At 35.6% G+C, this 72089-nt stretch overlaps 2 protein-coding genes and 1 long non-coding RNA gene across 5 annotated transcripts; all 3 read left to right on the plus strand.

Annotated features, from left to right (window-relative positions):
• The first annotated feature begins 1864 nt into the window (after nucleotides 1-1864).
• LOC122298408 lies at nucleotides 1865-10984 on the plus strand. The gene is made up of 2 exons (XR_006239408.1): nucleotides 1865-4284; nucleotides 10692-10984. It is a non-coding gene; the product is annotated as an uncharacterized LOC122298408 (long non-coding RNA).
• Nucleotides 10985-12510: 1526 nt separating this feature from the next.
• Nucleotides 12511-41974, plus strand: LOC122298407 (phytochrome-associated serine/threonine-protein phosphatase). The gene is made up of 10 exons (XM_043108137.1): nucleotides 12511-12722; nucleotides 14093-14239; nucleotides 14347-14414; nucleotides 22074-22131; nucleotides 23017-23127; nucleotides 23299-23349; nucleotides 39971-40114; nucleotides 40187-40282; nucleotides 40367-40438; nucleotides 41557-41974. The coding sequence occupies exons 1-10, from the start codon at nucleotides 12642-12644 to the stop codon at nucleotides 41638-41640; spliced, it is 912 nt and encodes a 303-aa protein (XP_042964071.1). The 5' UTR covers nucleotides 12511-12641; the 3' UTR covers nucleotides 41641-41974.
• Nucleotides 41975-54105: 12131 nt separating this feature from the next.
• LOC122299501 (phytochrome-associated serine/threonine-protein phosphatase-like) lies at nucleotides 54106-63975 on the plus strand. Of its 3 annotated transcripts, none has more exons than XM_043109848.1 (10): nucleotides 54106-54332; nucleotides 55568-55714; nucleotides 55820-55887; nucleotides 59277-59334; nucleotides 60817-60927; nucleotides 61047-61097; nucleotides 61650-61793; nucleotides 61866-61961; nucleotides 62046-62117; nucleotides 63407-63975. In XM_043109848.1, the coding sequence occupies exons 1-10, from the start codon at nucleotides 54252-54254 to the stop codon at nucleotides 63473-63475; spliced, it is 897 nt and encodes a 298-aa protein (XP_042965782.1). In that variant the 5' UTR covers nucleotides 54106-54251; the 3' UTR covers nucleotides 63476-63975. The 3 variants fall into 3 exon arrangements, with proteins under 3 accessions (XP_042965782.1, XP_042965783.1, XP_042965781.1); XM_043109849.1 differs by lacking the exon at nucleotides 63407-63975 and adding an exon at nucleotides 62794-63303 and having other exon boundaries at nucleotides 55604-55714; XM_043109847.1 differs by lacking the exon at nucleotides 63407-63975 and adding an exon at nucleotides 62794-63303 and having other exon boundaries at nucleotides 54108-54332.
• Nucleotides 63976-72089: the final 8114 nt, after the last annotated feature.

A 72089-nucleotide genomic window follows, 5' to 3' on the forward strand; every position in this document is an offset into this window, starting at 1 on the left:
GAAATTAAACCCATTCAATAAAGGAGGAAGAACAATATATATATACATATATTTACAGTAGTAATAGAGCAACGTCCAAGAGACGTTTGCCTAGTTTAGATTTTTTTACAAAATTTTTATGACGTTTTATAAAAGAAAATTGATTAATAAATTATCTAACTTCATGTTCTCACAACAAAAACAAGACAAGACCCTAACTAATCGCTTAAACTGTAAAATGTAAAGGAAAAACTAATTCCATTAATATGATAAAAAAAAAAAGATGACTACCAATGAATTAACCCAATTCCATTAATGTAATATTAATGTTATAGATGAATAAATTTATTTTCTCATAAAACTTTTATGAACAATTAGTATTAATTTAAAGGAAAAAAATTTTATAAATCATTTGCGATAAAATTTTTAGATAGGCTAATTTTTAAGATGATTTGATTTTAAAGATAAAGCCATAAAAAAAAAATGAAGCCCAACCCATGTGGAAGCCCAACCCATGTGGAAGCCCAACCAAAAAATCAAAGCCTTCCTCCCAATTAAATGACACTATTTTAGCCCCAGCTTTGAAACCCTAGTTTTATTTCTTCTTCTTTGATTCTCTCTCCCTTCTCTCATTGGCACTGTAGCTCCCTTCAGAAGCCATTTCTCTTTTCTTCTATATCATATTGACAATCTCATCAATTGAGCTTCTAGATCATGTACTTTTCCCTTCTAGCAAGCTGTATTGAAAGAAGCCCCCTCATGTTCTGGCTGTGTATTTCTTCGTTCATCTCGATTCTCTGTTCGTGGGTATTGTTTGTTTTCTTTATATTGGTTCTATTTCGTTTATGTTGATTTCCTAGGTATGGTTTCTTTGTAGTCCATATTTCTTGCTTTCCATTGTGTATTTGTCGGTTCTTCTCAGATGGTGGAGTGCAGTGGAGTCTTGTGTGACACAAGGGGCTTTTGACACTCGTTAACAACGAAATAATAGTTAACGGAAAAATAAGAAAATTAACACAAAAACAAGAAAAATTATTGTAGCAATTAGATAGTCACTTATTATAATATAAAAGATATATATATACTAGGTCAAGAGCACGTGCAAAACACGTTTGCCTAATTGGGTTAAACATGTTTTTTATAAAAATAATACGGTTTTTTTATTTTAAAAAACTTGATTAGTAAATAATTTAATGCATAGAGACAAAAAAATAAACTTTAACAATTATATTTGAATAATGATAAGTCAGTAAGTATAATTATTATATATTTAGATATATTAGAAAATAAAAAGATTAGTTCAAAAGTAAAGTCAAGATACATTAAAATAAGATAAACAAATAAAAATAACATTATTGCTACCACAATAAATACTACCATCATCCTCAAAGAACACATAAGATTTGAGATTTTTTTGGAATGTTGGATGATAAATATAAATCATGTGTTTTGATATAATTTTTTTAATCTCGACATATTTGAACAGATCTTGTTTAAATTTGAACATTTATACTTAAATTGAGATTTGAGTGTTTTAGAGAAACGTATGAAAGTATAGGTTTGAGGGAGATAAATAGAGAGGCAGACATTAGAAAGTAAGAGAGAGATTCGAGATAAGAGGGAATCAGAAAATAACAATGTGACGAATTTAACAAAAAAAAGAAAAGTTAAGGGAAAAATAAGAAAAGCTCATGTAACAATTAAGGGCATGTTTGGGGTTGCGGTAAGAGGCTTGAAAAGTGCTTAAATATCATTAAAGTACTTTAATAATAAATATCAAATGTTTGGATATCCTATATAAAAGTACTTTTTAGGTCCCAATAAGTTAAAAACTAAGTTGAAGAAAAAGCATCATTTTGATACTTTTCTACCAACGTACTTTGCATCATACTGAAAAAGGTGGTATAATAATGTCAAAAGACCAAAATATTTCTATAATTTTTAGTAATTACATGTTTTAACCTTTTCATTCCGTAACTCTCTCCCGTTTCTCTCTCCTCCCTTTAATGGTGTGTTTAGATGCAGAGCATGTAGCTCCCTTATCTACCTGCATACAACCCAGATTTTTCTACCCCCTTCAATAGCTTAGAAAACCCAAATAAATCTACCCATCACTGCCTTCAAATTCACCATTGTTATTTATGATATCTACCTTTGTTCTGATAGCTAGTTATTTATCATTAATATATGCTGTTTTTTTTTTCTTTTTTGTTCTTTCACCGGATACAGGGTATATTCCTGTAGCATCTTCAGGAGCTTCTCCTCCTTTGGTGTTTTGAAAGTATGGTAATTTCTAACTAATCTTTTGTGATTTTTTTTTCATAATTTCTTCTTTCAGATTTTTGAACGTAGAGAGAGAGTCCAGCAAGAACCTATTATAATACCTTTGAGAAATTAGCTCTCAATTACGAGATATCCAATAATTCAAACCAAGAAAATCTTATCTTATTTGAAGATTGATTTTTATATTCCTTCACTCAACAACTCAGGAAAAGTCTCCTACTAATCCGATTTTGTAGTATTCTTTTCAAATTTGATTTTTACAACACACTTATCACTCTATAATCTAGTTTCCTTATTAGTACAACCTCCCTAGGAACATCCAAAACTACCAGATAGATTCTAATCAATTTCCATCCTACTAAAACACTGTCTCTCCTCGTACGCTAGTTATTTATAACACCCACAGGCCACTATCTCTATGCTTCTCAATGTGTGTGGTGTGGAGTGTGAATGCATTTGGTGGTACTGCTATTTGTGAAAGTTGAGTTCTAATCTTCCATTCGCATTGGGCATCATCACTGGAAGGGTTAGTTGGACTTTAGGTATGATGTAATTGATATTATTTTTCATTTATTTGTTATTTTTTAGAAGACTTGTATTAAGATTTTCTGTTTTGTATTGATAATATATCATTTATTTGTGTTGAGAGTATGTATTTTTTGTATTGAGAATATGTTTTTTTATGCATTGAGAAGGTGAACTCCTCTTTTTAGCTAGTCGAGTCTCTTATGATTTTGTATCTTTAATTTCTAGTATAAGCATAGAACCTATTAACTAAACTAGTTAAGGATAGAGGCAGAATACAAACAGAGGATAGGTCATAATTTCTCCCAAGTCTAAACTAGTAACTAAACTAATACTATTTCTTTTTCGTACAATATTGCCTTCTCCAGTTTTGGCGCATTAGCATTTCATAATTGCCTAAAAATGATGATATAATAGAATATGCAGTCATTAGATTACAATATCATCTGAAATAGAGAGATCCTATTGGTTGCTAGCAAGTACAAGTATGAAATATATTTAAGTTAACCATGCTCATTTCAACTCATGAATAAAGAATCCAATCAATGGTGGCTTATCAGTACCAAAAATACAAAGAAAAAAAAAATAGCAGCACAATAATCACTCAGGTAGATAATTACCTGAAGTAGTGAACAAAGCAGTGAAAAAAAAATGGAAGAGTCATTTTAGTTGAGGATGATTCACATTCTACAAGAAGTAGTGAACAAAGCATGTCAAATCAACTTTTTATGTTGTTGTAATGTGAAATTTAATTGGGCAATTAATTATGATGATTCTACTCGAGAGATCTAATAATATATATTAAAACCTTTTGTTTCAATCACGCCTAGCAAGACATTAATAGAGGTGCTCAGGAAACATGAGTGCTAAGGAAACATGAGTGCTTGTGGATTTTTCATTATAGTTGACTTTTGAGTTTCTTATGCATTACTTAAATTCTCACTTGTCAGCTCATTCTTTTGTACTTCCATGTCTTTCTAGTTCTTCAATTTCTTCAATAGTTTATTTTAATAAATGTTGGGTTTCCTTTGCAATTACGTTTGATTTATTTTCTATTATGATTATGTAAAGATTAAAACCTTTGTTGTATCAAATTTGTAAACTTACTTCTATACTTTTCAGCATATAACAAACATGCCTAACAAAAATCAAAATAATGTTGTTGCTGCTACACAAATGCAAGATAGCTAGACAACTAGATTAATTTGGACAGATAAAATGCTAGAGGATTATGTAGACATATGCGTTAGTAGGATTTATGCTGGTAACCGTCCATGGACCCATTTTAATAAGGTGGGGTGGAAAAATGTGGTTAATAAGTTTAGCGAGAAAATTGGTAAAGAATTTAACTACAAACAACTTAAGAACAAGTGGGATAGTTTAAAAAAGGATTGGAACATTTAAACGAAATTAGTTGGAAAAGAAACTGGCCTTGGATGGGATCCGGTGAAGAAGACTGTTGATGCTACATATGAGTGGTGGGCAAAAAAATTACAGGTACTATGTTTTCACCTATTTTTTTTTGTATAATCAATTAATATTTATTAAAATTGATTACATTGCACATACAGGAAATTCCAGAAGCAGCTAAGTTTCGAAATGCAGGTTTAGCTCATATTTCCAAGTTGGATATAATGTTTAGGGGTATAACTGAAACTGGTGAGGGAGCTTGGTGTAACGCCCGTCCTTGTGGTGGGTCCTTTTTCATATCGATTTTGATAAAAACCGACGGGAATTACGATTCCTTTTCAATTCTCTTTTCCGTACATACCAGGATACAAAAGACTCCATGTTATAAATAAAATCTCATTTTTTTTCTTTATTAAAACTTTCAGCGGAAAACATTACATTACATAATTAAAGCTTTTAATGTGAAACATCTTGCCTAGGCCTTCGTGCTCTTCCCCTTGGGCTGTGCCTGTTCTGACCTGTCATGCTCATCTTATGCCTGGGAGGGCACACATAAAAACTAAAATGAGTCGATGACTCGTAAGTATTACTTCATACAGTCAAAATATAATAACATAGTTTTTCAGTCATGCAGTTATCATTCCATACATACATATCTTACGTAGCATGCATACGTCTTTCTTTTCGTTTGAAAACGTTTCGAGGTGGGGTTTTTTATTTAAAACATGATTTCTTCTTTAAAACAGATCCCCACGCATCGCTGCCTTCGTTACTTAAAGAATCTTTTCATGCATTTATATTTCTACGTACATTCATGCATACATACGTTCATTAAGAAAAGATTATGTATGCATGCATACATACATAATCTTTTCTTACTTACGTACATTCATGCATTCGGTCCATTCATTCATACATACATACATGCATCCATTCTTAACATGCATTCGTTCATTCTTATCGCTTTCATGTGGCCGTTGCACACTGTTACGTCCCGTGCGCTGGGGTTAGCGATCTTTTGGACCTGATTCCGCCCGTAGCCGCGGGTTGGGAATCCATTCAGTCAGGGTGCAGCACTGGGTGCACTACCAGTACTACTTACCCGGTATTGCAATCTGCCCATTTCTTTGATATCATTTCCAGTCCAGTCCATGTGGCCATTACGTATTTTCATACATCATACATTCAATCCGTTCATTTCTTTACAGTCCTTTCCTTTTCATTCGTATCGTTTAAAGCATAATTTTTCTTTACTTTCATAAAAGTTGCTTTAAGAGAAGTTTCTTTAAGAGGAAAACTGATTTTCTTTCTTTTCCATTAAAGTTATTTTAAAAAGAGTTATTTTATTTTAGAAAAGATGGTTTTCTCTCTTTATCAATCCTTACAGTCCTTAACAGTTATAACGTCTTTTAAAGCTTCATTTCGTTTCCTTTCATCAATATACATACAATACGTACTACTTATAGCATCCATTCACATGCATACACGTACATAATTTGGGTGCATAAAAAAAGGCTGCCAAGGAAGGTCGTTACGTACTTATACTTGAAAACTTACGTTTTATTTTTTTTCCTTTTTACAGAAAAAGCTTTCGTCTTATTCTTCATTTTTATAGAGAAAACTTTATAAGAGTATGAACGTAACACTTACCTGGACTTCATGCCATACTCAATTCATGCAGTCCATTCATGTGCGTGTCAGATGGCAACCTACATGCATACACATAACTTTATGTCATCATCTATCTAATGCATAAGTAACTATTCTAGAAAAAATAGAACTATGCTTTGTTTGAAACATTCTCTATCCATCCCTGGGCTCTTACGTACTATTTACTATGCTAAAACTTTCGGGGTCTTATTCCTTAAAGTGAACCTCTGTGATTCACCTTAGGTTAAGACACTAAGATTTCTGTCTCGTTCTTCTATTTACACAATCCAACGCATGATTCTGACATATAGAGTCATGCGTCCCAACCTTAAACTATATACTCTTCACTACTTTCACGTATCCTAGCCCACACTACATCCTTATTTCCATCCATTCAGGCTACATGAAGTCAGCCAATTCTCTGGCTAATATACCATGTAACCATGATCAGGACAGATTACTCATTACATATGATAAATCTGTCTGATACACTTATCTTGCCAGAGACACATGTATCTCATCCTCTTTTATCACCTAAGAGCAACTTATAATTCCAATAAACGCCTGCTTGTATAAACAAGCTCCAAACTCCAATACCAACTTGTTAAGACCCGGTCGATAGGACTTTTCCTACTTCCCGACTCTTTATAAGTTCATCCCAACACTTAATGAGAGAGGATTGCATCCATAAATGCACCTCTGTCACGTCACGTAATTCGAGATAAATCCCGAGTCACATCACGATACCCATCATGCTTCCGCTGCACGCTCTGATACTTCTCCATCACTTCCTTATACTCTTAGTCACAAGTCAGTCTCAAGGCAATACCCGTTACCTTGGACTACAGGACACATCACTACTGCTTTGGGACACTGTTACACAGTTCCCGCCACTTGACAAGAGGACTGCATCCACAAATGTGCCTCTGTCACATTATGCAGCTTAAGACAGAATCTCGAGTTACAATACGGGCCCATTGTGCTTCTGCTGCACTCTCTGATACCTTTTCACCACTTCCATATACCCTTAGCCATAGTCAACCACAAGGCAATACCCATGACCTTGGACTACAACCACATCACCACTATTTCGGGACACTGTTACACAGTTCCCGACACTAGACCATACACTCCACACTTCTCTGCTACGTCATCCAACCCTTCGTGACACGACATCCAGTGTATCACGACCTCGTATAGAGTACACTCACGTGAACTCTCTTCCATCCACACTATGACAACATCACTACGATACACGCCTCACGGTGCATCGCTACGCGACACGGAGTACGCGCCACGCGTACTCCTTTCGTTACAACACTCATCATCACGATGTACATCACACGGTGCATCGCCATACAACACGGAGTACACTCCATGTGCACTCCCTTTCTTCTACGCCACACATCACTACAGCACACATCACACGACGCGTCGCTGCATTACACAGAGTACGCTTCACGCATACTCTCTTCACACTACACGCCGTATCACATCTGTGGCATCCATCTCACGCCCATACTTCACTAGGGGTGAGTTCGGTCCGGTCCGGTCCGGTCGGTCCATTCGGTCTAAGGTTGACTTTTTTTTTTTTTTTAATCTAATGACATTTTTTTAATATTTATGTAATTATATTATAATATATTTAATATATATACATATAGTATTATATATATATATTAGTAATATGTTAATACTATTAGTTTATTAGTAATAATACTATAACTAATAAATATATGTAATAATAACTATACTATAACTAATAACTATATGTAATAATAGTAATAGTGATAACTATATATTTATATAATATGCTAATATTTAATGACATTTTTTTTAATATTTATATAATTATATTGTAATATATTTAATATATATACATATAGTATACTATTATATATATTAGTAATATGCTAATATTATTATATAAATAATATATATAAATAATATTTATTTATTTTTTATTTCTATTCGGTCCGGTCCGGGGTGAAAAACTCCCGGACCGGGACCGGACCGAATCTTTTCTGTCCCTTAAAAATGGGACCGGACCCAATTCGGTCCGGTCTGGTCCGGTCCAAACAGTGCCGGTCTGGTCGGTTTTGCCGGTCCGGACCGGCCGATGCTCACCCCTATACTTCACAACATAATCCACAATGCTACACAATCAAGCCCAACACTTCACAACTACACTTCGCTTCACAACTACGCAGCGAACTCCACAAATACTAACTACACAGTCTACGATCCAACCAATCAACTACTTTAAACATAAATAACTAGAGAAAGAAGGTTATACCATCGACGGGCTAACCCGTGCGTCGCTCGCTGCGCGTCACGATTAAGCGTCGGAGGAGCGTACGTGACGGTAACACTGCGTATGGTGGCTGTCCACCACATAAAGTGGTAGTTTGAGCTTGAGAAAAGCTAGGCGTGGCCTTGGAAGGCTCATGGTGGCCTCGTGGTGGTCAAGGGTGGCGGAGCACGACGGCATCATGCTGTGAACAGTAAATCCGAATGGTGGGTGTTTGCTTGAGGTGGTGGAAGACCATAGAACTTCATGGGAAGCTAGGGAAAGGTAGAGGAACATGTGGTGGAGCTGTGGTGGCGAGGTGGTGGCCATACGGTGGCTCACGGCGGCGGATCGGCCGTTTGAAGTCATTTTTGGCCTTGGAGAGTGAGGGAGAGTGAGAGCTCTACATAGCTCCGTTGGCCATGAAATTTCTTGGGGAAGTTCGTGGTGATGAGAGGAACAAGGTGGTGGTGGTGAAACACCATGGGTGGCCGTGGATGGTGGTGCAACCGAACGTGTGTGTGTGAAGACCCATTGGAGAAAGAGTGAGAGTTAGGGAGAAAGAAGGACATGGGGAGGAAGCCCTTGACATGGTGGTTCCATTGGTGGTGCTTGGTGGCCGTTTCAACCGTGTATGGTGGTCCAAAGAGGTGAAAAAGGGTTAAAGACCCATTTCTTTGAAGGAGAAAAGAGAGAGACTCGGTGGCTGGAAAAACACACCACCGGTGCAGTTGTGGTCGCCGGTGAGAGAGGATCACGCCGGTGTGGGAGGTGAGGCACAGTGGCCGGAGGTGTCGTCGGCTGGAAGCTTGGACCGAACGGGCATGGAGGAAGTCCATGCACAGTGATCGGCTGGACATGCACGAGGGAGAGAGAAAAGAGAGAAAGAAAAAAAAAGAAAAAGAGAAAAAGTGAGGAAGAAAAGATAGAGGTTTGGGTATTTATCTTCAATCCTACGCTTCAGGATCCTCAAAAGGATCTAACGATGAATTAAAACACTGATCTGAAAACGCGTAAGTATTTTATTTTAAATAAAACATTTTAATAAAACACTAAGAGAAATTAAGATAGAATATTATTTTATAAACTAAGGTTTATAAAATAATATTTTCTTCATCATTATATAAAATGATAAAGTATCATTAATTAATCAAAGTGCATAAAACACTTAAACAAAACACTGAGAGGAATTAAGATAGAATATTATTTTATAAACTAAGGTTTATAAAATAATATTTTCTTCATCATTATCTAAAATGATAAAGTATCATTAATTAATCAAAGTGCATAAAACACTTAAACAAAACACTGAGAGGAATTAAGATAGAATATTATTTTATAAACTAAAGTTTATAAAATAATATTTCTTCATCATTATCTAAAATGATAATGTATCATTAATCACTCAAAGAGGATAAAACCATTTAATTTAAATAAGAGTTTTCAACGTAAAGTTAAATCTCTTAATATTTTAAAACAACTAAAATATCTAATATAAGATATTATCCACAATTATAATATTTTCAGAGCTCATTAAAATATTATAATTGTTCTACATTAAAACAAGCTTATCTAATAATACTGAAAATATCTTCTATAGATATTTTTTGAAAATATCTTCCATAGATATTTTCTATAGATATTTTCTATAGATATTTTCATAATATTAAAATATCCATAAACTTTAAAATATCTATCTTACTTTGAAATTCGCATAATAACTTTCAGAACACGCCATCGAGATACAACACGTAGGATAAGATTCAACATGTTGATCGAGGCTAGTCAGATAGACTGACTCTCGACACGTAGAGCAAGGCTCAGCACATACACCGAAGTTTGACATGTGGATCAAGGCTCGTAAAGAAGAAGAAAGAATGAACGGATATTACACTTGGGCACCATCCTCTAGATTGGGTTTTGAAGATGCAATAAGATTTGATCAATATAATGATGTATTGTTAGAGTTAGAAGAGATTGATGATTCAGATGACGAACCTGGTGATATTCAGAGTAATTTAGACACTCAGATGAAAGAAAATAAACATGTCAGTCCTGCAGTCCAAGATAGGAAAAGGAAAAAAGGAATTCAAATATTTGATCAACATTTCACACGTCATCCGATTACAACATCATCATCCGATAAACCTGGTCGTAGCATTGACGAGGTTATGGCTGTTGCACGAGAGTTAGCTGAGATAGAAAATGACTGAGATTTTTAGGGATGCAAGTGAGGTACTCCTTTCGAAATCGCATAGAGAAAATGTTTATTGCCCTAAAAGACTCAACGTTTCAGATTGATTTTATTAAACGAATGAAAAATAAATGAAGTCAATATTGACTATTGTGATGTCATTTTAGGGATTCATTAACAATTACTATTTTCTGAATTATTTGTAATGAACTATTTTAAAGGTTGTCGAGAATTGATTTTTGTATTATATTTTTTGGGTGAATTTTGACAATATTATTTTAGTGATGCTTATTCTTAAGCATTGCAACTTTATTATTTGTTTTTTTTTTTTTTAAGTGGGATATTTTTATCTTATTACAGACATGAAGAATAATGGTCACGATACTGAACATTACATGAGCAATGCTGATAATGGTGAAGAAGAAAAAGAGGATGATATTGACTTTGTGATAGCATTCCAATTAATGGTGGCTTCTAAATATTACACAACATATATTGTAAAGGAACCTTGTAGGACCTCTTTACATATAGGTCATAAGTTTGTTATGGAGATTCTAAATGGTCATCATGATAGATGTCATCAACAATTTAGGATGGAAAAATATGTATTTCATGCTTTATGCAAAGAGTTGAATGAAAGATATAACTTAACTGGTACTCTAAACATAAATATCGAAGAAATGGTAGGAATTTTCTTGATTACATTAGGTCATGGGTTTGAGAATAGAATGGTACAAGAAAGATTTCAACATTCGGGAGAGACTATTAGTAGGCATTTTAATAATGTATTAATGTCTGTTTCATGAATGGCGATTAACATTATCAACCCCACTGATAGGGAATTTAAGGATATTAAAAAAAAAAAATTCATGAAGATGAGAGATATTGGCCATACTTTAAAGATTGTATTGGAGCTATTGATGGAACCCACGTGCCAGTTACTGTTTCTCCAACAAAACAAATTCTATTTATTGGTAGAAAAGGCATACCTACTCAGAATATCACGACAGTTTGTGATTTTGATATGCGTTTCACTTTTGTTTGGGCTGGATGGGAAGGGACAGCTCATGATACACATATTTTTATGAAAGCTATTCGAAAAGAGGAATTGCGCTTCCACATCCACCTAGAGGTTTGAATTTAATAAGAATGACACTAATGAACTTTAACTAAATAATAAATGATTTTTGCATTACTTTTGATTTATTATCCTAAATTGTATGCAGGTAAATATTACTTGGTAGATGTTGGATATAATCATATGAATAGATACATGGGGCCATACAGAAGGGAACGATATCATCTACCATATTTTCGCCGTGGTTCTCGACCAATGGGTATGCGTGAAATATTTAATCATGCACATTCATCGCTCAGATGCACTATCGAAAGAACATTTGGAGTTTGAAAAAATAGATGGAAGATATTGATCATATGCCAAATTTTCCTTATGATAAGCAAGTTAAAATTGTTGTGGCGTCTATGGCTATTCATAATTTTATTAGAGCTCATACATTAAAGGATCTTGAGTTCAAGCCATATGATGAGGACGATGATTATTTACCTCTTGGAAGCATGCAAGATGAACAAATAGAAGATTACTCAAGTATGCAACAATCAGAGATATCCAGTGAAAATGTTATGAATATTGAGCGTGATTATATTGCTCTTTCACTTATGCAACATTGAAAAGATTTTTTTTTCATTATAATTACTAAAATACCTATTAGACTATTTTCGTTGTTATTTTATTATAAATCATTTTATTTCTATCAAGGATATACCCTTTTGTGTCATTTCTACTTCAAAAAGTGCTTTTTTAATTCAACTCCAAACAAATCTAATATGTTTGAAAGTACTTTAGACTTATGGATCCCAAACAGTAAATAACTTTTCAATAGTAGAGCTTATTATATTAAGCTCTAAGTTATAAGTCTTAAGCTAAAAGTAATATTTTTCACCACAACTCCAAACATGCAATAAATAATCACTTATTATAATAATATATATATATTATTGACCACACACCTGTACCGTAAAAATTACATCAATGATATTTGTTGTCCCAATTTCATGACAAAATACAAAGAAAAGGGAGAAAAACTCGCATGAATTACGGCCAATTAAAAAAAAAAAAATCACAAAAATAAAAAGGAAAATATAACAAAACCACGGATGTGTAGTTATAGGTAGAGGCAGATCTGTATACTTGGAAAATTGAGTTGTTCAACTCGGGCGGCTCTTCTTCATCGAGGAAAACCTAAGCCCCCTTAAGAAACACAGACGAAGAAGAAAAGGAGAGAATCGGAGATGGACTTGGACCAGTGGATCTCGAAGGTGAAAGAGGGTCAGCATCTGTTGGAAGACGAACTTCAGCTCCTCTGCGAATATGTGCGTATTCAACACCCCCCCCCGCCCCCCCCGCCCCCCTCCCCGGGGGGGGCACACAGACGCACTCCTAAATAAATCTGCCGTGTCCTTTTCTAAATCTCTCTCTCTCTCTCTCTCTCTCTCTCTCTCTCACACACACACACACACACACCCCTACACCTGTATATGGACATATATTACGTTGTATCTCGATATTATTAGGGTCTTAGTTTCTCACTTTTAAAGAGAAGAAACTGAGCGTGCAAAGTTGAATCCTTACAATATGTTTGGTTGCTGAAAGGAAAAGGGGACATATTTTATTGTTAATTTTATACTCTCGCAATTCTAAGAAGATAGTCGTTCGACTCAAATTGCCGGCCTTACGTGAAGCATCCGACATTATTTTGAAATGAATGAACTCACTGTTTTAAAAACTAGGTATCGTCTACTTGTTAAAAGAAAAAAAAAGAAAAGAAAAAGAAGAAAGTCGTTATCATTCGAGGGCTATATTTTTGCCTATAGTGAGTTTGGGTTTAGAATCCCATATTTCTATTTGTAAATATGGGTTGCGAATGCTTTGGCAAATTTGACGTCCATCATGCTAATTAATTAAATGTGGCCCCCTCTTATTCTATAACATGTGAAAACATATCTCCTTAATGGTTGAGTTGATTCTTGGTTTTTTAGAGGGACAGTCGATTTACATTTCATTGATTTCTTGAGTGCCTATTTCCCGGACAACTTGATATATATAGGTCTAAAAATAAAGATGAACTGGCTCCAGGTAAACACGGTGAGCAGCAAAGATTTCTGCCTATCAAGTGAATCTGTATCCTTGCCTGGTAAAGTCTTAAGGACGCTTTCTTGTAGGCAAGCAACGTACTTCTCTTATGACAGTTGTGTGATTGCTTACAAAATCTTTAGGATAGAGTTCCTTCTGACTCAAATTGTCTCTAATAATGTGAGGCTTCAATGATAGCATAAAGCAGTGCTTACTAACTCTCAAGTATCTGTCACACGTCGCTTTGTCTGCTTTCTCAAAGCTGGGAAGATTAAACTAGAATTTATTTTCATATATAAATCATACTTCCCTGATAATGTCACTTTGTGTGTTCATTTACTGTCTGAACATGCCTAGTTGGATGGTGGTTCCATGTTTTTTTTTTCCCTTGTATTTGTGAAGTTATATTCTACTTGATGTTTCTGATGAAACAAATCTACAAACAGATGGTTTTCCTAATTGAAAGGATTTGTTGAATTGATCTTGTTTCTTTCAGTTGTGGTAAATATGAGTGTTCACGAAAACAAACACACAGATGGGAGACACCATCCTATATTCGTTTTATACGCTATCATTTATGGAATAAGTTCATAGTTGTTACCATTATCAGGTCAAAGAGATCCTTATTGAGGAGTCCAATGTGCAGCCTGTCAATAGTCCGGTCACTGTTTGTGGTGATATTCATGGCCAGTTTCATGATCTAATGAAACTTTTCCAGACAGGAGGTCATGTACCGGAAACAAATTACATATTTATGGTATAGTTCCTCCTTTTTGTTGAAAATTGTGTCAACTTTTAATTGCACCATCCTCTTGTCACTGGCTTATTTACTCTATTTGTTAAATGTTTCTAATTTATTATCAGGGGGATTTTGTTGATCGAGGATACAATAGTCTTGAAGTTTTCACGATCCTATTGCTTCTTAAAGCTAGGTATGTTCTTTTTAGGTGCTCTTGAATATTTTTTTTTTATAGGAAAAATAAAATTTTATTGATAGAAAAGTAGGCGTAACCCAAGTACACAGTGAGCATAGAAAACACTTAACAACAATTAGGAACTAGACATTGATACAAGCATATCAGAAAAACTAGTTCCATTACAATCAATAACAAAAGCCTAAGAAATAGTGTGTTGAGAAAGAATCTCTTAAACTCATCCAAGGAACACTCCTAGTCTTTGAAACACCGATCATTTCTCTCCGTGAAAAGGCACCGCATGATACAAAGAGCAATCATTGTCCACACATCAGCTATATGGATGTTACCCCTGAGACCTCTCCAGCACTCAAAAATCCCTCCCTGGCATAACTCTTCACTGCACAAATTTGTGTTATTTTTGAGTCAGTATTCTTAAATAAGAGCTTTATTAAAGATGGGCATTGCCAAGTACGCGGGACATATACAAGAACAATACCTATGCATGAGCGTCTAAAGATACCGGGAAATCATGTACGATCATGCCATTAAAGTCTATTACAATCGACCAACGGAATAATGTATTTAGAAAGAAAATTCTAAGCTCATCCATTGTTCATTCACGATCCTCAAAACTCTAACCATTCATTTCCATCCATATGTATCACCATAAACAAATTGGAACCATTTTCCACATAGCTTCTATTTGAGAATTACTTTAGATGCCTCGCCAGCTGGCCAGATAATTGACTACCCTTCGTGGCATCACCCAATGGAGCCCCACTTAGCAAAGATCATTCCAAAAGCTCACATCACAATGCAATAATAAGTGATCCATGGACTACCCACTTTTCTTACACATATAACACCAACCTAACACAATGATTTTGCGTATCCTTAGTTTATTTAAGGCGAGAATCTTCCCTAATGAAGCTGTTCATACAAAGAAAAGAGGCTTTTAGGGTAATGGCATCGCCCTTCGTGATTTTCTTGTCTCTAGTTAGGGCATTAGAGTTGTGTACTGACTTTGCCATTCTTTGATCTATATAATTTATTTATTTATCAAAAAAAAAAAAGAGGCTTTTAGGGGGGGCCTTAGTCTTCCATATGTTCTTCCATGGGAATGAACTTGTAGATTGTGTCATGAAGGACTTATAGTATGATTGTACAGTGAATCTCCCCTTATTGGACAGAGACTACAAGATCTTATCTCCTCCATTCACTCTACAATTATACACAAGATTGAAGAAATCTGTAAATGTGTCAATATCCCTATCTTGGGCAGCTCTAAGGAAGGTGACATTCCATTGAGGCGAACCACTAGATAGATCCTTGAGCTCTACTACTGAAGCCTCCTGTCTTCATGCAATGCCTTGTATTGCTAGGTAAGCTTCCTTTAGGTTCAGTTTCCACACCATAAATCATTCCAGAATTTAATTCTAGAACCATCCCCAACTGCAAAGCGTATGTATCGAGAGAAGTTCGTCCAGCCTCTTATTTCTTTCCAAAGCCCCACCCCATGTGATCTGCTCATCTCATTTGAGCACCATCCTCCCCACAATACACCATAGTTTAGATCTATGATTGCCCTTCACAAAAGTTCCCCTCACTGCTTGGTATCTCCCCAACCACTTACCCAATAAGGCCTTATTGAAAACTAGAAAGTTCTAAATTCCCAACCCTCCTTTGCATATTGGAGTATAAACCCCAATGAGTTGGCCCAAGTGGTGAAGGCCTTGGTCTTGGGGTATCAAGCCCTTCAAGGTCTAAGGTTCAAACCTCATGGGTGCAAACAATCCTTTGAGGTCACATCCCATGGTGAAAAGCCAGTGATTTAATTAGTTACGTGTAGGGAAACTTCTGAGGGTGCGGTGTACGAGACCGGGGTTTACTCTGCATGGGTGGGTCCGAAGGGCCCTGCGTTGGAGAGGTTCCCCGACATAAAAAAAATAAAATATTGGAGTACAAACCATAGCCCAATTTACCAAATGGAACTTGAATTCTTCATCCAATCCCTCCATAGGAAATCTTGTTGCAATTTCTCTATTTAGTGAGCCACCTTGCACGATAGTGGAAATAATGATAAAACTAAGTTTGCAAGTTGGAGAGAGTACTTTTTATCAATGTAACTCTTCTACCCTTGGATAAATATATCCTCTTCTAACTAGACAATTTACGCTCCATTTTTTCCCATCATTGCACAAACTAGTGTTATTTTCCATGTACTTGTAAAAAAAACTAGTGTTATTTTTCATGTGAAGTTAATTCTTTATTGATACTACCTCATATAGCCTTATTCTTCTTTGCATCACGTCGTTACTTAACATTTTTGGGCCTCCCAAAGCTCATAGCACACTAGAATATGTCGTATGCAAGTTATTTTAGGTTTGTACATATAGTTTACAGGTCAGATACTAAGTTATAACTATGGTAGAGGAAAAGAACTTGGTGACTTGTGCCTTTTTTTCTCAACAATGAAGTTAGGATGACTATTTGTAACACCCCGTTCCAACGCCATTTATAGAAACCTAGGGAATCCGGAATGCTACTGATCGCCTTCAAAAGATTTCTGACAAAGATTTCTGACAATCTACGTGTTTTGAGAGCACTTCTGCTGTGTTTTGAAGCTGTATTGGGGTTAAGAGTTAATTTATCGAAATCTGAAGTTGTTCCTGTAGGTTCTGTTCAGAATATTTCAGACTTGGCTAACATTTTGGGGTGCAGAATTTCTTCACTTCCTATGAGGTACCTAGGGCTTCCTTTTGTGGCTTCTTTTAAATATGTTAATATTTGGGATGGGGTGATTGAGAAAATAGAAACGAGGCTAGCTGGTTGGAAAATGATCTACTTGACTAAGGGGGGAAGATTAACTCTAATAAAAAGTACTTTGTCTAATCTTCCCACTTATTTCTTATCTCTTTTTTAGTTGATGAAAAGGGTTGAAAAAAGAATTGAGAGTTTATATCGGAATTTTATGGGGTGGCAAAGGAGATGAAAAAAAGATACATTTGGTTAGTTTGAAGAAGGTTTGTCAACCGATTGATTGTGGAGGGTTGGGGATTAAAAATTTAAGATTGTTTAATACAACATTACTTGGGAAATGGCTTTGGAGATACCATTTGGAAAGTAATGCCTTCTGGAAAAATGTTATTGATATACAATATGGTAGTATGTGGGGAGGTTGGTGTTCTAAAGATACTAGTGGAGCGTAAAGGGTGAGTTTGTGGAAGTTCATTACAAAAGGATGGGGGATTTTTTCAGATCACATTATATTGAAGGTGGGAGATGGGAAGAGGACTCTTTTATGGCATGACTTGTGGTGTGGGGATTCTCCCCTAAAGCAGGACTTTCCCTCTCTTTTCAGAATTGCTAGGGATCAAAATGCAGCTGTAGGAAAGTCTTTCTGTGGCATTGACAATAATATTCAATGGAATGTCACCTTTATTAACGATGTTAATGACTGGGAAGTGGATGATGTAAATGCTTTTTTGGAAAGAATTTATAGTTCAAAGTTGATGCTTGGTAGGGAGGACAGCATGCTGTGGGTTCTTGTAGGAAATTCTAAGTTCTCAGTTTCCTCTTTTTACAAATTATTAAGTTGTCACAAGAGATGTGAATTTTCTTGGAAAAACATTTGGAAAGTGAAAGTTCCTTCCAAGGTTGGTTTTTTTTTTTTTGTTGGGTGGTTTCCTTAGGCAAAGTGTTGACTACTGAAAATCTTAGAAGGAGAGGTATGTTCATTGCTGATTGGTGTGTTATGTGCAAGAAGGATGGGGAATCTGTAAATAACATCTCTCTTCATTGTGAAGTGGCCCGGTTCTTGTGGAATGAGGTTTTGAATCGGGCTGGTTTTCTTTGGGTAATGCCCAAGGAAGTGGTGGATTTATTGGTAGGATGGAAAGATTTGAAGGGTAGTAAGAATGCTATTCATGTTTGGAAGATGATTCATTCTTGTCTCATGTGGTGTCTATGGCTTGAAAGGAATGTGAGATACTTCGAAGACAAAAAAGGATCATTGGGAGAACTTAGGGGTTTCTTCTTTAGTACTTTAAGATTGTGGGCTAAAGTTTTTGTAACGAAAGATATTTTCCAGTTTCTGTTTTAGTTTTCCTTTTGTTCTTGGAAAGTAGTAGGTATTTCCTTTGTATACGTCCTGTGTACTTGGGCTTATGCCTATTTCTTTGGAATAAAATCTTTTATTACTTATTGAAAAGAAAAATTCCTATTAATGAAACAAAACTAAAACAGAAAGGAGGGTATAAAAAATTTTATAGTTTAAAATAAAACGTACTCCATTAAAATTTAAAGGAGAGTCTATGGAAGCACTTATTTAAACTCATTCAAGTCTCATGAGCATAACAAAATAAACTTAGGACAAGCTTATTTATCAAAAAAAAATAAACTTAGGACAAGCTTGGGGAGTGAGATGAGATGAGAATTTTGTAAATAGTAGTAAGATAGTTTGTGAATAGTAGTGAGATAGTTTGAGTTTGAATAGTAGTGAGATAGTTTGAGTTTAATGTTTTGTGGAGTTTTGGGAAAGGAGAGAGGAAAAGTTGAATAAAAAATATTATAAAGTTAAAATATTGTTATAATATAGTTTTTGAATATTATTTTGGTTTGGGGATTTGAAAAAGTTGAATTGTTTTTTTATTTTTTGTTTGAAAGTTTGAGAAAGTTGTAATGATTAGTTTGAAAGTATTTGTGTTCGAGTGATGTTTAGAAAGGAAATGAGATGAGAATTTGGGGATGAAAACTTTTTCCAAACAAGCCTTTAATGACTGAAAACATAAAACTAAATATCTAATAAACTGCCTAGGCCTCGTCTCCTTGAGTCAGGTCCCATCTTGTAGCATCTTTCTCACAATAACCATAACTTGGGTAGGTCAAAACTTTTAAAACATACAAAAAATGAGGCAAATAAGCAATAAGCAATACATCACGTAGTAAAAGTAATATAAAATAGGGTCTCTTTGAAAAACTTGCATACTTAATACTCATACCAACACAAACATTTAACATGTACTATGCATAACTCATTCAACTTGTATTTCCCTTTTTTTAACAGCCAGCGCACCTTAACCACATGTGCAGGGTTGTGCACCGGTTCCACTGCCTGTGGTCACAAGGGGAACTCCTTAACTTATCATAACATACTATGGTAGACCACGCTTAGGGTCGTGGCTTGCACATCCACCATAACTGCATTGGTACCATGCATCTCTTATGGCCATTTTTAAAACTTCTTTCATAACTTGTCTTTTATCTTTCTTACCATGGTGCATTAAGACCCACCAGCATCTCATGTCTCACCTTCCACCCCTGCTCTGAGATACGCAGATTACCTCCCTCCTTCGCAAGCACAATCAGTTTAGACTCTATTACTAGCTCTCCAGACCACGCCATCTCTTAAGAACCCATCTACTTGTCTGATATTCTAGTGAAGGTTAAAGGAAGTTCCAATACAAAGCTCAGTTGAAAATGGGCGCGATCATATTATTCACCTCACAACTTTGGACATCAATTAGTGCATCGATAACCACCTATCCAATAAATATGTAATCACGTCAATTTATAATCTCGTATATCAATATTTTAAACTTTAAAGACTACTACTCTTAGTTGGACTACCCAAATGCCTATTGAGTTCCTAAACATTCAATTAGCCCTCAAACTTTTTCTAGATCACTTTAATCATTTTATTCCATCATCTTCCATCACAATTAATACCTATGCACTCTAAGATCTTCAAACCTAATCTTGCCTAAGCAAACCCGTGGCTATGCATGCTATTAGCACTTAGTCATTTGAGTTCACATGACCCTATCCTCAATGCATCCTTCCACGTTCAAGCATATACTATATGTCACCCAAATCGCTCAGGATCTCTCTTTGTAAAATCTCTCCTAAACCATCAAAATCGTGGGGCTAAGTCCTCCAATATGCATTATTTCATTAAAATAATCTTCCTATATGTAGGCTTGTCCAATCCCGTGTATAACATGCATTCTAATGCCATAAACCTAATTCTAGCATGTGTATTTCCTAGCTCTTTATGAAATCCGAATTTCAATATTTTCATACAATCTCATGGCATTAGTCTAACATACCTATCATAAAAGAGAAAGAGTTACCTAAAGGAAGAGCTTGATCCAAAGGTTGGGTTGGATTACACGGATTGGCTAAGGCCTTGTTTGTTTTTACAACTCTTCTGAACTTATCTCATCTAATCATTACAACTTTCTCCAATTTCCACACAAAATAAAATAAACAATTCAACTTTTTCAAATCTTAAAACAAAAATAATATTAAAAATATATATTCTAACAATATTTTATTCAACTTTTATCTCAACTCATCTCATCTCATATGCAAAAACAAACGAGGCCTAAGTGGCTTGGATCTTGATCTTCTTGCTTAGGGGGTGAATGTTGTAGGGGGCTTAGAGATTCTGGTTTTACAATTAAGAGAATTTTATGGCCTTGGAGGGGGGGTCATGCTTAGGTCTCATGTCATGGTTGGTAGGTTCTCATATGGGGTCTATAAATAGAGTTTGGAGGGTGTGGTAGTCCTAGTGTTGTGGGTTTACTAGAGTGCTTGAATGTGATTTGGAGTCATAGTTGACTAGAAGTTCTGGTTTCCTTAGGAGTTGTGGTTGGAGTAGGAATAGGTGACTTGTAGTTGGAGTAGAAATAGACTTGTGCTTGCGACTAGAAGTGTAGTACAAGTAGGTTTCAGGTATAACCTATGTGGGCTCACTTTCATGGGCTATCTATGGGCTTGGCTAGGATAATAGTTGGGCTTACTCATCCTTACTTGGGCCTAATGGGCTTTGGCCTAGCGGGCTTGTGGGTTTCTAAATCTTCATAAAATTAATCCTCCATAATCCTAGGGTCTAATTCTTGCTGCCCAATAATTAACCTCAAGGAATGAACGCGGATTTAACCCTAATTCATGCTCTAAAAATAGAAACCCTAATTATATTGTAAACCCTAACTTTCCTAAATTAGAAACCTCAAAAGTTTGGGGTGTTTCACTATTATATATCCACGTGTCTCCTCTGCTTGCAAATGAAGGATTACAATTTTTAGGATGTCTTAACCACCCACATTATTGGTGACTGTACTGTGATTGATTGTTTAGGTTATCAAAAAACTTGTTTGGCCCTAGGTAGTAATGTGTAAGGGATCAATGTATGCGTCAGTTGACATCAAGAGAGATGGGAAGTACTGATGCAGAAAAATTAGAATACAATGGTTGTTATTGCCATGTTTTTCTTCTTTTGGTGCTTAGTTTTTGTATAGTTTTTAGCAAGTATTATCTTTTTTTTTTTTTTGATAGGTATTTTTAGCAAGTATTATCTTAAAACATTTTTGCCAATTTACGACCTAGTTGGGGCCTAAATATCAGAATTATATTTTCCATCATTCTTTTGTCATAGAAGACATGGAGCCATATGAGCATCTGCCTATATAATGGGACCTCTGTGGGGTTTGAATCTCCCATTGATTTTCATACGGGCTCCTTGAGGCTCACATAGCGAAGACTATGGATGGTAGTGCAATTGCTTTCATGATCTATCTGTTTGTTTGTGCACTCGCTAGTTATTAGGTGTATATGTCATTCCCCAAGAGGCTTGTTTGGCCTTGTTATTTATGGTGCTTTTGTTTGTCACAGATACCCAGCAAATATTACCCTTTTACGTGGAAACCATGAAAGCAGGCAACTAACCCAGGTGTGCTTTTTAATTCTAATTTCAAGATCTCTCGCCACCTCATTGATGCCTTTACTACTATTGTTACATGTAGCACTAACCAAATTGTTACGTGAGGTTTTATTCTGATAAGCAATTTTCTTTTTCCTGTTTCATTTTTGACATGATATATTGAATGGAAAATTTGTATTTTATTATCTACACATCGTAGCTTGTATCATATTCGTGGTAAAATCACAAAAAAAATGTGAAATCGTTGTGATTATGAGCTTTACTAACTAGATGGATGCTTATTGACAGAATTCTTTTGTTCAAGAAAGTGGTTCAACTTTGTTTGACTTTATTAGTTTTCTTTGCTATGTTAAAAATGATCTTGATAGGCATGTCAAGATCACATAGCACTAACCAAATTGATACATGAGGTTTTAATCTGATAAGCAATTTTCTTTTTCCTGTTTCATTTTTGGCATCAAGATTGGTTTGGTTTTCAGGGTAGTTTTTTTTTTTATTTTTTTTTTATTTTTTATTTTTTATTTCTAATAATGTTGATATATTGAATGGAAAATTTGTATTTATTATCTACACATTGTGGCTTGAATCATATTTGTGGTGAAATCACAAAAAAAAAAAAAAGGTGAAATCATTGTGATTATGAGCTTTACTAACTAGATGGATGCTTATTGACAGAATTCTTTTGTTCACAAACGTGGTTCAACTTTGTTTGACTTTGTTAGTTTTCTTTGCTATGTTAAAAATGATCTCGATATGCATGTCAAGATCTTATGCTTGTAGGAAGGGCATCTTGCATTTGCCAGAGTAAGATTTTACGTCTGATATATTTAATTTAAAGAAAGAACAAACATTTTTGATCTAATACATTATTCTAAAATTCCATAATTTGCGTAGGTATATGGTTTTTACGATGAGTGCCAGAGGAAGTATGGAAATGCTAATGCATGGCGGTATTGTACAGACGTTTTTGACTATTTGACACTCTCAGCAATTATTGATGGAACTGTAAATCTCTCTCTCTCTCTCTCTCTCTCTCTCTCTCTCTCTCTCTCTCTCTCTCTCTCTCTCTCTTTCGGCCTATCTATAGATATTGGTATAAACTTATATGTTCTTTGTATCATTCATTCTAACTGCATGCTTTTAGAATTTTAAATATAATTTGATATGCTGTCCCAGGTGCTTTGTGTCCATGGTGGTCTTTCTCCCGATATTCGAACAATTGATCAGGTTTTGTTTTCCCTTCTCTTCAGCAATGGTTGTTTGAATCATTCAACTATAATAATATTTATATGCATTTTTTAGATTTTTACTGGCAATTAATATGCAATGCATGGATGAAATTATGCTGCAAAGAACATTATATTTACTTAAAACGATTTTTGTGCAATCCAATAGAAAATATAAAGCTATTTTCTTTTGTCGATTTTTAAGTCAATTGCAATCTTTTTTGTACACGTGAACACACGAATTTATGTTTTCTTGTTATCATGTATAGAAATGATGGGTGGCCTAACGCAACAAAAACTTTTCTCCGTACCCCCCATGAGCTATAACATCAAGTGATTTTATGTAAAAGTTTTTTTTCTTAGTAAGGATATGTAATCACAAACATATGGCATGTGTCAAAAAAACTGTCCCATTGCAATGGTTAGGAGAAAAAATGTTAAACTTTTGTTTTTCCTCTTTGCATGGTGTAATGAACCGACTCAATAATTCTAAGGGCGGAATATTGATAATTTTTATTGGGCCTAAATTGTATTTAATGGGTCAAAGAACGTTTGTTGGAAGAAATTAGGGATTTTTTTTCTCAAAACTCTATCATTGCGCTAAGGCTTTTGTATTGAATAGTGATGAATTGTTGGAGTTTTTCTAGTTTTTTCGTTCCTTCTTAGATGCTGTATGTAGGTATTTTCTCTTGTATACTTCTTGTGTACTTGGGCTATGCCTATTTATGGTAATAAAACTCTTATTAACTATCAAAAAAATATTTAATGGGTCATATTGGATGAGCACACAAGCGATAAATTATTGAGGTTGATTAGAAGTTTTAAATTAGGCTCAATAACTAGGTTAATCCCAATTATTATTTATTGAATGAGTTAGAATCATTTTAGAATTTAAAGATCGACCATTATAAATTTATTTCAATTTAAAATCATTACTGATTGAATTCCCCTAAGCAGTCTTAGTCATTGTCAATCATACATTGAATGAACTACTAGATTAGGTTTTTAAATTCAAACTCTCTTCTTAAATGATCGCGACAAAGTCGAACTCTAACTCGTTGGCACCCTCTCTCAATCTCTCTATAAATATCTCTCTTTCGTTTGTTATTTTGGAAAAATCATAAACCTTCGTAAGTGCAGTGGTTGAACCCAAAATACCCTATCCAGCACTGTGCGTGTCCCACATTCACCACGCCAATAGCCGACTGCTTCATTCCTCTCACAACATCCTTCACTTTTTCTCTCCTCCTAGTTCACGTGATCGATTTCATGTCGGAAATATTGGATTAACGTTGTGAGGTAAGTAGTTTGATCATAAATTAAAATTACCACATGTTAGCTAGTTATTTATATTGTTATTAAAGTCAGTTTTTTGGAAGCTAGTGTTTATGTACTACGCATGTCATGATATTTGCAAGCACGTGATTCATCATAATTCATTATCATGTTTCATTCCACATTTTATAATTATGTATGTATTTTGCATCTCACGCTGCATAGGACACCTATGCTTTCTTATGATCAAGTATAAAATAAGATCAAAATAGTTAATAAGATGACCATTTATGGTATCAATGCAATTTATGGGTGGATGTATAAGCCACAAAGCTAAGCATGGTCCACCATAGTATGCTAGAATACTATTAGGGGCTCTCCTTGTGGCCGTGGGATATGGGGACAGTGCACAACCTTGCACACAAGGTTAAGTGTGTCAGCCAGTATGATAAATAAGATAAGTTAGATAAGCCAAGATAAGTCATGCATGTCATAGTATACGTATGAACAATCATGGTTTTAAATTCTCAACATGAAATATTTTATGAAAAAGTTTATGTTAAGTATGTTTATGCTATGATGAGTTTCTTACTGAGTCATCGACTCATTTTAGTTGTTTTATGTTTTTAAATAGGTTAGAATATTTATGAAAGTATAGCTGCAGGATGAAACTTAGTTTAGGGAGGCGTGACAGTGGCTTAAATCATGTATAGAGATTTTAAGTTATGATTTTTATGACACGGATTTTGAAAAATTTAATAAATGCTTTCGCACACCCTCTCTAATGATCTCAATATTTTAATAAAGAATGATTTTATTTTTAGTTACTTTGTACATGGCGCTTCCTTCAGAATAAAAGAAAATGTTTTTAAGTCAAGATCAGTAGTAGCACTCCGGCTCCCGATAATTTTTAAAAGTGACTTTCTTATTAACCGTGGGGAGTGGGGTGTTACGCATGGTCTTTAGGGTACTAGAATGAGTCTTGCCATCTAAGTCATACATACTTGCAAATTATCATGGGACCTTTGCATTCCTTCACTCTAAGAAATAGGGGTGAAAGCCGGTCGGACCGGACTAGACCGAAGCTTGGACTGGTCGGTCTCGGTCCAAGGATTTCTCAACTTTTGGTCTTTGGTCCGGTCTCGGGGTGGGGTTTCCTCAGACCGACTGAATTGGGAAAATATATATTTTTAATTTTTAAATATATTTTATATATCATTTTATATAATAATTGGATAATTAATTATGTAATTTTCATCTAATTTATTATCATTGAACATATAAAATATTTTTTTAATGAGTTAGTGATATAATCTACATTAATAATTCACTTAATGTACAGTTTGGAGGATAAGGAGTTGGGTAGTATAATTTCTAGTGAAGAAAAGGAGCTGAAAAAAAAGGTGCTGGCAGATATTGACAAATTTATGCTTATGGAAGAAATTTCATGGAGACAAAAATCTAGAATTTTCTGGCTTAAGGAAGGAGACAAATGTACGAAATTCTTCCATAAAATGGCTAATTCTCATCGTAGAATTAACGCCATTGAAGTCCTTCAAGTTGGTGACAATGTGCTTTGTGACAAGGAGGATATTGAAGATGATATTGTGAATTTCTATGAGAAACTTTTTCGTGAAGAATATTCATGGAGGCCCAAGTTAGATGGGCTGGTTTTTTACTCCATTGATCTTCTCACTGCAGATTGGCTTGAGAGGCCTTTTGAGGAAGATGAAGTTCTTGATGTAGTTTTATTTATTTATTCTTTTATAACAGTTCTTGATGTAGCTAGGGGCATGTCTAAGGATAAGGCTCCGGGTCCGTATGGTTTCTCCATGGCTTTTTTCCAAGCTTGTTGGGATATTGTGAAGGATGACATTATGTAGTTTTTGATGAATTTCATTACTTCAGGAAATCTGAAAAAAGTTTTTAGCACAACTTTTATAGCTCTCATCCCTAAAAAGGCGGGTGCTGTAGAAATGAGGGATTTTGGCCCTATTAGTCTGGTTAATGGGGTTTACAAGATCATCTCTTAGGTGTTAGCTAACCGCATTTGTGTGGTTATGGATAAGATTATAACAAAGCCCCAAAATGCATTTGTGAAGGGAAGACAAATCCTTGACTTGATATTAATTGCTCATGAGTGTTTGGAAAGTAGAAAAAAGATGGGTCAATCTGGAATTTTAGTCAAATTGGACATGGAAAAGGCTTTTGATCCTGTCAATTGGGATTTTCTTCTTTAATTGCTTGGGAGATTTGGATTTGGGGAGAAATGGTGCTCATGGATAAGACATTGCATTTCGACGGCCAAGTTCTCTATTTTGGTGAATGGTTCTCCGGCTGGTTTTTTCAGCAGCTCCCGTGGATTAAGGCAAGGAGACCCCTTATCTCCTTTCCTTTTTGTCTTGTCATGGACGCCTTTGTCGTATGATTGAAGTGGTAGTTGAAGGAGGTTTTGTGTCGGGCTTTAAGGTGGGAGATGTTTCTAGGGGCTGCATCACAGTTTCTCACCTTCTCTTCGCGGATGATACTTCAATTTTTGGTGATGCTAATAAGGATCATCTTCATGCTTTAAGAGCTTTATTGTTATGTTTTGAAATTGTTCCTGTGGGTTCAATCAGCATTATTTATGATTTGGCCAATGTTCTGGGTTGTAAAGTATCTTCTTTACCCATGAATATGGGTGTAAATTTTAATTGGAAAACCGGACCGGACTAGACCGGTGGAATCGGTTTCTAAAATGCCAAAACCGGCCGGAACCAATCAGGTTCTGGTTTCATGATTCTTAGGACTGAACGGGACCGGACTGGACCGGTTCATTATAATATATATTTAAATTAGTTTTTTAAATATTATATATAATATTTTTTTATATTATATATTATTTTTATATATAATAATATAAATTATAATTATATATAAGATAATGTTATTATATTTTTTAACATAAAACTTTAATATTAAACATGAAAACTTATTTGATAATATACAGTTTTTTTATAGCAGAATTTTTTTTACATAGCAGATTTTTTTTATAAAGTAGGTTTTTATAGCAGAATTTTTTTACATAGCAAATTTATTTTATAAAGTAGATTTTTTTAAATAGTAACAGATTTTTAATAAAACAGATTTTTTTTTTAAAGAATTTTTTTTAACATTTTTTTTTTATGAGGAATTTGTATTTTATTAAAACCAAAAAACCTAACCGGAAACCGGTAAAATCAAAGGTATAAGTTTAGAAGGGTAACCGGTGCGTAATCGATTTTGGAAAATGCAAAACCAGTTCATATCAGTTCGGTCCTAAATTTTGTCCAAAATCGAACCGGTTACACCCCTACCCATGAAATATCTTGGGTTACCTTTGGGGGGCCCCCATAAATCTGTGTCTATTTGGGATGGGGTGATTGAGAAGTTCGAGAGGAGACTGGCTAGTTGGAAAAAACTATATTTGTCCAAAGGGGGAAGATTTACTTTGATTAAAAGCACCTTGTCTAATTTACCCATTTATTACCTCTCTCTTTTCCCTATTCCAACAGGGGTGGTAAAAAAAAAAATGAGAGGATTTTTATAAATTTCTTATAGTATGGTATTGGGGAGGAATGTAATTATCACTTGGTGAGTTGGAATAAGGTTTGTACTCCAGTGTCTAGTAGAGGTTGGGGTGTGCAGAAGTTAAAGCTTTTTAAGAAAGCCCTTCTTGGGAAGTGGCTTTGGAGGTACAGCAACGAGAGATGCATTGTGGAGACAGATTGTAGATGCTAAATATGGAAGAATGTGGAGGAATTGGTGTTCTAATGAAATAAAAGGGGTATTTCGGGTGGGATTATGGAAGTCCATTTGGTTGGGATGGGGGGATTTTGCTAAAAACATTAATTTCTAAGTGGGAACTGGGACTAATATTTTCTTTTGGCACAATGTTTGGTGTGGTGATATACCACTTAAAGTAGCATTCCCTAGACTTTTCAGGATTGCTAAAAATAAAGGGGCTGCTGTGGCTGATTTATACTTGCTTTCTAACAATATGTCGAATTGGAATGTGGAATTTACTAGAGAATTTACAGGACTGGGAAGTGAGTGAAGCTACTGATTTTTATGTAAAACTTTATGATCTGAAGATTGATCTAGTCAGGGAGGATAGGATGCAGTAGGTTCATGATAACAAATCCAGTTTCTCTGTGAATTCCTATTATAAGGTTTTAAATAGTCATGGTATTAAAACATACCCCTGGAAATGCATTTGGAAAGCTTCAGTTGCGGATATGCGGTCCCTTTATCATGGCACTATTCAGTGGGATGTTCTTTTCAACAGGGACTTTCATGATTGGGAATTATCTTTTGTATCAGATCTTTTCAGCCTTCTATACTCCATGGGGACTCCTATGGCACAGTGTGACCGTGTGAAGTGGAGGTCTAATAATCATAAGAAATTTACGGTAAAGGCGTATTACAAAATTTTGACCACACAAAACCATCATACGTTCCCTTGGAAGAATATTTGGCGGTCGCATGTACCCTCCAAAGTAGCCTTCTTTGTTTGGAACGCGGCACTTGGGAAGATCTTGACTACGGATAATTTGAGGAAGAAGGGGTGTGTAGTGATGGATTGGTGCTATATGTGCAAAAAGAATAGAGAATCTGTGGATCACCTTCTATTACATTGTGAGATTACAAGGGAGATATGGGATGAGATTTTCCAAAGGGTCAACATTGCTTGGGTTATGCCTTCGAGGGTAGTGGACCTGCTGGGTTGTTGGAGGAAGATACAAGGTTGCTAGCAAGTGGCAGCAGTATAGAAGATGATCCTACTATGTATCATGTGGTGTATCTGGTCGGAAAGAAATGTGCGTTGCTTTGAAGACAAGGAATGCACTATGGAGGAGCTAAAGAACTTTTTTTTTTCGAACTTCATTGCTTTGGTTTTCTGCTTTTGTACTAAATGGGGACAATGTCCATGATTTCTTGTCTTTGATTCCTCGCTCATAGAATGTATTTAGGTACCTGATGTATACTTCCTGTATACACGGGCCATGCCTGTTATATTCTGATCAATAATATTTATCTTTTACTTATCAAAAAAAAAAAAAAGTAAGTTGCTTTTTTCTGCTGGCTGGTGTCGCTGGAGAAAGTTTTAACTACTGATAAGTTGAGAAAAAAGGGGTTTATATGTGATGGATTGGTGCTTCATTTTTTTTTTGAGAAAAGTAAGAAGATATATTCAAAAGAATAGGCAAAATGCCACGTTCAGTACAAAGAATGTCCTACACTACGTAGGATCAAAAGAAGTAAGAAACTCATGTAAATTCTGGCCATTAAAACTAACAGCAATAGCCCAAGTACAGAGAGTTCTAAAAAAGAAGACTTTCAGCTCCTCCCTTGATCTCTCTTTGTCCTCGAATGTCCGCTCATTGCGTTCTTGCCACACACATCACATAATGCATATCGGGATCATCTTCCAAATTGCCTTAATCTGGGTGTTGCCCCTTAAACCTGTCCAGCTAGCAAGAACCGCCACAACTGATTCCGGCATAACCCAACCCAAGTCTAATCTACAGAAAACCTCGTTCCATAGCCCTCGAGCTACCTCACAGTGTAATAAAAGATGGTCAACAGATTCTCCCCCCTTCTTGCACATACAACACCAATCTGCGATGATCACCCTTCGTTTTCTCAAGTTATCCGTTGTGAGGATCTTGCCCAATGAAGCGGACCACACAAAGAATGCCGCTTTGAGAGGCGCCTTGTGTCTCCAAAGCTTTTTCCAAGGAAACTGTGAGGGTTGCCCTTGTGTTAGAGCCTTATAGAAAACACGGACTGAAAACATACCTTTTCCCGATGGTACCCACCACAACGAATCTAGAAGCTGCGCACTTGGTTTGGTTGAGTACAAAAGGCTGAAAAAGGCTTCAAAAGTATCCACTTCCCAATCTTGGGCAGCCCTGCTAAAACTGATACTCCACTGAATTTGCTCCCCCATCACCACCATGACTTCCGCCACTGATTTTTCTTTGTCGCTTGCAACCAAAAATAGTGTCGGAAATAAAACCTTAAGCGCGCAATTACCACACCAAGTGTCATACCAAAATTTGATCCTGTTCCCCTCTCCTAAACGAAGCCTCGTATAGTGAGAGAAAACCTCCCATCCCTGTCTGATATGTTTCCACAAACCCGCACCATGAGCCCCTCGCACTTCCTTAGAACACCAACCACCCCATAATTCTCCATACTTATTTTCGATCACCAACTTCCAGAGAGCTTCTGGTTCTCTGTGGTATCTCCACAACCACTTTCCAAGTAGAGCCTGATTAAAAATTCTCAGCTTTCTAATGCCCAACCCCCCACTTGAGATGGGCTTACAAACCTGTTCCCACCTGACTAGATGAAACTTAAACTCCTCACCTATTCCGCCCCACAGGAAGTCCCGTTGTAGTTTCTCAATTCGAAGTGCCACCCTTGATGGAAGAGGGAACAGGGATAGAAAATATGTTGGGAGGTTAGATAGCGTACTCTTTATAAGCGTAACCCGACCCCCTTTTGATAAGTACATTCTCTTCCAACCTGCTAAACGTCGCTCTACTCTCTCAATCACTGTATCCCATAACGCCACTGCTCTCAAGGGGGCCCCCAACGGAAGGCCTAGATATGTCATGGGGAGTGTAGCAGTCTTACACCCCAAAGTATTCGCCAAGTGTCTTAGACGCTGTACACCACCAACAGGCACCATCTCTGATTTGTCCAGATTCACCTTCAAGCCTGAAGCTACCTCAAAGCACAGTAGGAGTGCCTTCAGAACTCTAACTTGGAGTTGGTTCGCCTCACAAAAAATTAGTGTGTCATCTGCAAACAACAAATGGGAAATGTTAATACTACCCCCTCCTGGGGTTCCAATCAAGTAACCAGTCATATGCCCATTTGCAACCAGGACTGAGATCATTCTGCTCAAAGCCTCCATTACAATGACAAAGAGTAATGGTGACAACGGATCTCCCTGTCTTAGTCCCCGAGTGCTATTGAAAAAACCTGTAGGGCTTCCATTGACTAAGACTGAGAATTTCGCCGTAGAAATGCACCATCGGATCCAAGTACGCCATCTCTCCCCAAAACCACACTTCCCCAAAATGTCAATTAGAAAGTCCCAATTAACATGATCATACGCCCTGTTAACCATCTGTAAAAAAGATGGTAAATCTGTTAACCATCTGTTTCTACATTGTGAAATGGTGACTGCTTTGTGGAATGAGTTATTTGCAAGGGTAGGCATTGCTTGGGTGATGCCTTTTCATGTGGTGGATTTCTTGGCTAGTTGGCAAGGTGTTGCGGGATTTGGAGGCAATAAAGCTGAGTGGAGGATGATTCCTTTGTGTTTGTTTTGGTGTTTATGGCTTGAGAGAAATGAGAGGTGCTTCCAAGATTGTGAACGCACAATGGGGGAATTTAGGGATTTTTTCTTTAGCACTTAAAATTTTTGGGTGAACAATCTAGTGAGGGATATGAATATTTGTAATGCTTTATTTTATTTCTGTTTTCCTTTAGCTTGTATTTAGGTGTATTCTCTTGTATACTTCCTATGTACTTGGGCTATGCCTATTTACTTGGAATAAAATTTCTTATTACCTATAAAAAAAATAATAATTTAGTAATTTAAATAAAATTTTTTATTAATTTATTTGGAAAAAAACAAGGAAAAAAATTTAAAAAAATAATTGGACTGGACCGATAGCTACCGGTCCAGTCCGGTCCCTATGGATATTCAGTCCAGTCCGGTCTAGGAAAAATGATTGACCGAAAATTTCGGTCCATCATCCAGACCGGACCGACCAATTTACACCCGTACTAAGAAACATGCATTTAGTGATTCATATTATCATCAAAGTGGAGTGGTTTGAATTTTCGGTTGTGGAGGGTATATGTTTTGAGGATATATGATAGAAGAGAGTTGTTTTGAGGATATATGAAAGAATTTTCGGTTGGAGTGCATACGGTATCCATGGTGTAGGTTGTTGATTTTTGGTTGCTATCTTACACGGAAAAATTGTTTAAAGAAGAGAGTTCACTTATGAAGTCCTTTAGACTAGGAAATCAAGCATATATCGCATAGCATTACTGAACAAAGGTATCTGGCAGCATCAGATTATGTAGAAGTTTGACAGAAGGCTCAAGACAAATTGACAACCTTTGGAGGGGAACTATGTAAGGTGGAAACTGTTTTTGATTCATTCAATTGCTATGTTCCTAAAGCTGCAAATAGTGTAAGGGTGGGTTACTGTGTGTGGTTCAAGAGGTTTTGTTAGAGGCTAGGGTGGAAGCCCACCAATGAGGATTGCTCAACGGTCATATGCAAAAGCGTTTCTAGGGTATGGGCAGCGATCGACTCTTGAGAATCCAGAAAGGAACAATGTGGGTATTCCCAACACAAGTGGACTTGCCCGATCTGATTGAACACTAGATGAAGTAGAAACATGTAAAGAGTTAACATCGAGAAGGTCAATATGAGGTTGTACCCGAGATTCATGCTGTGAAGTCAGAGATGCCGTAGGAGATATGTAGAATTCTATTATTTGTGAAAAAGCCACTGCAGCAAACAAAGGAGTTTGATGGTTAATTAGGGGGGTTGGATCTCAGTCGAGTGTTCCTTATGTCAAATTTGACAGGCCTAGCGGTTTTAAAACCAAAAGGAGTAGGGCGAAATAATGACTCAAGGCAAGAGACCTTATGGAACATACCCACTTAGGAAGAGAATTTAATAACAAAAGCCAAGGGCCCAATGGTCTTTAATGGTTGTCACGCTCTATCGTAGCCCAACCCACGCCCAAAGCAAATCAAAGTGTGGGTTGAGGTTGAACCCTTGACAGATCTAAACCCGAATTTGGCCCCAAGAGAAGAATAAGGGTGTAGCATCTTCTTTAGTAGTAGATGACATTGGAGGATCAAGAGACATTTCAATTCTCAGTTTCTCTTCTGTAGCAGATAGACAGAAAAGCCTTATGTCATCGAGTTAGGATGACAATGGCCGACGTTAGAGAGATTTGAAGAATTTGATAATGGGTTATGCATCTGAGTTTCCGATGATCCCACAAGTCCATAAAAAAAGCCCATCTCAATGTATGCCCTACTATCTAAATCCAAAAAATGAAGGAAATAGATATAGAGCTATTCGAAGCATGAAGCAAGAGCAAACCACTCACTGCATGGGAGATTCATCAATGCTACATAGTTAAGTGTAAATCAAGATGCCAAAAGGAGATGGGGGTATGTTGAGAGCAAAGTTGCAAACTTATAGGATCAGAGTTTTTCTCGTGGGGGCTTCCTATAGTTGCCAGTATCTACGGCAAGGGAAAAAACAATCAAATGGAAATAGCAACTAACTATGGTGGCTTGGGAGCACTTTGTTGCTAATGAGGATCATAATTGGTTGGAAGCGCAATGTTGTTATAAGCAGGCCTAGGCTGAGCTTGTGCTGGGTTTTGCAGTTGCGATGTTGATGCTCATGAAGGGAAGACAATCGGGGTGTCCAATGGGAATCCCTTGCTTCTTAGTGGAGGTGAAGTTTTAGATATGGAGGTATGATGCACTTCGAAACAGAAAGAGGCATGATGCACAATTTGAAACCCCATCATCCTTATCCGAGTTGATTTTATGCACGGGGGGATAAATCAAGGTATTGCTTATCATTAAATTGTAACATTCCTACTTATGCTCTATTAGAATCATCAAACTGGGTTATATAGAGGGTTAAGGAATTTCATAAGTTGGTAGGGGTGTCTTGCAATGGTTTTGGGGATGAATTGTGGCGTTATTTAAGACATTGAAGCAAGCTGAGACTGTAGAACTCGAGTCGGGGAATAAAGGGTCTCAAAATGCTGCTGTGGCAGATTATTTCCAATGTACAGATAATAATATTTTGCGGGATGTTGATTTTATCTTAGATGTAAATGACTGGGAAGTGAATGTTGTTTCTGATTTTTTGCGAAAAATTTATAATTCAAAAGTGATGCAGGGAAACGAGGACAGTTTACTGTGGGATCATGCTGGAAATTTCAGGTTTTCAGTTAGTTCTTTTTATAAGGTGTTGACTTGTCAGCCTGGTTGTGCTTTCCCTTGGAAAAGCATCTGGAGAGTGAAGGTACCTACTAAGGTGGCGTTTTTCAGTTGGGTGGTTGCTATAGGGGAAGTATTGACCACAGATAACCTTAGAAAACGTGGTTTGTGTATTGTTGATTGGTGTGTTATGTGCAAGAAGGATGGTGAATCTGTAAATCATCTCTTTCTTCATTGTGAGGTGGCAAAGGCTTTGGATCTTCTTGCATGTTGGAGAGGTTTTGAGGGAAGGAATGTGTAGCTATGAGATGGAAAATGATTACTTTGTGTTTAATGTGGTGTCTTTGGCTGGAAATGAATGGAAGATGTTTTAAAGACAAGGAGCATTCTTTCGGAGATCTTCGGAATTTTTTCTTTTCTACTTTGTGTTTGTAGGCTAAGATTTTTGTTAAGAATGATGATAATGTACTGAATCTGTATTAGTCTTTTTCCCACTTACTAGAGTGTAGTGGGTATTTCTTTTTTATACTGCTTGTGTACTTGAGCTGTGCCTATTCATGGTAATAAAATCTCTCATTAATTATAAAAAAAGTTAAAACACTTAGAATATTGTAGAAACTATGACTCTAACAAGGGCCGGTGTAATAAAGGCAGAGGAAAGAGGTGGAGTGATATTTCTAGATGATAAAGCCTAAAATTTTAATGTAGGATGTAAGGGGATTGAGTCAAGGTGATAAACAAGTGAGGGTTAGAAATTTATTGAAGAAAAGGAACTCTGGCTTTCAAGGGCAGATATTCGTAGTTTGTGTTGTTGTTCACATGCAGATTGGTGCTATTTTGAGGGGTGTGTTATTAATGTGGCATACTAGGGTGGCTGAAAAAGTGGAGGATTGTAAGGGGGAGTACACCGTAGCTTGCAAGTTCAAGAAGACTGACACTATAGATGTTGATAGAACCATGTTTCAAAATGGCTTGGTTGGATTGTTAAGTTGGTGGTGTGTTCTTTGTTGCATAGGGGTGATTTTAACATCATTCGCCTTTTGAGCGATTGAGTGAGACCTGCATGTCTCTAGCTTTGATAGACTTCTCCGAATTTGCTTTTGAGCTAGGTCTTATGGATATTTCCTTGGTGGAAATTTCATGTGGTCTTATAATTCAGATCCCCCAATGTGGTCCAGACTTGAGAGATGCCAAAAAAAAAAATAGGTTACCTTCGTTATTAAGAGATCACTTCACTATGGTACTTGATTGCAAGGATGTGGTTAGAAGTTGAGGGAATTTCATGTTTGAAAACATGTGGCTAAAAGCTAAAAGATTTGTGGACAAGGTTAAACAATGGTGGTGGTCGTATTGCTTTTATGCCACCCCTAGTTTTTTCTTGGCAAGCAAATTGAAGGCTTGAAAAAATATTTGAAGAATGGGAATATAGAGGAGTTTGGTCATGTGGATCGCAAAAACTTTTTTCGGAGGAGTTACGTGTTATTGATGCCTTAGTAGAAGAAAATCCTTGTCTAAGACGATAGAGTTGATAAGAAGGATGAACTACCCTTCTAGAAGAGAGAAGCTAGAGATGGGAGTCAAGGGAATTTGGTTGTGTGATGCTGCTAAGAGTACTAGTTTCTTCCACTAGAGTGGCCAATCTGAATTGCAAATATAATACCATTAGCTTAATTATTTAGGGGTGTACGGGAACTGATAGAACTAGTTGGCAGGTGGTGGGAATTTGATAAAACCAATGTCGGCCGGTTCGGTCCTGGTTTGAACAATATATATTTTATATATACATATATATATTGAAGTAAAATGACGTTGTTTCACTTAAAACAAAACGGCATCATTTTACACATTGTTTAGGAAAAAAAATTTAAATAAAATAACGCCATTTGGTTTAATAAACCAAACGGTGTCATTTGGAATTAGGGTTTGAATAAACCCTTGAGCCCCTCCCATCCCTCTTCTTCCCCGATCTCATTTCTCTCTCACTCTGTGTGTGTGTGTGCACCTCTCTCTCTCTCTCTCATCGTGGCATCATCACACCTTCCTCTCTTATCACGATGTGGACATGGCAATGGCGCAATCGTTGACGTTCTCTCCATTTTCTCTCTCATCTCACCACCTATGACACCAACAAACCAACCGGATTTATGTTGAGACCGACGTCGACGGTTTTCTCCCCCCTTCATTGGCCGGTTTCGGTTGAGATTGGAAATTTGTGTCTTATCGGTGCGGTTTCGATTTTCAACCCTATAATTATGGTAGAAGAGACATTTTATTTAGATCCCACAAAAGTCAAAGTAAAGATCAGACAATTCTACAATAATCTATGTTGTAAACAATTTAGTTGGTGGTCCAAGGTGGATGGGCTAACATTTGATTCTACCGGAAAAGAGGAGGCCAATTCAATGGAAAGAGAGTTTGGGGAGGATGAGGTCCTAGAATTGAAACACTTGAATGGCGACAAAGCTCTGAGACCCAATAGGTAATGAGACCCAATAGGTATTTATTGGCATTCTTTTAAACATGTTGGGAGGTTGTGGAAGTAGACTTGATGAATGTCTTTCAACAGTTCATAGGTTGGGGATGTTTGAAAAAGTCTCAATGCCACATTTATGCCTCTTTTCCCTTTTAAAGTAAGGTCTTTGGATATCAAGGGTTTTCGTCTTGTCAACTTAGTTGGAGGTGTATACAAGACCATTACCAAAGTGCCTGCTAATTGAATGAAAACGGTGTTGGAAAAGTCATTTCAAGAACTCAAAATGCTTTCAACAACAAGACACAAATCGTATACCAAGATCTTATCGCCAACAATTTTGTCAATGGTAGACTAAGATCAAGATCGGAGTACTTTGTGAGCTGAACCTGAAGAAGGCCTACGATAATGTTAATTGGGGCTTTTTTGTTGTATTTGCCGTGGAGATATGGCTTTAGCAATAAATGGTGTGGATAGATTGCGTATTATATGTCTTTAATTTGGTTTTCCATTCCAATCAATGGTTCCCCAATTAGCTTCTTCTGCAGTTCTTGAGGCTCAAGGCAGGGAGATCCATTATGCCTTATTGTTTGTTGTTTCATGGAGGCATTGAGCAGAATGTTGACTGTGGCTGTGGAGAGACAACTCTTGTCGGGCTTTTTGACCAGCTACTTATGTTTTGAAGAGCTGCTTGTATCGCATCTACTTTTTGCTTATGACATTGATTTTTTCCAAGGATAATGTGGATCATTTTTGTCACTTACACTGCATATTATTATGTTTTGAAGCTACATCGAGTCTGAAGTTTAACTTGGCCAAATCACAGCTAGTTGGGCCATTGAAGATATCAATGAATTGGCTAGTATTTTGGAATGTTGGGTGGCAGGTTTACCTATGAAGTACTTGAGAGACTACCTTTGGTGGCATTGTTTAAGGTAACAGAAATTTGGGTTGACATCGCTAGGAAGATTTGACAACGTTTGGCAGGACCTTTTGTTTTTTTTTGTTTTTTTTTTTTTTTGGGGGGGGGGGGGGGGGGGGCTCTAATGATGTTAGCAGTCTTTATTGGGTTGGCGTATGTAAAAATATATGGAAGGGACGGAGGATCTACTCTAGGTTAAATAGAATTGAGGTAGGTGACAGGTATAGGATCAAATTTTTACTTGACATTTGGTATAGGGGCAGGCCATTGAAGGTGTTCCCTGAGCTGTTCAGAATTTTTTTAGGACAAGGACGCATTGATAGCAAACTCTTGGAAATGCATTAATGATACTAGCCAATGGAATATCACCTTTCTCCTAGTTGCAAACGATTGAGAATCGTAGTAATTTTTATTATTCTTGAATCTGTTAATTTGATTAGAATGGGAGGTGTTAACAATGATAAGATAAAGTGGACTCCATAAAAAATGGAGGTTTGATGTCAGCATGTCATATGATGCATTAAGGCCTACAAATACTACTTTTCCTTGCTTGGGGATGGCGTTCTTTGTATGGAGAGTGGCATTGGGGAGGATCCTTACCATGGATGATTTGAGAAGGATATTAGTAATGGATTGGTGTTGCATGTGCAAGATGAGCAGAGAAATAATTGCTCACTAATTTTTGCACTGCAAAATAGCTAGTAGAATTTGGGTCTGGATGTTCGATATTTTTGGTGTTGCTTGGGTGATACCCCAAAGAGACGTGGAGTTATTGGCTGTTTGGAGAAGTCAGGATGTAAGTCACTACAGTGTGGAAGCAAGGCTAGCTCCTTAACGTCGGATGTGGTGCTTGTGGATGGAACGAAATGCATGTAATTTTGAAGATTGCGAGAAGACAGTGGATGGGCTTTGTTCCTTGGTTCTAAAAATGCTCTTTGTATGGATGTTGGCTCAGAGTAGATGTGGTTCTACTAGTTATTGTTTCCTCCTTTCTATCATATAAATAGTGTACTTGAGTTGCGCCTCTTATGCTATTAATGAAATTTGAAATATTTATAAATAAATAAAAAATGTGTAACTGCTATTCCTTTTCAGTGTTTGGAAGAATGTGGAGAGTATAAAGGAAGTGAGGATTTGGCAATTTCTTCTTGGGCCATTAAAGTTCTCTCACCAAGATAGATCAAAATTTAGAGACAGTTAGGTGTAATGGAGAAGGGATCCTAGAATTTTAAAAGTCTCTCCATTCACTCTCATTCTTCACTGCCCTTTTCTTTAATTCATTTTCTCACCTAAGATTTGAACATAAGGATTGCTAGATTTAATGTTGTTTTAATTGGATGATTTAAACCACAGACAAGCATAAAGCCTTGAACCATCTATTTCAAGAGAAAATGTAATTATGACACAGTTTTCTATAAACCCTGTATTTTTCTACTTTTGTGTGTAATAAATATGGCCATTTGATAATTATGCACTTTTCATTACTATGTTTCGTCATTGATGGTTATTCTTTGTACTGAATTCTTAGACATCCGGTAATAGAAGAAAATGTATGTGTGTATATCTCTATATGTATGTCTGTGTGCCTGTGTGTATGAGTATGTATGTATTTCTGTGTATGTGTATGGTTTCTGTTCTTAGTTGGTGCATTTGTCCTAGGAAGTGCATTTATTGAACCGTATGTCAAGCAAGATTTCGCCCCATTGATGTTAGAGCTTCTTCATGATTTGAAGTACTCTTTTCTCTCTTTCTTTTTTCCTTTTTTTTTTTTTTTTTTTGCCGCAAGGGGGGGGGGGGGGGGTTGTTTCTGTGAAAAGTAGCTTATTCACCTAGTTTCTGCAGAAAACTTTCATGGCTTTGTTGACAGGAAGTTTCGCGTTCATTATTATTAGAACTTCATTATTATCAGAACTAATTCTGCAGATACGGGTTATAGAACGAAATTGTGAAATTCCGCATGAGGGGCCATTTTGTGATCTCATGTGGAGTGATCCTGAGGATATTGAGACATGGGCAGTTAGTCCACGTGGAGCTGGTTGGCTTTTTGGGTCCAGGGTCACTTCTGAGGTAATATGAAAAGCTTTCAACTTTAATAGGATATTTTTCCTGTTGATCTTATGAATATTTCTTATTATGCAGTTCAATCACATAAACAATCTTGATCTGGTTTGTCGAGCACACCAGCTTGTACAAGAAGGCCTCAAGTACATGTTTCAAGATAAAGGCTTAGTAACTGTGAGGCTCTGAACTTGTAATATTAGTTTTGCTGCATGGTTATTTTATAGGTTGAATGAGTAGAAAGTTTCTGGATCTTTGCAGGTGTGGTCTGCACCAAATTACTGCTATCGTTGCGGGAATGTGGCTTCCATACTGAGCTTCAGTGATAATATGGTGAGATTACACGAGCTTGCTTCTCTTGTTTTATTTTTTTAAGGCAATTGGCTTATCTGGTTAGATGATTTCTACATAATATAAAGGAGTTTCAAGTTCAGACTTCTGTGTGATACTGTGATATTTAAAGTCCACATGTTATCGCTTGATGCAGAGGGATACTAATCTGTTTAATGCGAGCACTTGGTTTCTTTTTTTTGGCAGTGTCCTAGTTAAAAGATCATTTCACAGTGAGATCATTTTAGAACTTATTTCTGATTGTTTGTAGTTTTGCACCTAACGGTTTGTATCTTTGGTTCATGCCTCACATTAGTTTGCATCTTCATTCCATTTATTCCCTCCCTTAGATTTTAGATTTTATCCTTGCATATGCAATATTTGTACTGGACAATCTACCTGTTTGTAAATGGACTTGTTGACATATGATAAAATACTAGATGGTAGTTGCTAATAATATTCTTCAAGAAAGGAAAGGGTAGCTTCACCATTTTGTGTCATAATAAAGTTTCTCTGGTATTTGTGCTGATAAGTAGGAAAAAATGATTCTTGGGAGACGATTTGCTGTTACTAGTGGATATTATTCTGTGGTACTTTTGTTGTAGGATCTTGATTTCTGTGCTGATTGGTAAATTACTTAGTAATCCAAATGTCTATATGGCATGATAAGAATGTAAGGTATTTTTTGATTTGACAATGCATGAAAGACTTTTGCTGTTAAAATGAGTACCGTTATGATTAGGTTGATGATTCGGGCTCATGATTGCATACTGCCTGACCAGGTTCCCATTGACTAAGGCCCCGTTTGGATACAAGGGGCGTTTCATCTTATCTCATCTCATCATTACAAATTTTTCAAATTTTCACACAATATATAATAAACAATTCAGCCTTTTCAAATCTTAAAATAATAATAATATAAAAAAATAATATTCTAACAATATTTTATTCAATTTTCATCTTAACTCACTCCCAAACGGCACCTAAACCTGAATCTAGGGGTTGCCAGCTTGTACTATCCTAGACAGGAGATTTCATATATCATGACTCAATTGTTAGGCATTTGTATTGCCGGAAACAATGTTTGTTCTGGGATGCTCATTTTCTTTCATTTGTAACAGGAGAGAGAAGTGAAATTTTTCACTGAAACAGAGGAGAACAACCAGATGAGAGGCCCCAGGACAGGAGTCCCATATTTCTTATGATCGTGGGGAGGTGTTTGCCTGCATTGCTTGTAAAATAATTGAAGAATTGTGATATGACGTTGAGTGTGCAGTACTGAGGAATCCTGAATACGTGGGGTATTTGTAGATCGATCTTTCATATGCATGCCTAGGGATTTCCCGTATGGTCTAGGGTACTTTGATATTTGTGGTCAGAGTATTAGGTCGCTAATTGTTACTCCATTATTTATCAGTTAATGTGCTCATTCCATGAAGTTTCTTGTCCAGTCTGCTCTTGGATTCTTGTGCTGTGAATTAGGCTGTTATTGTTGTACTTGGTTATTTTTAATAAGCATCTTGCATATGTATTTTGTCACGGTTTTGTGCATAACCTGTCCTGTTTTCCTAGATAAAGAATTTTCATTGTGGGGCGAGCTTCTTTTTTTTTTTTTTTAGTTGTGTTTTTGGGGGGGGGGGGAATTGGCGGTTGGTGGTTACCGAGAGAAAGGGTTCGGACACTATAAACGATATAATGCGCACAAGAGACATTTACCCTTGAAACGTTTTTCTCTTCAATTAGTCCGAGACTTGGAGAATAACCATTGTCATTCGTGCTTCCATAACCCCTGGCTTCTAAATCTAGAACGTGAAGGTGGCAGAGTGCACACGACCATTGTGACCTTTCTGCGGTGGCTACAGTGGGCTTGACGGGGTGCTCTCTTTAGGTGCAGAGATGGAGGTTTAGGCCAGAATTGGCATTGCGGGCCCTACTTCATTTCAGATTGTTTTTTTGATTTTCTTGTATTTAGAATCTTGATGATATTTTTATAAATTTAAATCTAGATAATATTTAATTAATTTTAGAATATAAAATGTATTTATATAATTTTAATTTTTTTTGTAACTTTAACAATGTCCCATCATTCTCTTTTTTTTTAAAATAGCATTATTTTTTATAATTTATCTATTCTTTTAATTTGTTTTTTCTTTTATTTTTGTGTCTAACTCAAGTGTCTTTTTTCAACGTATATTCATTTTATAAATCATCAATTCTTTCACATATATATATATATATATATATATATATGATATACACTTATACATGTATTTATTCTATTAGCTGTCTTATTTTTAGCATTTATTCTATTAGTTGTTAGTTTATATATACATATAAATATTTATATATAATATATAGTAAATCCCGAAATGGTATATTGGAACGCACTGATATCAAAATATCTGTTCAAATACTTAAATTGGAATGATCACCAAAATAAAATTTAAAACATCGATAATATATAGCTAATCCCGAAACGATATACTAGAAGGTACTGGTATCAAACTATTTCGCTTCAATATTTAAATTGGAATGATTATCGAAACAGAATTTAAAACATTAATTCAAATGCAAACCTAATTGAAAGGGTTATGCCAAGAAAATTATGTGAGCCGAATCTAGGTATGCAGCCAAAAATCTATCTTGCTCTTCTTAATTTTTAGCAACTAATCAATCCTTTAGAATCTACAATCAAAGAAAGTGTACGATCGGTTGCCCTAGCAGTACCTTATTTCTAAATCTTAAATCCCAGGCATAAGAACCCTATTTTTATTAGCTCTTGTTAGAGCCACTACTTTTCTGAATTTCCAAGTTGTATCGATGGTGTGAGCAAGTGCATATTTATACACTTTACAAGAAAGAATCATTCTGTTACAAGAGAATCAAAATAAAAATAACAGAAAGGTAAACCTATATTCTAGAATATCCTAGGACTTATTTTGGAATAGAAGGTTCTATGCTAATATGCCCCATCGAGTCTAGTGAGGTGTTAACAACATTGATACTCGTACAAAAAAGAATAAATTTATCTGAAACTAAGGCTTTAGTGAAAACATCAACTATCTGGTCCTTTGAGCTGTAATAAGATATTTTGAAAGTGTTTGCAGCAACTCGGTCTTGAACAAAATGGTAGTCGACTTCCATGTGTTTTGTCCATGAGTGATAGAGTGGATTTGCATAGAGAAAGTTGCTCCAATGTTGTCACACTAGAGAGTGGGTGGTTGCGACAGAGAAATGCCAAGTTCACATAGCAATGTTTGCAGCCAAATCGATTCAGCAGCCGTGGATGCCAGGGATTTGTACTCGGCTTTAGTGATAGATCTAGCAACTGTCTTCTACTCCTTAGAGCTCCGGGAGATCAAATGTTGACCAAGGAAGATGCAGAAGCCACCTGTTGAATGTCTATCATCTAGACGTCCTAGCCAGTCAGCATCGGTATAGGCTTGAAGAGTAAGGGTTGAAGCCTTCTTAAAGAACAAACCAAGATTGAGGGTACCCTTTTAAGTATCGTAGAATCCTTTTGACAACAGTCCAATGAGATAGCTTAAGATAATGCATAAACTGACATATTTTGTTTACAGCAAAGACTATGTCAAGTCTAGTCAAGGATAGGTATTGTAACCCTCCTACAACGCTTCTGAACAGAGTGCAATCATCAAATTGAGGTGAATCATATTAAGACAGCTTAAGAGAAGCTGCCATGGGTGAAGTCATTGATTTGGCAAAAAGCATATTGCTTCTAGCCAACAGATCCTTGATATATTTTCATTGTGACAAGAATAAGCCAACATCAGAGTAATCAATCTCAAGACCAAGAAAGTAAGAAAGTTTTCCCAAGTCCTTGACAGAAAAGGCAATGGCCAAAGCATAAATAAAAGAATCAATAGCATGTTACTGTGAAGAGGTAATAACCATGTCATCAACATAAATCAACAAGTAAATAGTCAAATCACCACGAGTGAGAATAAATAACGAAGGATCTGCTTTAGAGGCAGAAAAACCATACTCTATCAACCAATTATTGAGTTGGGCAAACCAAGCATGTGGGACCTACTTAAGGCCATAAATAGCCTTATTTAGTTTACATACATAGTTAGGATAAGCAGAGTTGATAAACCCCTGAGGCTACTGCATATAAATTGTGTCAGTCAATGAACCATGTAAAAATGCATTATGAATATCAATTTGGCACAAAGGCCATCCTTAACTAATGGCTAGAGATAAAATCAAGCGAATGGTGGTTGCTTTAACAACAGGACTAAATATTTTAGTCCAAACCCGACTGTTGGTGGTAGCCATTGGCTACCAACTGAGCCTTTCTTTAAGCAAAGGAACCATCAAAGTTCAATTTAGTTCTATAAACCCAATGACATCCAAGAATATTAAAGGTGGGAAAGGGGGGGGTACCAATGTCCAAGTATTATTTTGAATCAATGCATTATATTCAAGGGACATAGCATCATACCATTTGGGAAACTTTGAAGTAGCAGAGAAACTAGATGGTTCATCTAGAACGTCCATCGTGGTATTGAGGCAAGTCCATCGCAAGTATTGGATCGTGCCATCCGTAAGAGTTCCACGAACGAGAAGAATTGGTTTGGCTCCATGTGATGATGGGAGATCTAGGAGGAATAAGCAAAGATGAAGAGGATCTATTTGGGATAGAGGAAGAGTTAGGTAGAGGATTGGATGAAGGGGAGGAGTGGTTCAAGGATGAGAGATCAGCAGTAGAGGAAGAGGAACTAAGAGAGGAGGAATTAGGGTTACTCAAATTAGGAAAGGCAAAAATCGGGATATTCAAAGGAGAAGAATGAGAGGGATGGGTTGGGCCTAGACCAAGAATGGACTTTGTGAAAAGCGAAAGAGAAACATGAGTTTGGGCCAGAGAGAATGGAGTGGGTAAAATAGAGGAATTGGGCTTCAGTTTTGAAAAGGGAAATGAGCCTTCATCAAAGGTTACATCCCTAGAGATATAAAGCCTATTTGTGTTGGGCTCGAGACATTTGTAGCCTTTATAGGAAGTGTAATAGCCCAAAAATACTCAGCAAACAGAATGGAAATTAAGTTTGTGTTTATTATAGGGCCTTAAATTAGGCTAACACTCACACCTAAACACTTTTAAGGAAAAGTAGTTGGGTTCCTTTTTATAAACCATGAAGTGAGTTGATTTAGTTTTGAGAATTTTTTAAGGAAGCATATTAATTAAAAACCAAAGTTTCAAAGGTCTCAGCCCAATAACTAGTGGGTAGAGAGGAATGGGCTAGTAGAGCAAGCCCAGTTTCAACAATATGTCAATGCTTACACTCTACTAGCCCATTTTGTTGATGGGCATACAGGCAAGAGAGTTGGTGAGTAATGCCATGTTTAGAACATAGATAAGTGATGGGCTTAAATTCCACACCACCATCAATTTGGAGAGTAATCAATTTACAACTAAAAAGTCTTTCAACAAGAGGTAAAAATTGAGAGAAGATAGACTGAACATCAAATTTCATTTTCAATGAAAAAATTCATGTATAACGAGTAAATTGATCTATAATAGAAATATAATAGCGGAAATCACATTTTGAAGTAACTGGAGATGGGCCCTAGAGATCCGCGCTAAGTAATTGCAAGGGCCTTGTGTAAGTAGACTAACTCGGCCCATAAGGAAGCTAGTAGCTCTTTGCAAGAGGGCAGGCAGGACACTCGAAGGAAGGACTACTGGAGAAAGAGGCAAGCAGTTTGCGTGCACGATCTTGGAGACAAGTTGGAGAGAGGGGTGACTGAATCTTTAATGCCATGTCGAAAGAGTAGTCCATTCACCAAGATAAGTGGAGGCGACAAATTTTATTGAAGGAAATTGATATAGACCATTATGGGTTGGACTTGTGAGGAAGGTTATCTCCGTTCGAGAACCCTCACAGAGAAATGAGTTGCATGAAACTAAAAAAAGCAAGAATTATGGATGTAGAACTGTAAGACAGAGATGAGATTTTTCGGAACGTTTGGAACATGCAGTAGATTTTTAAGAGTAAAAGAAAAAGAGTTTGAAGTAAAAAATTTGTCACCAGTATGTTTGATGGGGAGGCACAATCCATCACCTACGTGAATTGCATCTACACCAGAGTATGGTTCACTATGAAGGGTCAGATTAGTGAGGTCATGGTTAATATGATGAGTGGAACATGAATCGGGGTACCAAGATAGGTCAAAAATTGAGGTAAAAGAAGTGTGGTTGGCAGAGAAGGATTGAGGTAGATCCATTTGGTAAGAATGGTCAAATTTGTATCTACACTGAAGGGCGACATTGGTCAAATTTGTATCTACACTGAAGGGCGACATGCCCTTCTTTGTTGCAAACTTGACAAGCAGGTCTTTGGCCACCATGTGTTTGTGAAAAGTTTCATGAGGGACTAAAATAGGAGCGACCACCACGATTCTGAGATCTTTCACCACGAAAGTGACTTCTTTCTCTTTGATCATGATTGTTGTAATTAATAGAAGGCTCAACAATAGATTTAGCAGTGTTAGCAGTATGAGAGAGTCGACTTTCATGAATCAAAAGCAACTGAAAAAGTTCAGGGGAGGAGAGTGGATCGAATCTTGTAGTGATAGAGGTCACAAAGGATTCATAGGTTGGTCCAAGACCAGTGAGAAGATAAGTGACAAATTCTTTGTTTGGGAGAGGATTACCAGTTGCAGCTAACGTGTCAGCAAGTTTTCTGACCATTCCAAAGTACTCTGATAGCTCACCACGAGAAAGGTTTGTAAGCTAGAATCATACTTGGAATTCCTTTGCTTGTGAATGAGAGGTAAGCATGTATTTCAAGGAAAGAGCTCTCGTTTTGTGCTAGAAGAAAGGACATGTCCAAGGATAGAGTCAGAGAGGGATGAAAACAGAACACTGAGAACCAGTTGATCTATCTACATCCAAGCAAGGTATTCTAGGTTGGTTTTGGGCGCACCATTGTCACTAGGAGATAGAAACTGCGCAGGACAAGGTATCCATAGAGGTCTTGACCTCGAAGTTATGCAGAGATTTGGACATTTCAAATTAAGTAATTTTCTGTGACGAGTTGGGTAGTGACAACATGAGAAAATGAAAAAAGCATGAGGAGTGAGGCTGTGGAAGAGAAGAAGATGAAGGCATAGTCATGGATCACGAGACTACTAGTCAAACAACTCTCATACCATGTTAGAGCTATTGCTTTTCTGAATTTCCAAGTTGTATTGATAGTGTGAGGCAGTGTATATTTATATACTTTACAAGAAAAATCATTCTATTACAAGAGAATCAAAATAAAAATAATAAAAAGGTAAACCTATATTCTAGAATATTCTAGGACTTATTTTGGAATAGAAGGTTCTATGCTAATAGCTCTCAAACCCACAACCAAATATTCTAATGATGCTAATCTCAGCTGAGTTACTATTCATTGATTACAAGATAATGAAACCTTAAACTAACAAAAGGGAGGAAAATCGTTTGAATTAATGTTAACATGTTTCAAAAAAAATGAAAAAGAAAGAAAGTAACAAATTCACAAAGAAATTACATACACTAAAGTTATAAATTGATGGACATTAATAGAATTTATTAAATTTATTTTATAATAAAAATAATTTTATAATTTAATATATCACATTAATTTACATAAATTTAATATACTGTTATAAATGTTGAATGAGAAAAGAGAGAGTTTCGAAGATAGAGAAAGAATGAGTGATGTTCTCTTATTGATCTGTATATCAAACTTATCCATTTCTTAAAGAATTCAACGATATATATAGGCGTACAAATGGGACTATGCTAGCTCACTATGCTAGCACTATGCACTATGCATTTGACGACTAGATAAATGTGGTCATACAATTCAAGATAGTTTATAACACTTCCCCTTTGGATGACCATATTTAAAGAATATGCCTCGTTAAAACCTTGTCAAGGAAAAACCCTGTGGGAAAAAAAACCAATGGCGAAGGAAAAAGAGTACAGTATTCATATGTATCGCCGAGTGCTTTAGGATTGCCTCATTAAAACCTTGCAAAGGAAAACCCAGTGGGATAAAACCTTAGCGAAGGAAAAAGAGTACAATCAGCACAAGTCTTCAAGACATTACTTCCCCTAAAAAGTGCATGATAACAGGTCTTCAAACCTCCGCATTCCAATGTTCTGCATAATCTTCTTAAATGTTGCAGTTGGTAATGCTTTAGTGAATAAATCTGCCCGATTTTTTACTTGACCGTACCTTCTTGATATCAATTTCAACTTTCTTCTCATGAATTGCAATAATCTTCTTGTGTGTATCTGAAAGATAACTCGCATTTGTACATCCAACTAACTGTGGACTTGATCCATGTTGATAAAATAATCACAACTGGATCTTTCTGCTGATCACTACTCTTCTGGAGTTGTACTCTTCTGGAGTTCTTGTAAATAACACAGTTAGTGGAGAATTCATCAACATTAAACCGCTAATCTCATTTTTAATAAAAACGGTGGCCAGCCTTTTGAGATCAGACAAGCACCGCAGATATTCAACTCCTCTGTAGGTGTTAGGCGTGCTGTTAGGTGCTGCAGCTGTCAGGCGTGCTGTCAGGCGCCTCAGCTGTCAGGCGTGCTGTCGGGCGCCGCAGAGCTATGAAGCTATATTTCGTCTCTTTTCTCTTGCTTCACGAGAGATGTTGTATCATAATTTTCTCTATAAAAAAGATATTCAGCTCATCTTTATTCACATCTCATCTTCTTCACTTTTCTGTAATCATACTGCATTTTTACTCTGCAATCTCTTTCTGCATTTTTACTCTGCAATGGCTCAGCGATCTTCTCATGGCCAATATATGAGGTACTCTGCACCTCGTTCATCAGCTGTTCCTGCTTCTACCACAGGTGCTATCATGCAATATAATGATCTGACTCGTAGGGCAGATAATGAAGCTATCTATGAGCTTGTGAGTCTCGGTACCCGATACTCATCATCCATTGTCGCATTTTCTCAGCGACTGCAATCCAGAACTTGTGGAGTTGACGATCTCCACGAGAATATTGCTATACTTCAGCGACTTCTTCTGGAGTCCAACATGAAGATAGAATCAATAAAGCAAGAGAATAGGAATTTAAAATCCTTGCTTAAATCTTCTTTTCGATTGCCCACCGCTTTAGATAGGGATGCCATTCAGATTCTTGAAGAACAAGAGCATTTGAAGAATGAGACAAAGTGCCTTAAATTTCTATAATTCTTGTTTCAAGATAATAAAATAATATTTCACAAATATTCATATTTGTGTTTCTATCTTTTGGTAAATGTTCTGTGTGCTTTATTTCTTCTTTAATAATGCACATTTCATATCAAACCCATAATATGAATCTGAAATACTAATTGTATTAAAAGATGGCATTTCATGACTAATAACATCATCCATCTTCCCCTTGAAGCTGCAAGGGTTTCAGATTTATATTTCAAATATGTGCAGTTTTTATGAGCTCTTCTGGAGTTTCAATGACATTTAAATCATATATATAAACTGCAATAATAGCTTGTTTTCATTTACGTTTGGATTGCTTTAGATCATATAAGGATCTTTGAAACTTGATAAAATACATATTTCCAGATGTATTTATATTAGAAGTTTCAGACATTTTCTATCCTTCAGGGATTTTCATATATATATCATGATCCAATGATCCATATAAATATGCAGTTAATCATGTATATCCAAACTCTCGGTAACTTTCAAGCTAATAAAAATCTCAATATTATTTCAACCACTTTAAAAACATATCAATATTGTTTTTTCGAGAAACTAACTTGTGATCTCTATATCACATTTTCATATTAAAAGTTTCAGGCTTTTTATATCATGTATATAAATATCCACTGATATTTAACAAAAATTACCTCTTTAGGTATTTGGACTTCAAGTCAATATTTATCACATTTTACTTAGTGATATCAATTCTGCATATCAATTCTGCAGGAATTGAGAAATTGACTCGTGATTTATATATCACATTTTTATTTCCTTTCTATAAATACCCACTGACATTCAACAAGCATCACCTCTTTAGGTGTTTGGACTATAAGTCCCGATGCATCATATTTTACTAGTGAATCAATTCTGCAGGAATTGTTTCTTTCAAATTTGGCCAATATTTTACGTCGTATTTTTCGACGATTCTTGATTCACTTTCATCATTACTTCTGGTAATGTCAATTGCCATCTCATATGGAAATACGTTGTTGACAACGATTTTATTTCTATTCATAATTTCTCCATTATTCATGAAATGTAACGAGATCTCGTTATTTTCAGGTACCTGTCCCTCTTCAAGGGAAGACATTTTCATGATAAACCTCTTCAGGAGGCACTCTTCAGGAGATTTGTACTCTTCAAGAGTTTATATAGGAGAATTTTATACAGAAAATCTGGATGGACTTTATTGCTTGTTTCGTGGGTATGGCCTCTTCAGGAGCACCAATTATTTGTGTCTTTCTCTTTTTGAGATGTTCTATCTTTTGTATCAATAAGTCTCACATGCCTTTAGACATGTCTTATGTTCATTAGACTGCTAAATTTCTTAATTGTCCTTCAGAGACTTCAATCCTCGCTGGGATTTTAGCAGCTCGAATATGAAACATTTTTATCTTATTGTATCCATAATTTAATTATCATATGAACTTCTGGCTCACATATGATAATCAAGATAACGTCGAATTATTTCATCTTATTTGCTTCTGACAAATTTTTCTTTCCACTTCTGGTGGTAAGACTTTATAGTAAAAGAATCTTCTGGTTCTTTTATGGACGTCCATATGAAAATCATTCGACTTATCGTAATTCATTTTAGATTATCAAGATAATCATGAAAAGATACAAATATTTTGAATCACTTTTTGATGCATCATAATATTTGATTCAATAATTGTATAATATCATCTCAAAGAGAAAGCTTACAGCTTTTCCAATACGAGCTTCTGGCCCGAAAAGATATTCATTATCACGTCCAATCTCTTAGTTTCTTTAAATGAAACGCATCATTCTTTTCACTTCAGGGAATAGAATGATATAAATTTATTATCATTCACTTCAGGAAATGATGTAGAACTAGTAGGACGTGACTAATGATTTCTTATCAAAAACTCATTATTTTGCTCAGTCACTGAAAGACCAGATATAAATTTAGAATATATTGTGAACGTTTGCATTTCATATTGCTACTTCAGGAGCATACTCGATATTGCTACTTCAGGAGCACATTCGAGACGTTCATTCAAATATATATTCTTTCCACAATTTCAATTATGCAACTTCAAGTGCATAAATCATAATGAGCTTTTGGTACAAGTATCACTCATTTAAACTATAAGATACTCAATAAAATTATTAATTTAGGACGATCCTTCAGGGATGCTCCATTTTCATTCTAAGATAAATCATATCATCAATAATTCATAACAAGTATAAATAAATAAAACTTGTATATAAACTATGTGAATAAACATAGAATTTATCAAGTAATAATAATGAATATAATCATTAATATTCATCTCAGTAATAATATATTAAAAAACTTACTTGAAGTTGAAGACTACTATCTTCAGTATCATCAGAACTTTCGTGTATTGTGAAAATTACTGAGATAAAAAAAAAAGATCACAAAGCATGACTCCTGTCAGAAAACTAATAGAAACTATTAGTCAAACATGTTATGCCAATTAAAAAAATTGTCGTTGATTGAACTCATCCTTCATCTCCTCGAGGATAAACTGGATTCAATATCGTATTTAGTATATAGAGGAAGGCTTCATGTAGTAATTCCAAAAATAAGTGGACTCCGTATAATACCAAAAGCAAGTTGGCTCCTTTTTCAAACTTCTTCAAAGATGCTTCCTTTCACAGCCATTATTTTTGACTTGAGAGAATTCATGACCCAAATTCTTTTCCTGATAGAAACCAGCTCAGCTCACATAATCACGAGGGCCTTTTTACGTGTGTTACCAACTCCACCTTTGGTTCTAAAGTTTTCAAGAAAAATCTAATTTATCCAGCTAGCCGCCTGCTAAAAAGCTTTTACACCCTGCATTTGTCAAGATAATAATATTATAAGAGAGAAAAATAAAACGAAGTAGGTAGCCGTTCTGAGTCCTTCATAGAAGTCATAATAGGCGGCGTCTTCCAGCAACCTTTATGACTTTTATCATTTAAAAATTTATTTATTTAACTTTTTTTTTTTTTTTTTTTTTTTTATCAACAAACGCCCCATTTGCTGACTTTTTCTTTTTCTTTGTCCAAATGCTGCCGACAAACCTCTGCTGTCAAAATTGACAAAACTCATGAACCAAGAATCATGCCGGAGTTTCTTGATTGAACGCTATGGTGATCTGTATACTTTGTTTTTTTCTTTAGCTGGAGTCCGTTCATGTCGTGTTCCTTCACGATGTGATTCTTGAAGGGAATTTGAGTCGACGAGGGGCTGAGCAAATTCCTCCTTGGAAGATGGTTTACTTCCTGCAAAACCTCAAGACCCACCCCGTTGTTCTCGTCAATGAGCCTCTTCGCTAAAAATAGAAAACAAGATCTTTGGTTCTCCATCTTGAGGTCGCCGGACGGAAGGTGAGAAGAGCCTCGTCGGTGTTGCCAAATTCAGACGAAACGACACGGTCAACTGTCAGCAGAATGCGTCGTGGAGAACTTCTGGACGCTGCTCCTGCCGTTCATGAACTGAACGTTGGATTCCGGTGGGACCCATGACCTGCAGGTGATGAGTAAGCCGCTTCTGCTCTCCAAATCCCATAGGAATTTCCCATACAGGAGAAAACAAGGGCCGTTGATACGCCGAGGAAGCCGAAGAATGTTGTCGTTTCATCGCCACTGAAATTAGACATTCTCGATCGTGGATCTGCAACGACGTCGTTCGGTGATCTGAAAATCTCGTGGTTCCTAGAGGTTGAGGGCATAGCGTGAGGCTGGTTTCACAGATCTGTTCGATTGACCTCAGCTGGAAATAATCTTCATTAGCAGGCTGACAGCAACTTCCTCAGGTCCGAGTTGGTATGCACCTCGGTCAACTCCAAGTCGTAAATTGTAATCCAGATAGTTTGCCATGGCTGCGATCGTCAGCAGATCGATTCGGTAGGAAGAAAGGAGGTGCAATCGAGGTAGTATTGGATGGGTCAAAACCGATCGGCAGATCTGATCGGTCGGTGCACGGGTTCCATCACAACGGGAAAATCTGCGCATAGCTAGATTTGCTTTGAATCAATTGCAGATGCAGAATTCAACAGGATAAAGTTTTCTCCCTCTCCGTGTTCAATATATATTTCGGCTTGCAGTTTCACCTCCAACTTCCACTTTTTCCGAGGAAGAAAATGGAGTTGGGAGAGAGGAGGAAAATCACGAGAATCGTGCTGATAACGTGTTATAAATGTTGAATGAGAAAAGAGAAAGTTTCGAAGATAGAGAAAGAATGAGAGATGTTCTCTTATTGATCTGTATATCAAACTTATCCATTTCTTAAAAAATTCAACGATATATATAGGCGTACAAAGGGGACTATGCTAGCTTACTATGCTAGCACTATGCACTATGCATTTAACGACTAGATAAATGTGATCATACAATTCAAGATAGTTTATAACATATACTTCTATGTAATCTTTTATAGCTGAATATTTTCCGTAATATATTATAGGTTGGCAGATCTGTAAAACTTAAGTCTTAAGTTGTTCCTCTTGGGCGTTCTTCTTGCTTTCGCTTCCTCTCGTTTCGCTTCATCGGGAAAAACCTAAACCCCCTCGAGAGGCAGACGAACAGGAAGAGGAGAGAATCGGCGATGGACTTGGACCAGTGGATCTCGAAGGTGAAAGAGGGTCAGCATCTGTTGGAAGACGAACTTCAGCTCCTCTGCGAATACGTGCGTATCCCCCCCTAACACCCCAACACACGCACATATATTACGTTTCTATCTCGATATTATTAGGGTCTTAGTTCTCTCACCTTTAAAGATAATAAGTCGAGCGTGCAAAGTTGAATCCTTACAATATGTTTGGTTGCTGACAGAAAAAGGGAAATATTTCTTCTTAATTTTATAATCTCGCAACTCTAAGAAGATAGTCGTTCGATTCAAAATGTCAGCCTCATTTGAAGCATCCGACATTATTTTGTAACGAATGAACTCAACTGTTTTGAAAACTAGGCATTATCTACTTGTTAAAAGAAAAGAAAAGAAAAAGACGAACACCGGTATCATCCGAGGGTTATATTTTTGCCTATAGTGAGTTTGGATTTAGAATCCCATATTTCTATTGTAAATATGGGTTGCGAATGCTTTGGCATATTTGACGTCCATCATGCCAATGTTTTAAATGTGGCCGCCTCTTATTCTATAACACGTGAAAAAATATCTCCTTAATCGTTGAGTTGATTGGTATTTTAGATGGACGGTCTATTTGCATTTCATCGATTTCTTGAATGCCTATTTCCCGGACAACTTGAGATATGTTGGTCTAAAAATAAAGATGAACTGGCTCCAGGTAAACACAGTGAGCAGCAAAGATTTCTGCCTATCAAGTGAATCTGTATCCTTGCCCAGTAAAGTGATAAGAAATCTTTTTTGTAGGCAAGTAACGTGCTTCTCCTATGACAGTTGTGTGATTGCTTACAAAATCTTTAGGATAGAGTTCATTCTTACACAAATTTGTTTCCAATAATGCAAGGCTTCGCTGATGATATAAAGCAGTGTTTATCAACTCTCAAGTTGCAATGCATCACACATTGCTTTGTCTGCTTTCTCAAAGCAGGGAATCATTAGGACTAGAATTTATTGTCACATATAATCATACTTCCCTGATAATGTCACTCTGTGTGTTCATTTACCATCTGAAAATGCCTAGTTGGATGGTGGTTCCATATTCCTCTTTTTATGGCTTATATTTGTGAAGTTATATTCTACTTGAAGTTTATGATGAAACAAATCTACAAACAGATGGTATGCCTAATTGGAAGCATTTGTTGAATTGATCTTGTTTTTTTCAGTTGTGGTAAATATGAGTGTTCACGGAAGCAAACTTACAGATGGTAGTCACCATCCTATGTTTGTTTTATATGTTACCATTTCTGTAAGAGGTTCATAGTTGTTACCATTATCAGGTCAAAGAGATTCTTATTGAGGAGTCCAATGTGCAGCCTGTCAATAGTCCGGTCACTGTTTGTGGTGATATTCATGGCCAGTTTCACGATCTAATGAAACTTTTCCAGACAGGAGGTCATGTACCGGAAACAAATTACATATTTATGGTACAGTTCATACTTTTTGTTGGAAATTGCTTCTACTTGTTATTGCACCATCTCATGTCACTTGCTCATGTGCTCTATTGTTAAATGTTCCTAAACTGTTTTCAGGGGGATTTTGTTGATCGAGGATACAATAGTCTTGAAGTTTTCACAATCCTTTTGCTTCTTAAAGCTAGGTATGTTGTGTTTAAATGCTCTTGAATTTTTTTATATAGTTAAAATAATATTTTATTGATTGAAAAGTAAGCATAGCCCAATTACACAAGGAGTATACAAAGAAAACACTTAACAAAAACTAGGAACTAGAAATTGATACGAGCATATCATGAAAACTAGTCCTGTTACAATCTATAACAGAAGCCCAAGAAATCATTGATATGAGCGTAGCCAAAGGCACCGCATGATACAAAGAGCAATCATTTTCCACACATCAGCTATGTGGATGCTACCCCTTGGATCTCTCCAGCACTCAAAATTATCCACTACCCTCCAAGGCATAACCCTTCACTGCACAAACTAGTGTTATTTTTTTATTTAGTATTCTTCTTATTTTTCCCTTCACTACACAAACTGGTGTTACTTTCCATGTAAAGTTTATTCTTTTCTTTTTGATTGGCACTGGGTGTCCGAGAACAAAGTCCCGACTGATCACGGGTGTGCACAGGCCTCGGCAAGGATTGTCCTATAAGTGCACTTCGGGTTATTCAAGAGGAAGTTCCCCCAATCTGATGGCCCCTAGAAATTATTTGTATCTAAGAGGAATCGAACCTTAGACCTGGAGGGAGCATGCCACCAAGACCAAGGTCTTTTCCTCCTATAGCCTTAATTCTTCTTTACATCATGTGGTTGCTTAACATTTGGGGTCCTCCCAAAGCTCATAGCACACTAGAATATACCGTATGCAAGTTATTTAGGTGCAGTTTGGATTGTGAAATAAGATGAGATAGTTTTAGATAAAAGTTAAAAATTGAATAAAATATTATTTTTTAATATTATTATTGTTTTGGGATATAAAAAGGTTGAATTGTTTATTATATTTTGTGTGGAAATTTGGAAAAGTTGTAATGATGAGATGAAGCGCTTTCACTCTCCAAACGAGGCCTTAAGGTTTGGGCAGGTAGTTTATTGGCAAGGGATCCAAGGTCAGATTTTGGCATGGTATTTGGTGTGGTAATTCAGCTCTTAAGATTCTTCTCTTTTCAGGATGGCACTTGATCTGGAGGCATCGGTGTCAGAGCTCTTGAATAGCTCTAGTTGATCCTCATAGTGGAATGTTCTCTTTCTTAGAGCTGCTCGTGATTGGGAAATAGGAGTTATTTATGATTTTTTCAGTTTATTGCATACTTCAAACATTGGTAGTATTGAGGTGGACAAAATGCTATGGATGAATACTGGGAGTAGGAAGTTCAATGTGTGATCTTTGCACAAGACTTTGTCATGTCAAAATTATATTTCATTTCCTTGGAAGTGCATTTGGAAAAGTAAGGTGCCGCCTAAAATTGCTTTCTTTGGTTGGACTGCATCTCTTGGGAAAATATTGTCTATGGACAATTTGAGAAAGCGTGTTCCCATCATGATGAACCGGGGCTATATGTGTAACAAGAGTGGTGTGTCAGTAGATCATCTTTTACTTTACTGTGGGGTGGCAAGGATGTTATGGGTGGAGATTTTTAACAGGATTAGAATTGCATAGGTGATGCCTAAAAGGGTGGTAGATTTGTTTGCTTATTGGCAAAGGATTCAGGGCAATTCCCCTATTGCATATGTATGGAGAATGATTCATTTATGTATCATGTGGTGCCTAGGGATTGAAAGGAATGGTCAAAGTTTTGAAGATAGGAAATGTTCTCCGGTAGGGGTAAGCACCAACTTAGTCGAAGTCGGAGTCGGATTTGGGCTTTTTTCATATTTAGCCCATTTTAAAAAAGATTTTTTTTTTTTTTTTGCCTTTATTTTTCCAAAAAATTTAAAACTAAACTAAATCATTCACTGCTAATTGACTTTTATACTAATATCTAACTTATGTTTACTAGATTTATACTATAGTGTCTAATTACATGTTATCATACTATAGTGTATAATTAAAATCATACTATAGTATTACATATTATTTTCAGTGTCTAATTACATGTTATTATACATTAGTATTACATGTTATTATATTAATGTCTAATTTATTTCTAGCTTAATTATATACTAGACTTTCTAGTGTCTAATTACATGTTATTATACTTTAGTAAATTAATATGTGTTATTAATTTATTATACTAGACTTATTTAAATACTATTGTCTAATTTATTTCTATACTTGATTATGCTTGGTGGTAATACTATGATATTTACATATACTAAACTATCATTAGTCTATTTATATTATAATATAAATATATTATTTTATAATAATAAGCTCATATTAGTATATTATTGAATTTAACTATATAAGTTCTAGTTATATAACTATGATAGTATATATGATAAATATATAGATAAATACATATTTTTATAACGTATAATACAATATCGGAGCTAGATTCAGAGTCAGAGTTGGATGGCAAAGTTGGAGTCAGATTAGATCGGAGTCGGTCCAATGACACCTTAAACTCTGACTCCACCTCCGACTGAGAAATTAAAAAAAAAAAAATCTGACTCCGACTCTGACTCCATTTTATTGGAATCAAAGCGGAGCCGGATTCAAAATCGTATTTTCGGATTTTTGCTCAGCCCAATTCTTTGGATGAGCGTAGAAGTTTATTTTTCCATACTTTATTTCTTTGGGCTTCTGCCAGTATATTTAACGGAGCCAGCTTACATGATTTTCTTGAATCACTTTCTAGCTCCTAACTTCTAATTAGGTGTTTGTTGTTTGTTTGTATACTTCCTGTGTACTTGGGCTATGCCTATTTACTAGTTTCAATAAAATTTTATATTGCGCATAAAAAAATGAAGTTAGGAAGACTGTTATATATCCACATGTGTGTCCTCTTCTTGCAAATGAAGGATTACAATTTTCAGGATGTCTTAATCACCCACATTGTAGGTGATGTACACTGATTGATTGTTTAGGTTCTCAAAAAACTTGTTTGGCACTAAGGAGTAATGTATAAGGGATCAATGTATGCATCTGTTGTCATCAAGAGAGATGGGAAGTACTGATGCAGAAAAATTAGGATGCGCAATAGTTGTTGTTGTTGTCATGTTTTTCTTCTTTTGGTGCTCATTTTTTGTATATTTTTTTAGTAATTGTTATCTTAAAACATTTTTGCCACATTATGACCTAGTTGGGGCCTAAATATTAGAATTATATTTTCCATCATTCTTTTGTCGTAGAAGACATGGAACCATATGAGCATCTGCCTATATGATGGGACCTCTTTGGGGTTTGAATCTCTCATTGATTCTTATACGGGCTCCTTGAGGCTCACATTGTGAAGATTATGGATGGTAGTGCAATTGCTTTCATTATCTATCTGTTTGTTTGTGCACTCACTAGTTACTAGGTCTATATGTCATTCCCCAAGAGGCTCATTTGTTCTTTGTTATTTATGGTGCTTTTGTTTGCCCACAGATACCCAGCAAATATTACCCTTTTACGTGGAAACCATGAAAGCAGGCAACTAACCCAGGTGTGCTTTTGAGTCAGGTTTTTTATTCTGTTGTGTCGATTGTGCAGCTAAAGTGAGTAAAATCATATTCTTAGTTTGATGTTATTTCTGATATGTTTTAATGAAGGTATGGTTTATGATAAGTTAATGATAAATTTTCATAATAAATGATTGTGGCTAGGGGTGAAAAAACAAACCTGTGAACTGGATCATCTAGTTCAAAACTGGTTTGGTCCGGTACCGGTTCCATTTTTTTCAAAACCAGTTGGAACCGAATATTCGGTTCCGGTTTTCCATTTTCTAATGTCGGATTGGACCCGTTCACATATATAGATATATATTTTTTATTTTTTATATTATATATAATTTATATGTAATATATATAATTACATATAAAATAATTTTATATTATATGCTAAATTGCTAATTGATATAACATTAAATTTTAAAATCCTATTATTCATGTATAATAATAATAAGAATCTAATAGCATAAAATTAATATAACATTTGATATAATAAAAAATTAATCTTATAAATCTTAATATAACATTATCATTAAAAATTTTAATCTTAAACATGGCATTTGATCATATGTTATTAATATAAACTATATATATTAAGGATAAATACATTTTATGACATAATAAATTATGATATATATTCTTCTTGATAAATACATTTCCATACATTTGATCATATACACTCATATAAAAAGTGTAACTGATGCGGTATCGGTTCTTTAAATTTTAAAACCGGTGTATACTGGTTTGGCTCTAAAATATGTCCAAAATTGGACCCGTTACACCCCTAATTGTGGTCTTGAGAGGGTTAAGACTGAAATGCTACCTTTTCTTTGTTTTAGTTGGAAGTTAGGTGGTTTCTATATCGAATGCATTGATATGATCTTCTTATTCATTGTACTTTTTATATTAGATTTTTTCTTGTATTTTGGGAAAATTGACTTATTTCAAGATCTCTCCCCACCTCATTGATGCCTTTACTACTCTTGTTACATGTAGCACTAACCAGATTGATACATGAGGTTTTAATCAAATAAGCAATTTTCTTTTTTCTGTTTCATTTTTGGCTCAAGATTGGTTTAGTTTTCAGGATTGTATTTTTATTTCTAAAGATATATTGATATGTTGGATGGAAAATCTGTATTTTTATCTAAATATTGTAGCTTGTATCATATTCATGGTGAAATCACCAAAAAAAAGAAAAAAGAAAAAAAGAATTGCTTGTGATTAAGAGTTTTACTAACTAGATGGATGTATTGACAGAATTCTCTTGTTCACCAAAGTGGTTAGACTTTGTTTGACTTTATTAGTTTTCTTTGCTATGTTAAAAATGGTATTGATCTGCCTGTCAAGATCTTATGCTGGTAGGAAGGGCATCTTGCATTTGCCGAAGTAAGATCTTTTGTCTGATATATTGAATTTAAAGAAAGAAAAAACCTTTTTGATCTAATATATTTTTGTAAATTTCCAAATTTGCCTAGGTATATGGTTTTTATGATGAGTGCCAGAGGAAGTATGGAAATGCTAATGCATGGCGGTATTGTACAGATGTTTTTGACTATTTGACACTCTCAGCAATTATTGATGGAACTGTAAATCTCTCTCTCATCTATAAATACATATAATATGTATAGACTTAGAAGTTCTTTGTTTTATGCATTATAACTGCATGCTTTTGGAATTTTAAATATAATTTGATATACTGTCCCAGGTGCTTTGTGTCCATGGTGGTCTTTCTCCTGACGTTCGAACAATTGATCAGGTTTTGTTTTCCTCTCTCTTCAGCAATTGGTCATTAGAGTCATTCAACTATAACATTATTTATATGCATTTTTTAGATTTTACTGGCAATGCCCATGCAATGCATGGATGATATTATGCTGCAGAGAACATTATATTTACTTAAATGAATTTTGTGGAATCCAATAGAAACTATAAATCTATTATCTTTTCTTGATTTTTAAATCAGTTACAATCTTTAATGTTTTCTTGTTATCATGTATAGAAATGACGGGTGGCCTAAAACACAAAAATCCCTAGTGAGCTATAACATCTAGAGATTTTATGTAAAGTTTTTTCCTTAGTAAGGATCTGTAATAACATACATATGGTATGGTGTCAAAAAAACTGTCCCATTGTAATAGTTAGGAGAAAAAATGTGTAACTTTTGTTATTCCTCTTTTGCATGGTCTTTAGTAGTTGTCTGTGATAAGTAGCTTACTCGCCTAGTTTGCACTGATCACTTTTATGGCTGACAGGATGTTTTGTGTTCATTATTATTGAAACTTCATTATTATCAGAACTAATTCTGCAGATACGGGTTATAGAACGAAATTGTGAAATCCCACATGAGGGGCCATTTTGTGATCTCATGTGGAGTGATCCTGAGGATATTGAAACATGGGCAGTTAGTCCACGTGGAGCTGGTTGGCTTTTTGGGTCCAGGGTCACTTCTGAGGTAATATGAAATGCTTTCAACTTTAATCGGATATTTTTCCTGCTGATCTTATGACTATTTTATATCATGCAGTTCAATCGCATAAACAATCTTGATCTGGTTTGTCGAGCACACCAACTTGTACAAGAAGGCCTCAAGTACATGTTTCAAGATAAAGGCTTAGTAACTGTGAGGCTCTGTACTTGTAATATTAGTTTTGCTGCTTGGTTATTTTATAGGTTGAATGAGTAGAAAGTTTCTGGATCTTTGCAGGTGTGGTCTGCACCAAATTACTGCTATCGTTGCGGGAATGTGGCTTCCATATTGAGTTTCAGTGATAATATGGTGAGATTACACGCACTTGCTTCTCTGGTTTTATTTTTGTTAAGGCAATTGACTTATTTGGTTAGATTATTTCTACATAATAGAAAGGAGTTTTAAGTTCAGACTTAGGTGTGATACTGTGATATTTAAAATTTTAAAGTCCACGTGTTATCAATTTATGCAGAGGGATACTAATCTGTTTAATTTGAGCACTTGGTTTCTTCTTATTCTTTGTGCCACAGTGTGTACTTATTAAAAAAAAACTATGTTACAGTGTGAGATCATTTTAGAACTTATTTCTGATTGTTTGTAGTTGTGCACCTAACAGTTTGTATCTTTGATTCATGCTTCACATTAGTTTGTAGTTATGTACCTAACGGTTTGTATCTTAGTAATCCAAATATCTATATGGCATGATAAGATTGTAAGGTATTTTTTAATTTAACAATGCATGAAAGACTTTTGCTGTTAAAAGGAGTACTGTTATGATTCGTTTGATGATTTGGGCTCATGGTTGCATACTGCTTGAGCAGGTCCAAACTTGCAATTATGCGATTGACTAAAGTTGAATCTAGGGGTTGCCAGCTTGTACTATCCTAGACAGGAGATTTCATATATCATGACTCAATTGTTAGGCATCTGTATTGCCGAAAACAATGTTTGTTCATGGATGCTCATTATCTGTCATTTGTAACAGGAGAGAGAAGTGAAGTTTTTCACTGAAACAGAGGAGAACAACCAGATGAGAGGCCCAAGAACAGGAGTCCCATATTTCTTATGATCTTGGGGAGGTGTTTGACTGCATTGCTTGTAAAATAATTGAAGAATTGTGATATGACGTTGAGTGTGCAGTACTGGGGAAGCCTGAATACGTGGGGTAGTTGTAGATCGATCATTCATATGCATGTCTAGAAATTTCCCGTATGGTCTAGGCTACTTTGGTATTTTTGGGCAGAGTATAAAGTCGCTAATCATTACTCCATTATTTATCAGTTGATGTGCTCATTCCATGAAGTTTCCTGTCCAGTCTGCTCATGGATTCTTGTGCTGTGAATTAGGCTGTTATTGTTTACTTGGGTAATTTTTAATAGAAAAAGTCTATGGGTATTCCCATCATATTTACGAATTAGGCAGTTAATGTGCTCCATTACTTATGAATTGCTGATGATCAGATTCTGATCTATCTATGAAATGGGAATTCCCATCATATTCTTCTGCGTTCTCTCTGTCTCATCGCAGAAGTTATTATTATTATTATTTTATTGGACATAACACCTTTTATTTTCAGTAATCTATTCATTTCGTGGCAGGGCATCTCTCTGATAGGGGAGCTTCATAGTCTCCTGCCTCGAAACATTTATCAAAGGATCCGGACATGACCAAAGAGCCGCTGACCGATGAGATAATTATTATGGGTAAGTTTGATTGTGACAAAGTGAAACAAGGGAGGAAGGAGTGGTATTGGATATCGGGGTGGGGCATAGGAAGCGTTGGAGGAGGAGGAGTTCACTTTGGAGGCCATTTAGGATAAAAGAGACGTTTGTCGGAAAAGTTGTCATACCATGTAGAGATTAATTGGGGTTTTGCCTGCCGAATCGGTTTCAACTTTTATCTCGATGTTTCGAAGCTTGGAGTTGGCCTTACAATTCTTTCATCTCGCTAGATGCATCAACACATCCGTCGGCCATCGTGGGGATTTTTTTTAATAGGTTCGATTCAGAGATAGTAATTTGTCAGATGGAGTTCTTCAACCCAGGCAGAGTTAATTATGTAATGGTTCTAAGTAAGATTTTAAGTATATCTAGATCGTAACTTCAAAATGCCGTTAGACTTCAATTTTATAAGAATTCTGCTAGGTCCAAGCGGTTTGGGCACTAAACCGCGTACCAACACTGACCTGGCGTTTTCAATTATAAAAATACAAAAGAAGAGCTGAAAAAATGAAGAAAACAAAAACAAAATGAAGAAGGTCATCTGTCTCGTGAAAGGAAAGCATTTCCATCTTATTCGCACCGTGTTGAGTGGCTGCAAGGAAACCGTGGCTAAGTGCTTGGTCAAAGAGGAGTTTGAGTTGGGATCGGAGATCAGCCAATGCGTACTGGCGACCAACAACTATATTGGAGACCATTGGATTTCATCGATGGCCTATAAGTAAGAAAAAAACCAACCGACCATGGCGGAGAGACATAAATTATCCAGCAGACCAAATCCTAAAGAGTAGCCCTACAATTGCCAAAAACTCCATTACAGCAGCCACCTGAGAAAACCCCTATCTAACCCACTACCATGGACAAAAGGACTAACCTAGACCCAAAAAAAAAAAAGGCTATAATTCGAGGGAGAGGAATATCAACATGGAAATGAAAATGGAAATTAAGCTAAAATAGATGCCCAATCAATCTCGTACGAAGGGTAATTTTGCAACAAGAAATTCTCTGAAACTACATCCCACTGCAGCTCGTTGGAGTCCAACGATATTCAACTATCCTTTGGCGCCGTTGGCGGCTCCATTCCAAATATTTGAAAGGAAAAAAAAAATGAAAGAGAATGAAGTATATTCTTTTTCCTTTTAATTATCTTACTTCAGTCTATAAATTTAGCAAAAGCGGGTGCTTTCGCTAGAAATATTTGGACTAATGTATTATTGGGAAAGATATATATATATAGAGAGAGAGAGAGAGAGAGAGAGAGAGAGAGAGAGAGAGAGAGTGTGTGTGTGTGTGTTTTTCTAGGGTGAGGAAATGGAGGTGCTGCTGGTGATGATGAAGGTCAGAGGAGGAGCAAGAGAGTTTTTCTCAGGAGAGGAAATGGAGGTGTTGCTGGTGATGGTGAAGGCAGAGGAGAGAGGAGGAACTTGGACAAGTATGAATGGTTACTTTGCTTTGCTTTGATTTTTGTGTTTTTTTTTTTTTTGTCTTGACGTGAATTTTCAGAGCATGAAAACGAACCGTCTCATTAAAGTAAGACTCCATGTCAGTTGGTCGGTGTACTTTGGTGCGCAATTATGCCTGCAAGAAGACTTTTCGATTTTATAATTTTTATGCTCTCTTGAAGTAATAAAAAATGGTGTTATGAAAGCATTTTCGTATATAATATAAGCTTTTCCTTGACGAAATATTATATATATATATATTATATTATCTATAGTACCCATTTTATAGAATAAAGGAGTGCATTTAAAAAATATTAAAATAATCAAACAGTAAATGGTGAATAGTAAAATTGACTTTTTCACTATTCATTGAGTCAAAATGTTTTTTAGTGCGCGTAGATGATAGACTTTTCAGCTAAAAATATGGGTATCTGTTTCATCTTCTTGTTTCAAAAGCAACATAATGGAAGTGTCTGAAAGTAGGGTCAGGAGACCAATAATAGTCTTGTGGAACTTTGTGAAATATTTAGCAGTTTGCTTTAGCGAATTAATCATCTGAAAGCTTTGGCGTGCTTTCAGAATTATGGCCAAAGAAGTTGTATGAGTCATTATCAGCAATTGGAATGCACAAGTAATTATAGGGACTAGATTACCATATATGACCAGATAATTGGAACTGGAAGTAATGAAAATAAATTAAAAGCAGGACTAGATGATTGGATAGGACTAGATAATTGAAACTTGGTCATAATTAAAATAAATTGAAAACACTTAATGAGAGTAACAAGATTTATTCATGATGAAATACCTTACAAGAAAAACTCAAAAATGCATAAGGATTTTCAAGAGAAATCCGAGTATGAAATGGAGAAAGGAGAAGAATGTATTTGGAAGGAAATGAATCATGAAACCAATGATGCATTCTTCTAAAGCAAGGTTCTCCTTTTATAGATGAAGGGGTTACCAATTATAATTATTAAAGCAATAAAGCAAATCGTGAAAATAGCATAAATCTGACAGTTGGAGCAAGAATCTGGCAGTTGGAATCACACTAATGTCAAATCAAGTTATTAAAGCAATAAAATAAATAATGAAAATAGCATGAATCTGGAAGTTGGAGTCCCACTAATGTCGAATCAAGGAGGCCAATCAATTTTTAGGACAGTAGCTTGCCGATGGATCATTCATCTTCAAATAACCTTGGGGTATCTTCTGAATTATGTCAAAATATTGTGTTGTATAAGTCAGCAACTGAAGCTTTGGATGATGCTTCCGACTTGTTATCATATTCATCAGGATTATCGTTTTCAATGAACTTCTTTAACAAATAAATCAAATCCTTTTTATTAAGCCCTCCAAGAACATTCCTTTTTTAAGATTTTAAGGATTTATTAGATTTAATAGTTGTAGAAGATGAAGCAGTAGTTGTTTGCCTTTGTTTAGTGGTCTCAGTAGTAGTGGTTGCTTTGGATCAGTGGGTATCCAAGCGGTGCTAATTGATGAACAATAATAGGGAATTCTTCAATATTTTTGAGATATGAAGTAGTCTGGAGGAAATATCTAGTAATGTGATCAATAATATCTTTTGTATGGGGATTTCTATCCCACCATTTAACAAAGTAGTTACAAACCAATAGGTCACCATTTTTCTCATAGCTCCATTGTAGAATCCAAGGTACCTTATATCTTTTGCAAAAATGGAGGGAGTAGGGGAATTTAGCATTCTGGCAATTCAATTTTGAAACAATTGCATTAGCAAAACATTTAAGAGATTTCTGAAGTTGTTTAGGAAAAACTTCAGGAATTGGACCAAACTGGTTCCACCATTTTAAGAACCAATGGGAAGCTTGCCATTGAATTTCTTATCAAAATTAAGAAACCAGGAATGACTCATGTCTGCAGTCTGAAACAGCACAAATTTGGATCAGGCATCACTGTAATCATAATAACAATAAACAATTTCAGAATTGGAAAGTCTTTTTGAAGTAAAGGGATGAGTACCCCAGTCTTCTTCAGTAATGATGTTCAAAATGTAAGCAGTGTGATAAATTAATTTTTATTTATAGTTTTATCATAAATGAGTCTAATAACAATGAATTTTGTTTGGAACAGAATACCAGAATAATACTGGAGGTTTTTTACAAGATTCTTAGGAATCCAGTGAAAACCTTGAGGAAAATAGCTGGAAGCCATTTTGAAGTAATCTGTATATATTGATAGATTGGATTCAATATAGAACAGATTTTTAGAAAAAAGTTTTTTAAGATACTCAATTTTTGAAGTAGAGAAATACTGAATAATTTTAACAGAAGAAATTAGTTTAGCATATGGGTCATAAGGGGTAGCAATAGCAAAAGCAAATGAAGTAGGTTTAACAGTAGGGATACTCCCAAAGGTAGTAAACCTATTAGCAATCTCAAGTGGGGAAGCAGACTCATTTTTAATGAGCTTGAGATCTGGAATTGGTGGAGATGTAGCAATCTTTTTTCCTTTATCTTTCTTCTTGCTCATGATTGCTGCAAGAATTCATGAGTAAGGAAATCAGGTATGGAATTATCAGAACCTTTAATATATTCAATATCGAAGTCAAAAACACTTAATATAGCTTGCCATCAAACAAAAATATGTTTTGATACAATATTTTCAACATCTTTCTTTAAAACATATTTAACACTCTTGCAATCAATGCATAGTAAGAATTTTTTGTTTAACAAATCACTTTAAGATTTTGAAATACGTAGTACTATAAATAAGATTTATTTCTTAATAGTACTATAATTAAGTTGTGCATCATTCCAGACTCCATAATAGAATCAAACAATTTGTTTAGACGAGTCTGGTGAAATTACTTGTTTTAGAATGCCACCATAACCAATGTCAGAGGCATCTATTTCAACTATTTTGAAAGAATCAGAAGTATGAATTCCAAAACACAGAAGAATTTTGACATGTGTCTTGATTTGTTTAACAAGATTAGTATTAATATTTGTCCGAGGTGGAGGATTAGAATGTAGTCGTTTAAAGAGTGGACGGCATTACTTCCTCATATCTTTGTAAAAATCAGCAATATAGTTGAAAGAATCAAGAAATCTTTACAACTAATTTTTGTCAAGAATAACATCAGGAATTTTTTCAGCAAATTTGATCACCCTATTGATGAGTTGAATTTTGCTTTCAGAAATATCATAACCAAGGAACTTAATCTTGGTTTGGAATAGTTTAATCTTTTTGGCTGAAACAAAAAGACCATTTTGTCTAATGATATTTAGAAACAAGGACAAATACTTTCAATGCTTATCAATAGACTTTGAAAATATACGAACATCATCAATGTAAACAATGGTGAAATTGGTGAATGAATTGAATATTTTGGTAGATCAAAAGGCATCACATTCCACTCATAGTGACCAAAGGGGGTAGTAAAAGCAGTCTTATATCTGTCTAACTCATTAATCTAGATCTACCAAAATCCAGACTTTAGGTCAAACTTGAAAAAAATCACTACATCACACAACCTATGAATCTAGTCATTTTTGTTAGAAATAGGGTACCTAATCCGCTCTAAGACTTTGTTCAATGGTTTGTAATTAATAACTAGACGAGTGTCCCTCTCGCAATTTCTGCATTTTTCTGAACATAAAAAACAGCAAAAGACCATGAAGACTTATTATGCCTGATAATATTTTTGGAAAGTAAATCATTAATTTCGTTTTTGCAAAATTCTAAAGTCTCACTATTCATTTGAATAGATTGAGTTTTAGTTGGAATATTTCTTTCAGAAAAATCTTTAATATAAGATAAAAAAAACATGTTTCTTCCATGTCAAAAGGCATTTAGAAGAGCAGAACAAATATCAACAATCAATATATTGTTAAAATCATCAATTTTTTATTGAAGTAATTTACTGGACAATTGTTCAAAAATCTTTTTGAATTTGATTTCCTGTTGAAAAAAATTCAAATGATTGGTTTTTACAGAAAGCAAAGATTTCAAACTTTTGTCAGTATCAATTTCAATTTGAAGCAAATTTGAACTTGACTTTCTAGCCAAAAGGTTCAATAGTAATACCGTCCTTTAAAAAAAATGGATATAAAGAGAAAATAAAAGGAATGCCTAATATGACTTTGTCAGTCATATTTTGACAAGCACAGAAAGAATTTTAAAACAAATATTATCTTGGCAAACATGAGCAGTATTAAGCTCATACTTGATCTTCATCTGAGATCTATTTGCTGAAAACAATCTTTCAGTAGATTTTTCATAATATTTATAGGAAATTATTTCCTCTTGGATACAGTTCATATCCAAGCCGTAATCAATCATAACAATCACAGAAAATTCAAATTCATAACAAACAATTATAGTAATTTTAGAAGAGGAATTGTGACGCCCCCAAATTCCATTTGGGATCGAATGGAAATTTGAAGCGTCGACACATGCAACACAAGGTTACCTGCCCCCGTTCATGACATATAAGATGCAATGTTCCTAACATGCATCTAACAATATGCAATATTCGCAGCGGATAAATTTTTTTTTTTTCTTTAGCAATACTATGCACCAAACTGAAAATATCCCAATACTTAAAACATACTTCATACATAAAGATCCATTGAATAACTAAGATCACAGCACTATTCCAAAATAGTTATGATCCAAAAGTACTGGAGATGCAACTCCATCGTACAAGTAGTAATTTAACTACTATATTAACATTAACGACGCACCGTCGTTCAGTCGACTGTGTCTAGTTGGTCAGCTCCTGATCCTCCTTCAGGTCCTGTAACAAGATCTACTATTCGGGGGGAATGGTAGTTGGGACTACCACAGTGAGATTTGATTACAAATCTCAGCAAGTTAACAAAAAACTTCCATACAGACTAATGATGCATGTATGACAGTAAAAGCATAAATGCATAATCAAATTTATAAGTAATTAAAGCATAACTTAGCGTACAACATAGCATAATTGACATAGCTTAAATTAAATCATGAACTGAACTTGACTTGACATGAACTTGATCTGAAACTTGACTTAGCATGAACTTGCTCTGAAACTTGAATTAACATGAAAAATACATACTCCACAGTTGTTGTGGCCCCATGTATTCTACGTGTAAATACATACTCCACAGTTGTTGTGGCCCCATGTATTCTACACAAACTTGACTTAACATTAAAAATACATACTCCACAGTTGTTGTGGCCTCATGTATTCTATGTGTAAATACATACTCCACAGTTGTTGTGGCCCCATGTATTCTATACATCACTATGCAGTTAAATACATACTCCACAGTTGTTGTGGCCCCATCTATTCTACATAAACTGAATATACTCAAGATGAAACGTGACTGGAATATGAAAGGACTGAAGCCCTGACGTAACATAACGTGACGTGAACATAATTTGAAATACATAACCAACTTGAGATAGTAACATTTCGTAACATGGCATAACATATAACAGACAACATATTTAGCATGACATATTTGTAATGTATAGTAATACATGACAAAATATGTAACAGCCCGCTAGAAATTCAATTAAGGAATTTCTATTGACTTTAGGAACCTCGTGAAAACTCTGTAAGTTTACACGAATCGACTAATCGCATAAATTTTAGCCTGTCAACATAGTTAGTGTTATCACTCACTATGGTGCCAGAAATGCGATTTTAATTATTTGATATAGTTAAAAGTGTTAGAATACATTATAGTCTACACCACTAGGCTTAATTGAATATTTAGAATTTTTCAGTACTAAGTTTATTACGTTTATTTTTGGAGTGAATAGTAACCTCGGTAAATGTACTGAGCGCAGTGTTTTCAAAATCATAGTGTGAAATGTCCAAATTAGGATAGCGATATTTTATTTGGACACTTGGCAAGATCTTAACCACACATAATGAATAGTATTAGATACTTAGCACAAAGAGAAACCATTAGATGGAATTGTGAAGGAAATCAAGGTGTGAGATCATGACACCTAAACAAAATACACATTTGAAAAATATCTTAAGAATAGAGATTTAAAATACACATAGAAAGATTTTAGCCACCTTACTCTTCCAAGTCTACTCCACATTTGGAAAATATATTGAGCTGATTTTTATAGATATTATTGGATAGAATATTTTGAGATAATATTTTATAGATATTTTGGGTAGGAGAAAACCACACTCAACTCTCAACTCCAGCCTTATCATCTCCCTTATCTCTTCCATAAGCATCTCCAGCCATCACCCACGAACTTATCTTCATTTACACGTTTCTTTAAAAGAATATCAAACATTCTCTCTCGGACAGCTTTTAGGAGTTCTTTTGCATGCCCATTTCGAAGCTGTTGTAAGTGTTTTATCATAAAGTCTCCTTCATATAAGTTGTTCCTTTTTGAGTCTAGTTTACATGGATATCTTATTTGCCCTATTTGAAGATCATTTGGTCAGTCAAATATTGTGTAAACTATAGAAAGGTCATTCTGGAAGATAAACTGGAGAATATGTTATAGTTTGGAGTTTTTGACCAAGCTAATGGATAGATATTGGTCCGAAATTTTTATGGAGTATTGTTAACATGTATATATGACTATTGGTTGAGGATTTTTGCATGATTGAAGGTTTTGATGAAATATTTGCTTAGATTTAGAAACTTAGAAACTGGAAGAAGAAAAACAGTTTCTATTTTGAGAAAGTTTAACTCTTTGGTGGTCTAAACCTATTCTAATGACTTTGATAATTTTATTGGAGGATCCTAAGCATCTTATATACATGTTATATTATTATTTTGAAGATATTTGATGTTAGTTTCAAAGATATGAAATTTTATGCAAAGAGATATTCAGATAAGCCAAAGTGTGGATGTTCTTGACTAAATTTATGTTTTGGTTAATTTTTAACCATGTGATCTTGAATTAGAAGCTTATATATGTTTTAGGACATCTTTTTAAACCATGTGATGGTTTGGTTTGAAGATCACATATTTATAAGTCATAGATCAAAAGGTTGATCAAAACAAGTTGGAAACAAAAATCAATAGAAATAGCATATGAGAATTTCGGCCCTATGGAGTTTTAATAGTTGTGATTAGTTTTAAATTTTTCTAAATTGATTTTTGAGTTGA

The sequence above is a fragment of the Carya illinoinensis genome, chromosome 16, assembly GCF_018687715.1.
Source record: "Carya illinoinensis cultivar Pawnee chromosome 16, C.illinoinensisPawnee_v1, whole genome shotgun sequence".
Taxonomy (NCBI): domain Eukaryota; kingdom Viridiplantae; phylum Streptophyta; class Magnoliopsida; order Fagales; family Juglandaceae; genus Carya; species Carya illinoinensis.

Bases quoted from the DNA above. Each gene is read 5' to 3' on its own strand.
- LOC122298407 (XM_043108137.1), top strand. From the start codon at position 12,642: ATGGACTTGGACCAGTGGATCTCGAAGGTGAAAGAGGGTCAGCATCTG. The intron at 14,415-22,073 runs GTATGTTCTTTT...TGTTTGTCACAG, and splicing joins CTATTGCTTCTTAAAGCTAG to ATACCCAGCAAATATTACCC. The intron at 40,283-40,366 runs GTGAGGCTCTGA...GGATCTTTGCAG, and splicing joins AAGATAAAGGCTTAGTAACT to GTGTGGTCTGCACCAAATTA.
- LOC122299501 (XM_043109847.1), top strand. From the start codon at position 54,252: ATGGACTTGGACCAGTGGATCTCGAAGGTGAAAGAGGGTCAGCATCTG. The intron at 61,962-62,045 runs GTGAGGCTCTGT...GGATCTTTGCAG, and splicing joins AAGATAAAGGCTTAGTAACT to GTGTGGTCTGCACCAAATTA. The intron at 62,118-62,793 runs GTGAGATTACAC...CATTTGTAACAG, and splicing joins TGAGTTTCAGTGATAATATG to GAGAGAGAAGTGAAGTTTTT.